This window comes from Erpetoichthys calabaricus, chromosome 4 (genome assembly GCF_900747795.2).
Source record: "Erpetoichthys calabaricus chromosome 4, fErpCal1.3, whole genome shotgun sequence".
NCBI classification, from domain to species: domain Eukaryota; kingdom Metazoa; phylum Chordata; class Cladistia; order Polypteriformes; family Polypteridae; genus Erpetoichthys; species Erpetoichthys calabaricus.
The window spans coordinates 266,646,878-266,718,966 of record NC_041397.2 but is presented as its reverse complement, the minus strand read 5'-3'; the positions used below and the strand labels follow the sequence as shown (position 1 = coordinate 266,718,966).

The window sequence follows — 72,089 nt, the reverse complement described above, 5'->3', positions numbered from 1 at the left end:
TAAAATCCTGTAAATGGTTGTCAGGACTTTAAGTTTGCTACAGCATTATAAGGACCGTGGCTGTTACTTGAAAATCGAGCACAATATAATGAAGCTGGAAAAAATGGTGTTCTTTCCATGTAAAAAAAGGTTTATTGACACATTTACCTCCCATTATTATTTGAAAAATAAAAATACACCATTTGTGTTTACTTATTACATTTTAATATGATGGCATAAATACCCTGATTAACAAACAGAGGCATCCTTTGATTGTAATGAGCATGGCTACAGTGAATCAGTACAACCATCTGCCCAGACTCCAATCAGCTTAAACAGTTTGTCAGTTTGAGCAGATACTTGTCCCTCAGCTGGACTGAAAATGAAATAGGAACCAACTTTGCACAGGGCAATTGAATTTTCTGTAGCTGACATAATATCTTCATCTTTGGCATGGTATGTCTGATAGAGGTAAGATTAGGGAACAAGTAGTAGTCCTTTTTGAATATATAGTGATCTGTTTGCAGTGCTCAGCAAACTAGGACAAGTACCTTGCAGTAAACATTTTACTCTGGACCTATTACTACATACTTTTTACTCTATACTTTTAATACTACAATTTTAATTCACTCAAGATTCACGGATTTTGCAGTTATCTGAGTGGAAAACTTAGAAAACAGAAAATGCCTAAATGACCAAACAAAGATACAAGGCCCATTCCTGGTTCATAGAGTTGGGGTCCTCTTTAGCCTTGGTATTTACATCTAGAGTGGCCTCTCGGTCAAAGTTGTAATTGTGTCTGTAGTCTCCCTTCCTGTTCCCTGACCTCCACTTATACAGTTATTTAAATCAACAGAAGAGATCTCTCACCTCCATACTTTTTTTGGTTAAATTATCTTCCTGGGACATCACAACATTAGAACAATCTAGATGAGAACAGGCCATTCAGCCCAACAAAGCTTGTCAGTTCTTTCCACTCAATTCTTCTTAAAAAACGTCTAGTTTTGAAAGTCCTTAAAGTTCTACTGTCTACCATACTACTTGGTAGCTTATTCTAAATATATATGGTTCTCTGTGTAAAGAAAAACTTCCTAAAGTTTGTGCGAAATTTACCCTTAACAAGTTTCCAACTGTGTCCCCATGTTCTTGGTGAACTCAATTTTAAAATAAGTCTCAATCCACTGTACTAATTCCCTTCATAATTTTAAACACTTCAATCATGTCTCTCCTTAATCTTCTTTTGCTTAAACTGAAAAGGCTCAGCTCATTTAAACTTTTTTCATAATTCATCCCCTGTAGCCCTGGAATGAGCCTAGACAATCTTCTATGGACTTTTTGTAGTGCTGCTCCGTCCTTTTTGTAGCCTGGACACTAAAACTAGATGAGGCCTCACCAGTGTATTATAAAGCTTGAGCATAACCTCCTTGGATCTCTTAGGTTATATAGCACAATGTGTAGAGTATATTGTGTTAGCCTTCTTAATGGCTTCTGGACACTGTCTGGAAGTGTATAGTGTATACCCTATGACTCTTAACACTATAATCCCTGAAGCCTGCGAAACAACTCGTAATCCCAGGCCACCTTAAGTTCCTTTGCACTTCTCCTCATCGGCACCGTTGTTTTGCAAATGTGTCGATTGGCACAAGCAGCCCATCCCCCCCCAGCGACGGAGCTGAGTCCACTGCAAAATTCTCAGAGCTCAAGTGTATTTATCGTGGTGTGAGGTGCCTGCAGTTGTATTGGGTAAATAATATATCACTAGCTGAAGCCCGCCGTGGTATAAGAATAGGAACGGAAAATGATGAGAAAGGAATTCAGATATGAAGAAGAAATAAATACTTCTTGAAAGACGCAGTTGTGAATAGGTGTTTTGGTGGAAACGACGAATAATGAATCGAAAGATCTACTCGTTCTACAATATCAGGTCTGTGCTCTGGTCTTTGGGTATCCGACAGTGTATGTAGAATTTCCGGCCAAGCATTATTACATGTGAAAGTGATGATAAATAAATCAGGCTTTCCGAATTTACGTACTATGGCCATGGCATCCTGATAGTTTTGTTGCATGTATCTTGGACTTCCTGGAAATGTGGACGGTAATATGATCATTTTGCCTACACGTATGTTGTTATTTTCAGCGTTTGCTTGCTGTGCGTCTGATAGTCCTTTGTATTGTTCCACGCTCAGATCTTGTTGATGTAACCTGAGATAGTTGAGATGCGCGCCCTCTGTTTTAACATACACATCTATGACGTACTGTTGGAATAGTTTGCTGCTGGAGTGCAAAATACTAAATGTATTCCTCATTGCTAATCTGTACGCGTAAAATTGGCATTGAGTAAGCCATATTCACTTGGCAGTTCTTTTATCGTGAACATGTTGTAAATCTTTGTGCCAGCCAATGTCTCCGTAAGGGAATAAAAGTGTGTAAACCATAGGATCGCAATTCATATTGAGCATGGAAATCTGTTTACAGGAGTTGCCTATGGGATAGATGCAAATGTCCCTTTTGGCAGGCGGTTCGCCATCTTCTCCAACGAAAATCGCTGCAACCTCGGTGTGACATGTCGGGGCATTATATCGTCGTAAATCCTGCCTAGGGTTTTCCTTGAAAACCATTCGTACAGATGCTGTTGGATTGGACTGAACGATTTCATACATGTGTTTGTATGATTTAGTGAAGGGGTTGATGGTTCTGAGCATGGAATCTAGCTGGAGAAGTAAATTTTCGCTGCATGCAGAGTTTGCTTTATTTTGTAAGCGTACTTCAGTAGCTTGCGCTGTGTCAAAAACATACAACTGTCCGGGAAGACAGGAATTAGGTGAAGAAGTACCTGTGGTAACGGGAAGAGGATTGTGTGTATCTCTGCTGAGACTGTGTTGGTTTGGAAACGTTGCTTTGCAGATATCGCATTGCAAGAATTGTGAATGAGTTTTGTTGTGTTTAGTCAGACAATCCTGTGTAGTGAACTTCTTATTGCATTTCTGGCACTCATATAGTTGTTGGGAAGAATGCCTTTTTTTGTGTTTAGCAAGTGAGGTTCACGTTTGAAAAGTTTTGTTGCAGGAATCGCATTGGAAGAATGTGTCTTTCTGACCCCCTTTCCTGTTACTCATGTTTATATACTGTAGTAGAAACTCCTTGGGTTGGGTAGATACCTCGGGATAATTAGAAATAAGAGAAAAAATTAAAGCCACTGCTAACGGAGCTCCCCTTCAGACGTCCATCTCCCGTAACGGACGAGACCAACTACTCTCTAGCTTCTTTTGCAAGGAATACTTGATAACCATGGGTGCAGTGCTGCCTCTGAGAGACAAGGTGCTGCATTGACATACATTGAGTTTCTCTGCTTCATTTTTATCAGTGATTGGGCTGAAAAAGTCTTATCACACAAATTGCTAGTAGACAATATGACCAATTTTAATAGCTGTGGCGATAGTTTCCTGTTGGGGTCTACAGTAAAACCAAGCTTTAAGTACTCTTTTCTTTTTTGGTTTATGTTGCTCATTCCAAAGTATCAACACATTTCTTTTTCACCATTTCTTTTAAACTTGAAGAACTCGTACTTGGCTTACTTTTGATATCATCACAAGATTTCTTCTGTCGATTTCACATTTAAAGAAGGTTAAAAAGTTTTTTTGTTTATCTTTCCATTTTGTAGGGTTTAGCATTTTATATCACAATGACATAAGAAATAATTTGGTTTCCGAAATACCACAACAAAGTATTTGCAAACAATATGCACATGTTGTTGTCAGGCAAGTAGACGCAATACTAGCAAGACAATGTACTATCATCAAAAGAATAAACCTGCCTCCTCTATAGACTCTTGGTGGACAGTGTGTATCCCTACATACTGCCACCTATACACATTGTCCCAGGCAGTGCTGCCCCGCTCCACTACACTACATGATCTAGGCGTATAAGCGGTAATAACTCTTTCATAGACCAGCAGGAAATTTCGGCTGCACTAGCTAGGCAGAGCTTCAAAGCCAGTCTGTCAGAGGACAGACAGGGAAGGTCAACAGTGGAGCAGAAACACTACAGTTTATATAGGGAAACTGGGGAATAAAACAGTAAGTGGGAGATAATACAAACATACAGGAAAACTAGGAAATTAAACCACTCAAACATGTTGCACAAGCACTTTACAAAGAGCTCAGGCAGATAGTTATAAAACTATTACTTCTGCCTAGTTATAAAGTATGCTGGCAGCTCGCGCTGCCACTATTGACTGCAGTGAGCTATAGATAGATAGATCAATACTTTATTAATCCTAAGGGGAAATTCACATACTTCAGCAGCAGCAGCATACTGATAAAAAAACAATAAATTAAAGAGTGATAAAAATGCAGGTATAACAGACAATAACTTTGTATAATGATAACGTTTACCCCCCGGGTGGAATTGAAGAGTCGCATAGTGTAGGGGAGGAACGATCTCCTCAGTCTGTCAGTGGAGCAGGACAGTGACAGCAGTCTCTTGCTGAAGCTGCTCCTCTGTCTGGAGATGACACTATTTAGTAGATGCAGTGGATTCTCCATGATTGACAGGAGCCTGCTCAGCGCCCGTCACTCTGCCACAGATGTCAAACTGTCCAGCTCCATGCCTACAATAGAGCTTGTCTTCCTCACCAGTTTGTCCAGGCATGAGGCGTCCTTCTTCTTTATGCTGCCTCCTCAGCACACTACTATGTAGAAGTGGGCACTCACCACAACCGTCTCATAGAACATCTGCAGCATCTTATTGCAGATGTTGAAGGATGCCAGCCTTCTAAGAAAGTATAGTCGGCTCTGTCCTCTCTTGCACAGAGCATCAGTATTGGCAGTCCAGTCCAATTTATCATCCAGCTCCACTCCCAGGTATTTATAGGTCTGTACCCTCTGCACACAGTATGCTATATATAGTATTTTTTTTATGTAACGTTATATTTTGAAAGCTGCTTTGTGACAATACTTGTTTAAAATGCTATATAAAATGACATGTGAGCACTAAGTAAAGTCAAAACTAATTTCCTCACACACCACAGATCTACAGTGGTATTTTAGTTCTGTTTCTCTGTCTAAAGTTGTCTCACCCTCTCTGCCCACCGCTGCTGACATCACGGGTTCTTGTTGCCAAATCAGCACAGCAAAATTGGCATGGCATTGGCACCAGGTTTTTATTAGTCATTAAACTTTATTCAGGGCCAGGTGAATACATATGTGTGTAAGCTTAATGCATAATAACATGAGTTTGCTGGACATCTTACCTTGTGAAAAAGCGAATGTCACTGTCTGAGCCAGCAATTTGTTTCCTCAACTGGAGGATCTGCTCTCTAACATACATGTTTTCATCAAGTGCTAGTTGGCAACTGCTAGATCCGGATCTGAAGCATAGTCACAGTCCTTGAAGATTTTTTATCATCCTTCTCCTCACCTAGCATGTCATCCTTCGTCATTCAATTTCTCCTCTCCCAAATCCCTGGTCTTGAAAGTGGAATGAAGAAATTGTTCCACTCAAATCAAACAACGCAGGAACCGCTCCTCTCTTTAAAAGCCGCTACTCTGTCTCAGACCCTGGCTTGCAAAAATCCTCTATTTTTAAGATGCCGGCTTCAAACTTTGGTATAAGGACTAATCGTAAAGCTTTTTCTCCGAATACGATCCATTTAGATTGGAGGTGAATGTATGAAAACTAAGTACCTTGTTGTACTTACTGGAAGTTCAACATAAAGGTACACAACGATGTTCAGTTGTAGAGCTATCTGTACAATGAGACAACCTTGGACATTCTTGTCATTAAAAATCACAGCAGAAGTGACTGAGCTGGGTGAGATTTCACCAGAAGTTCATCACCACTAATGTGTGCATATAGCCTTTTAATATATCACAATACTTTTATTTTCAAACGATGTATTAAAAAAATATTGTTCATATCATGGCACTCAATGTATTGCCCAGACCAACTTGTATGTATGTTTGGATTTGACACCCTTATTGATAACCTGTTTTACACTTTAATCATTTGATATTTCCACAATACTGGGATATGGTTCATTATGACTTGTGATTTACTAATGAACTGTGTTTTTTTATTTTTGTATTTTCAAACTAGGTATGTACTCTGTTAATGTTGATGATGCCCCCAGCAAATAATCCTGAACAAAATGTTTTTTAAAGGGCAAATTGACTGCATTGTATTTTGTGCATTTAGCACAGCTATGAAAACGCATCTTTTTTCTTTTTTTTTTTTTTTTTTAATTTGTGCAGATGGATTATAAATTACCCTAATTTTAGGAATGGTATAAAAACTGCATAAAAACTACACTATTCTTGTGGAGGAATGCAAAAGAGGATTTTACATTTTCCATTCCTTGATGTGAAATAAAGACCTTTTCTTATATTTTCAGATAGTTACCACTTTATTCTTAGTTCCATAACATTTATTCTGCTATTATATATGAATAAAATTTTTCTGTGGGTGTAGCCTCGAGTATAAACTGCTTATAAAACACAGCATTTAAATTTAATTGCTCAATTATTTCAAATTTGTATGAAACTAAAGTAGCAAAGGAATGTTAATGACTTATCTAAATACGGTTCATAATTGAATATACAGTGTATCTACAGTAGTTTGTAGCTAATCTGGTCTATCAATAGCAGTAAAAATTATAAAAACAAAAATTGCTGTTTGTTTATCTTCCAAACTGGAGGTGGTTTGAGGAGAACAGTTTCACAATTTATAAATGCATACCATAAAGCTTTAAAACTATTCCTTTTTAGCAAGTAATTTCTAAATTGCCAATTTTGTAAATAGCAGTGTATTTGATCATGAGTCGGACTGCCATTTATTTGTGCTGGTCTTTTAAAAATGTAATCAATATTCCTTGCATATAAAGCATAGATTTTTACATTCGGTTTATGCAACATACTTTTTACCAGTTTTTCAGATTTAAATACTTAACAGGACATACAGTGGTATATGTGGTCATACCTGGTTCTGGACTACAAGATAACATAATAGTTAGTCCCAGTCAACCTCGGTGTTGGAGTATACATTCTCACAGTGTCTGTCTGTTTTGTTTCTTTGTAATCTAGATTCTTCCCTTGTTCCCAAAAATATGCATACATTAATCTGAAATTCTAATCTGGCCATATGTGGGCAAATACATAAATGCACATTACAGTGAACTAATGCCCCATCCATGCTTAGCACCTGCTTTGTACCTGACACTGCTAGGGTAAACCCTGGTTCCTTGAAGACCCTGTGATTCTAGATGGAAATTGGTGGTGTTTAACTTTTATGTAATGACTGGACTATCCATTTGATACATTTCCCATTAAGTTTTATATACAAAAGATTCTAATGAGAAATGGCAAAGTACCAGATGAAAACTGATGTTTAATAAAGGGTACTATTTTACCCAGATCCTTATTTTACTTAATTATCTAGGTATATTTAGATATTGAAAGACTTAGTGTTTTGCCTAAATAATTAATGGAAATTTACAGCATTGTTTAAGCATCCAAAGTAGAGGCTAATTAATAAATTTTGAATGTGTGTGTGTTTTTTTTTAGCTTGGTATTTTGACTAAAACAGACATTATCTTGGTATTAGTTAGACCTGAAGCTCCTGGAAATAATGGTTAAGTATGAGCTGAAAATAATCTGATGTTAATTTTAATCCTCCTACCAGTATATATGAATGTTTATGAAAATGTTGTGTCCAACTTAGTGTCATCAACCTGGTTTTGTAAGTTGATCACCACATCTCAGGAGTTGCAGTAGGTGTGCAAGCAGCTCAGCTCAGGGATGCACACAACCTGGCAACCAGATTTCAGAATTATTATTTTGGTTTCATAAATAGCATTGTGTTTTGATACTGCAGTTCTAGTGAGATGTAATCTTAGGCATAAATGGCCATAATTGAAATTCAGAGTTGTTTTAATGAAAAAATCTATACTTCTTATATCTCAATTGCGTTTCTTTTTCTCAGTTTTGAGACCTGAATGTATTAACAAAGAGCAATGTTTTTTATTTTTTTAATATTTTCAATCATGCACATAATTAAGTTTTATTTGCAGTTTACCTCATGCGCTGTGCAAAGTAAAGAAATTACATCAACAATAGGCTTATTGTATTCATTATATAGCTAATTGTATAATTTTTAGTTTCTCAATTTTTTACTGAAATCAGCTTCCATCTCAGGGAGGAGGTTTTTAATTAGCATTCTAATTCTTTCCCATTCTTGCTGAGTTGTAACATCTGGATTATATCAGAAATATTCTTTGCAAAGCGTCTTTCACAATTTAAATTTGGTGTTTTGTTTTTTTTTAACTGGTGCAGTGAGTATAATACATGGTACTTATTTAGTAAGATGTCACAAAGACTCCCAAAAAGTAAAAAAAAAAAAAAATCCAAAACAAAGCCTAAGAGCAAAAGTTAATAATGGACATTTCACCTAGGTTACCTTTAGTCCTGCACAACAAATACATCCCCGCCATGGTGACCGAGCTAAATACGTGACAAGCAGCGTTACCAGACTCAGTTGTGCTTTACACTGCCAAATCCAGCATTGATTTATTTATTGTAGCTATGCTGCCATTTGTAAATATTGAAAGCAAACAATTAAACTGCAATTCATCAATATAAAGTCAACTCCTACAAATTATGAAAAGGAAAGCCATTGGATTCACTGTTCAGAAAGTTTAATTGCATGGCATTATTTCACTGAACTGGACAGTTGGTTGCTTTCACAAAAAATGTGTGCACTTAAAAAGAGTGAAAAATAATTTATCTTTGTTAGGAGAGGACCATCTCTTCACACACGAATGCAGTGGAGAGGCGCAGATCAAATAAAAGGCAGTCATTCCTCAGCAGCATGCAGCAAGATATCTGCAGTTCTTTCACTTGAGTGCAGCTAATATTTTCTAGTCAACTGTAGCATCTCTAAAAATAATTACTTAGTGAAATATTATACTGTTACTAAGTGAGAGGGTGGCTCAAACCCAAAGGCACAACATGCTATGATTGAGGTTTTGATCAAATAGTGTCTGGGTATGTGACAGTAGTGCACAGAAAAAGCTTCCTCATTTAAAGAGAGAGAGTATGACCAAATGCTTACTCATGTTCCCATATTTAAACTCCCTTCTCTTATGTGCATTTATGTTTTACCTAACAACAATTGTAGCATGAATTCCACAGAAACAATTTAAAATAATACATAATATGCAACATATCCCATGGAATGTGCATGCATGTCCTCTGGCAATGTATTCCTTGAAAACTGCAAACTTGCTGATACTGAAAAGTGTGTCTCTGCTTTTCATCAGTGCTTATCATAAAGATGTTACAACAAAGAAAACAAAGTACAGTGGAACCTCGGTTCACGACCATAATTCGTTCCAAAACTCTGGTCGTAACCCGATTTGGTTGTGAACCGAAGTAATTTCCCCCATAGGATTGTATGTAAATACAATTAATCCGTTCCAGACCATACGAACTGTATGTAAATATATATTTTTTTTTAAGTTTTTAAGCACAAATATAGTTAATTAAACCATAGAATGCACAGCGTAATAGTAAACTAAATGTAAAAACATTGAATAATACTGAGAAAACCTTGAACAACAGAGAAAACTAACACTGCAATAGTTCACGCTATAGCGCTACCAACCACTGGCTAAAAACACTTTTTTTTTAATGAGTTTTAAGCACAGGGAAAAAATAAACATTTGAAAAATTTAATAAACCACCAAGAAAAGTAACATTGCAACAATGAACGCTATGAACCAATCACTGTAAACAGAAGTGAAAACAAAAACAAGCCCAGTGCATTCTATAACTGCCTTCCTACCTTATGCGTCCAGCTCTCTCTCTCGCGCTGCCTGTGTGTGCGTCTCTCTCTCTCTCACGCTACCTGTGTGTGTGTGTTTCTCTCTCTCGCGCTGCCTGTGTGTGTGTGTTTCTCTCTCTCGCGCTGCCTGTGTGTGTCTCTCTCTCTCACGCTGCCTGTGTGTGTGTGTCTCTCTCTCTCGCGCTGCCTGTGTATGTGTGTGTGTGTGTCTCTCTCTCTCGCGCCTCTGTGTGTGTGTCTCTCTCTCACTTGCTCGCTGCACAGGAAATGCACAGGGAGAGACTGAACACGTACAAACCAAAAGGGAAACTGGCTTGTTCGTATACCGAGTGTGTGGTCGTGAACAGATGCAAAAGTTTGGCTAACATTTTGGTCGTAAACCGATTTGTATGTGTTCCGAGACGTTCGTGAACCGAGGTTCCACTGTAGTAGACTGCTGGGCTTTCTGTCCCAGATAAATGGGAAACCACATACAGTAGAACAACACAGTATTTTAGTAGGGACATCAATGTTTGGTCATGTTCTGTTCTGCAGAATAGGAGAAGTTTCTTCCCAGGCACAATCACTAGTAATTTTCATGTTTATCCTTGGGTAGGATTTTCATAGTATGTGTGCTATTTTATGATTTTTTTCTTGTACCACCAATTACCTAAAAACACATTAAGGAATCCTATGGTAATTTGAGTAAACGTATATTTACTGTACAATTTTTTTCACATAGTCCAGTTGTCCAGTCAGACTTGCCATGCATCCTCTTTTACGTATCTATAAAACTTCAGCTTACTAGAAAATTTTGTATTTTGTGTTTGTGTTTTTTTTGTATCTCTGTTGTTTAATCTTACTGTGTCATTTTTAAGTGAAGTATCTGACTTCAATTAATATGCTTTTATTTCTTCAATAAGGAAGAAATATGTATATAAAAATGTATGCATGTAGGTCGAGCATACATATGTCCCACCATCTGTGGAAAGAATGTTGTAATATGATAAAGATGCACAGTGCTGGCGGCTGAAAGTGCAAAAGAAAGGTGTCAAAATAGATTAATAAATTGTATCCTTAAATGAGACTATGTATACTTGTAACTTGCTTAAATGTTTGTTTGATATATGCATTGTATATTAATATGCTTGAATAACTGCTTATTGTTACTGTAGACCAGGGGTGTCAAACTTTTATTAAGAGCCAAAAATAACCCTTTATATACCTGATGTGGGCCGTAATATAGCAACAAATAAATATGCACAACATATTTGGTGTAACAAATACGCTTTTCTCTGTGTTACCTGTTGTAGTGGGTTAGGAAAGATATCAGCAGTCATGGAACCGATATCGGTATTGGAGTCGGAAAAAATTACATCAGATCCAGGACAAGTTCTAGCATTTTTGCTGCACCAGACAAAGCTATAAATGACCGGTTTCCCTTCCCCTCCTCCCATTTTTAGTAAATGATGCCAAAGAACACTGGCAATTTGCTACAAATGTTAGGTAAATGAATATAAATTTGACTTGGCATTTTAGCAAATGAGTACAAAATGTGTAAATGCAAATAATATATAAATATAATAGTATAACAGTGAGTAGGTTAACTGATAGATGGTAGTTACATTTTACAAACAAAATACCAGTTTTAAGAAGTAAAAATAAATGTTTAATTATAATAAATAATATGTTTAAGGTGGAAATTTGTTGCTAAAGCAAATTATAGCTGTTTACACCTCATTACAAAAGAAATGGGTGTAAGCTACACTAAGTGCATAGGTGGTGAAGCACACAGGCCACATATGAACTTGGTCAGATATTGCAATTACGTTTAACAGGAGAGGAAATACAAATGCATTTTCTAAACATATACAACATTCAAGTAAAGTAAAAAACAAGAATTGTGTAGGGCAGTGGAACCAGCATTGACTTCTGTAAAACTTTATAAAGTGAGCACAGCAGCATGTGTGAAATCAAGCTACTATTTCCTTCATGTGATGGCCACATCTTTTGCATCTTGTAAAAGCACTGAAGTTTTTAATGGGGGTATAGCGTCTTTCTGCCTTTTTCTTTTCACTTTCTCTTGTTGGAACATCATGAGCAGCCCATTTTCATTCAAATTACCGCCTAGTGGCTGCTGTTCATTGTTCTGTACGTAGATGGGATGACCACAGTAGAAGCTTTTGAATGCCAAATGAAAATAAATGTCATATACAGATAGAATCTATAAATGAAAGGCATACTGAAAGGTTTTTGAGATACCTATGGTCCACAATGACTGTTAGTTAACATATTTTGAATATTGATTACACATTCTGCATTAAAAAGGATCATGGGCTGGATCCAACGCATGAGTTTTGAGTTGACACCCCAGTTTTAGACCAGGTAACTTATGTCTGGCCATGGGTAAAATCTGATAGTGATAAATAAATACCAAAAATGTCTGAAGTTTGTAAGCGAAAGAGATGGAAAAAATGGCACATTTGCTTGAAGACTGAAAATGAATGCAGTAATATGGTTATAAGCACACACAGACGCATGCATCAGCCTTAAAATCTGCATATTTATGGGAGTAGTCCAAATTGGAATTTCTGGTGTGTATATTATTGTCTTCATTTTCACTTAATTGATTTCTGTAGGTTGCATAGCTTTATGTTATACATTGTCTGAGAATATGCAGCAATTGATCTTCAAATTTGTGAAATCTAAAGTGCATCCATGAGCTGAACTCAAGATGTAAAATGAGGTATATTTTTGTACTAGCAAAATACCCGCGCTTCGCAGCGGAGAAGTAGTGTGTTAAAGAGGTTATGTAAACATATATACATACATATACGCATATCTACATATATACATATATATATATATATATATATACACACACACACACACACACATACATATATACATATACCCATACATACGTAGTGCGTTGTAACACGGGCTGTGATTGTTACATGGGAGGGAGACGACAAATCACAGCTTCCCGCTTTCTAATCGGGCCTGTGATTGGTGCTTTGACTGATGCCCAGATCCCACAGTATCTCCCCTTAGGAGAGGCGTTAGGCAAGTGTACTTGAATAGCGGTGCTGCAAGTTTAGCTTTACACCTGTTTTTAAGGCTTATTGACTGGAAGGGGCTTTCATGAAAAAAGTTAGGGATTTGCTACAGGATACACCCTCCACAAGTTAAGGAAGTAAAAATAAAGGTATATATTTCTGTTTTATTTAAACCTTTTAAGTTTGTATGCGGGCGGTATGGTGGCTCAGTGAAAGGTGCCATTTAGGAGACCCAGGTTCGCTTCCCTGCGTGGAGTTTGAATGTTCTCCCCGCGTCTGTCTGGGTTTCCTCCGGGTACTCCGGTTTCCTCCCACAGTCCAAAGACATGCAGGTTAGGTGCATTGGTGATTCTAAATTGACCCTGGTGTGTGGATGTGTGTGGGTGTGTGCGCCCTGCGGTGGGCTGGCACCTTGCCCGGGGTTTGTTTCCTGCCTTGTGCCCTGTGTTGGCAGGGATTGGCTCCTGTATTTAGGATATAGCGGGTTGGATAATGGATGGATGGACATTTGTATGCATAGCCCCATTTGCCCGTTTTCGTTTTTTTTCTTTCTTCAGTAATATTTCAGCAAACCCGGAGCTTGTCAGTTCAAATCCTGGTACTGACACCACTGTGTGACCCTGAGGAAGTCACTTCACCTGCCTGTGCTGCAAAAAACAAAAGTAATGTAACAAATTGTACCTCAGATGTTGCAAGTTGCTGGAATAAAGGCATAAGTCAAATAGATGTATTATACACATAGGAACTATTCATTTATTTTCAGTTAAGTCATCTGCAGCAAACCTTTATAAATGAGGGTTTCTCCTTTTTAGATAGTGCAAACTGTTTCTTCTTCATTGAGGTTTTCTCTTGGAGAGCTTTTTTCATTTCATTGAAAATTAAAGCAGCAGCTGCCAAAATATGTAGCTTTCTTATTAATTTTTCAGCATTGTGTAAATTAACTTTATAAAGTAACATAAAAGGTTTAAATACTGGTTATCTTTTTACACTAAAATATTACTAAAGAGATACAAAAAAAGTAAAATGCATATGTTGTTTTTCTTTAAGGAGATTAAATATTACTGAAGAAAGAAAAAAAAAACTAAAACAGCCAAATGGGGCTATGAATACAAACTTAAAAGGTTTAAATAAAACAGAAATATATACCTTTATTTTTACTTCCTTAACTGTGGAGGGTGTATCCTGTAGCAAAGCCCTAACTTTTTTCGTGAAAGCCCGTTTCAGTCAATAAGTCTTAAAAACAGGTGTAAAGATATTGACAATAAGCTACGCAAACCCACCAAGACATGGAATCGTTTAAATCAAGGCGCGAGTCGAAAAACACCATCCCATACTATTAGTTAACGATTAACACATTTCTATATGTATTGTAAGCATACAATACAACTGATAATATGTTGCGCTTATTTATCTGGTCTACCGACATTGTTGCGCGTTTAACGGCTGAAATGCAACGTGGTTTGTGCCCTTCAGAATGAAAACAGTTTGCATTTACCTTTTTAATAAAAGGCGAGCTTTTAAGCCTGAGAAATCGCCCCGTAAATGCACACGTTTAATTGCACATGTGTTAATATGTATGCTTACACACTGTTTCTTCTTCATTGAGGTTTTCTCTAGCATGTAGATCGGGGTAATTACATTCACGGCATTCGTAGTCTGAATCACAATCTGATTGTATGGGTGGTTACCTACCAGGTAACGCTTATGGTTGGCCAGCAAGTCAGCTAACATCAGCCACGGTGCCTTCAGTTGTGAGAAGCAGATCATAGAATGGTTGAAAATAGTTTACTGTCAAATAATGCAAAGAGTACGCGACACGTGTTTCGCCCTAATTCTTGGCTCATCAGGCGTACACACTCACTGCACTCACTTACGGGAATCGAACCTCGGACGTCAGCGCTAGAGGCGAAGCCCCTAACATTGCACCACGGCGTGTGGTTCGTTTATTTGACAGCATGTAGATCGGGGTAATTACATTCACGGCATTCGTAGTCTGAATCACAATCTGATTGTATGGGTGGTTCCCTACCAGGTAACGCTTATGGTTGGCCAGCAAGTCAGCTAACATCAGCCATGGTGCCTTCAGTTGTGAGAAGCAGATCATAGAATGGTTGAAAATAGTTTACTGTCAAATAATGCAAAGAGTACGCGACACGTGTTTTGCCCTAATTCTTGGCTCATCAGGCGTACACACTCACTGAACTCCCTTACGGGAATCGAACCTTGGACGTCAGCGCTAGAGGGGCTTTGCGGCGGTGAAGTATTGCTTTTAAATTTTAATTAAGAAGAAAAGAAAACCTTTTTAAATTGAGGGAAAATATACCAATAACAATTTGTTAAGGATCTGTTTTTTTGTGAAGCTGCCTTTACACAGCCTGTCCGCTGTTTTATAAACGAACGCCATATAAGGCCGTCCTTTCTCCTTCACAGTCAGTTCACGTGATTACGTGTGAGGCGTGGTGACGCGATACGCAACCCCGCCTCCCACGGCCAGCGAGCTGCAGTTCATTACTGTATATGGACAAAAAAGAGGTTCCAGTTATGACCGTTACGCTTTGAATTTTGAAATGAAACCTGCCTAACTTTTGTAAGTAAGCTGTAAGGAAAGAGCCTGCCGAATTTCAGCCTTCCACCTGCACGGGAAGTTGGAGAATTAGTGATGAGTGAGTGAGTGAGGGCTTTGCCTTTTATTAGCATAGATTGTTTATATTAATATAAAATAAAGTTGGGCCCGCAGCAATATAAAAGTTGCAGTAATATTAGTGGTGATGTTAATAATATTTTTCATTGGCCAATCCTACCTTTACTACAGAGAAATTAGGACTCTTTTAACACCATAACACTTCTCATGCGACATGATACTAGAAAGTTAATGTGATCAGCACAATGTGAATGCTTTAAATTAGCTTATTAGGAGTAAGATAAATAATATTGAGCAATTATGTATAAACATTAATACATCACTTAATTGAGCAAGCAAGAAGAGAGCCATTTCCTCTTAAGCTGGTATGAGGAGCTTGACTGCTACATCTATACCGAGCACAGAACATTATAGCCTATAAAGTTCACAGGCTTATCTCTGCAGAAAAATGAAAAAGAATTTTAATTTGCCCTCCCAGGTACAGTCAAAGATGTAGGGGAAAAAAGGAAAATTTTAACTTAATCAATTAATTATTAGTTTTGGCATTGCAGGTAATTAATTAAATATTTTTGGTAAGGCTCCAACTTTATTTTCGTTACCTTTCTCTGTTGTAGGAGGGAGGCTATTAAACTTATATTAAGGTAACTGATGCACACTCACTTTAAGAAACAGAATAACACAATTTATTGATATTCACAAGGGTTTTTATGAATATGATGAATGCATATATATAACAGATCCTTCGTGGTATAGTTCCCTGATCTGATTAAAAGAAATTTATATACAAAATGGAGCCACTGTGACATTAACCAATAAATCCAACTAAAATTATTATAATATAAAAATATTTGATATTTAATCTAGTTGCCTTAGTTTAATACAAGTATAAGGCCACTGTCCCATTCAAGACTTCTGGATTTGGGTGGTGTGTATTTCAACTCTCACTCTTCCCTTTATTAGTACCATCTGTTACAATTGCTAACATTTACCTATACTTAAGATATTTTTCCACTTAACACACTTGCATCACACAGTTAGTCAAACAGTTAATTGTTGTTCTAACCAACATTTTCTTCATTAAATACCAACTCTGTATTTCAAAATCAAAAAATGTTTCTCTTCATACACCAACTATCAAAATATGGCAAACCCGACTTAGTATCAAATCATTCTTTCAAAACAATAGCACATTTTCTAACTAAGATGAACATATTGTCAATCATAGCACAATGACATTCAAAGTAATAACAGTTGATGGCATTACAGAAACTACATTACTTTTCATGTTTCAGTACTACCTGCATACAATAGACAATATTCAGTTACTTTTTACTGTAAACCATTCTGCATTTTTTGCTTGCATGTCAAATGTGTGCATTTTTGGAAACATTCCATCTGAAAGTAAATTAGTCATCTTTACATTCTAGAATGTACAGCAGAAAAATAAGTGACAGAATTTCTGCAATAAAAGCTTTATTTGGAACATCAAATTACAGCCAGTGATTAACAAAAAAAATCAAAAAACGTGGACAATAACAAATTCACATACACTCTTTTAATATTTGGTAGCATTGCCTTTAAATTGTTTTAACTTGAGACAAATATTTTGGGTAGCCTGCTATAAGCTTCCTTCAGTAAGTTGCTGGAATTTTGGCCCATTCCTCCAGACAGAACTGGTGTAACCTTGTTGTCCTTAAGCCATTTTGCCACAACTTTGGAGGTATGCTTGGGGTCGTTGTCTATTTGGACAACCCATTTGTGACTGAGCTTCAACTTCCTTGCTGAGCTCTTTAGATATTTCTGCAGTACATAATTTTCCTTCCTCATGATGCCATCTTTTTTGTGAAGTGCAACAGTCCCTTCTGCAGCAAAGCAACCCCACAACATGATGGTCCCACCCCCATGCTTAATGGTAGGATGGTGTTCTTTGGCTTGCAAGCCTCACCCTTCTTTCTCCAACCATAACATTGGCCATTATTGCCAGACAATTTGATATTTGATTTATCAGACCAAAGAACATATTTTTCCAAAAGGTAAGATCTTTGTCCTCATGTGCTGTTGCAAGTTGCAGTCTGGCTTTTTTGTGGCTTCTTCGTTGCTGACCAGCCTTTCAGGTTGTGTCGATACAGAACTTGTTTTGTTGTGAATATAGATGTTTGTCTACCTGTTTCCTCCAGCATCTCAACAAGGTAATTTTGCTGCTGTTTTGGGATTCATTTGTACCTTTCATGCCAAAGGATGAACCACATTTGTGGAGGTCCACATTTTTTAACTTTTTTTTTTTTAAATTTTCAAACTATCTCAAGCATAGAGTCAGGGATGTTTATAGTAGGCCTTATCATACATCCACTTGATGACTGCAATAGGGCTAATTGGCTATCAGAAGCTAATTATTGTAATTATCCAAAGGCTTGAAACCATTTTCTGGTATTGTCCAAGCTGTTTAAAGACACAGAAAAAATTCCTTTTGCCCTGCACAAACTAGATGTCTTAAACGATATGCCAAATTTATAGTTTGTTACTATAAACTCTGTGAAGGGGTTATAAAGTGAGTTTTAAATAATTCATCCCAAGTATATGTAAACTTTTTAAAATGTTTAGTATGTGTCAGTTTCGTTAATATTATGTTTGTTTGCAGCAGCATTCTTATGCCAAGTATGCCAATATATAAAAAATAAAGTTACATTTACCAAATAAATAAATACAAGGAAGAGATCAACTAAGGGATAAATTCAAAAATAGTATATAAGTAGAAAAAGCAACAAAATTTGGAGTGAGCTTGAGCCATATTATATAGTCTTTTGATCTTCCCAAATCCAGAAGATGTGTTTTAGAACAATTGTTAGCTCTGAACATATCTCGTAGAAGTGTGCATGACTGTGCCATCTACTTTTGGTTTCCACCTTGTACCTAACACTGTTAGGATTGGCACTGGCTCAATTGCAGGAGAAAGGAAAGAGCAGTTGAGAGGGAATTGCTAGGTGCAGACTAAGCTAGCGTAAATCTATATTGTGTGTTTTTCTCCTTTGTTTATAAATATATTATAAAAGAAAATCTTGATAAGACTATTGCCAAGAGAATTTTTCAAATCTTGCCCTCCTCTCAACCATTTCTGGTTAACGGACCACACCCACAGTCCCCTTACCTCTCATTCATGTGAATGCTTTTGTCAGACACAGTTCCTGCACTTTCAGCTCTTATGAGTTTTTACGTTTTCCTCACTTTAAGTTCCCAGTAAAAGAAGACTTATTATGTCCAAATCTTATTGAAGAATTTCACCCCAAAGGTTTATCAACAGAAGAAATGAGTACACAGCCAATCCTAGCACAGAGAAACGATGAAGTCAAACGAATTAACGCGAAAATTGTCGATCGGTTACACAGCAAATTGGTTAAATGCATATCAATAGACAGTTGGTGGTGATTGTGTGCAAGATGAAAACATCAACTTACAATATGCTGTAGAATATATACAACTGTTAACACTGTCCGGTCTTTCACCGGCCTAATTACTGTTGAAAGAAGCATGTATCGTAATGTCATTGCGTAATTTATGTCTGAGTGATGGGCTGTGCAATAGGACAAGATTAGTTGTACTCAAAATTGGTCGAACAATTCTGACATGTAAAATTTTAACAGGCGACAAGAAAGGTAATGTAGTACATCTTCCACGGATAACATTAGACACCAAAAGAGATCTTGATATGCCATTCATATTAAAACATTTACAGGTTCCCGTTAGAATAGCTTTTGCTATGACAATTAACAAATCACAGGGACAAACATTTGAAAAAAGTTAGTTTATTTATTAGAGAGAAAGAAACAATATTCACTCACGGAGAGTTATACGTTGCGTTGTCACGATGTAACTCCAAACACAGAATCAAAATTCAAAGCGATATTGACAAAAAGTTAATTCCAAATATTGTTTTTACTGAAGTTTTGCAGTAAAAGTGTAAGTTTAAAAAGTATTTGCGCATTAATTTCAAAGCCAAACAGAACGAAAATGTATAACGCTGTGAATACATCTAACGCAAAATGAAACATAATTTTCTTTCATTTTATTACGTTTTACTATGGTTAATTACTCTCTGTAATGTAAAATGGTTAGTTCTATTATGCATATATAACAATTCTCATGAAAATAACAATCTGTTTAAATTGTATATCAGCTTCCCCATACGCGAAATGGCAGAGCCGCGAAGTGGCTAGCATGTAGCACCCGAGCATAACGAGCAGGGGGCAGAGCCCCCTAGTGTGTATATATCCATCTTCTATCATCCTTATGTTATGACTAAATTGTTCTATTTGTTTTTTTGCAGCAAGTGTGTTTGGGTTATTTGTTGAAAAATACTGCATCACCATATGCAAACTACAGCAGAAAGTAAAAGTTGCTTAATGTAGACTTTCACTGTTTAATGATCTTTGTTCATAAATTGTATAGATCGTTTCGTATTTATGGCATCCAGATATGAAGGTGAAACAGAGATTCCTCACACTTCTGACAGTGTGGGACCGGAGCTTCAATCTCTAATAGATAGATGGATAGAACTTTATTTGTCCCCATGGTAAAATTTGTGTGAAAATGTATGCAATGGTGTGTTTTTCATGCAGAAAATATGCAGCAAGTCACATTTAAAAGAACAAGAATCTACTGCCCTCTATAGTGATATGAACAGGTGCATTAAATATGATTGATTGTACTCGCATGCTGTGAATTAAACAACTGCAGTAAAAAACTAGGAAAGCATACAAATGTGAACAAGCCATTACATGTAGCATGTTTGTCTGTTATAGAGGAATAGTTCTGAGGAAATCTGTTAATATCCTGTATATTGAAGTGTCAATTTTATTTTAATAGTTTGTAGATAGCAATATGGTATCCTATTATTGACACAGTTTATAAAATATTACTGGTCTCCTGAAGCCTTTGGGTTGACTTTCATGTTGAGATGCACCATATAAGATAAAAACTAGCGGATATTTTCATTTATTTTGAAAGTTAAAATGATAACATAAAATATTCAAGACATAATAAACTAAATACAGTGTTATCCTGTGGTATCCACAACTTGATTACTCCTTTTTGTAACTTTACAACCAAACTTTTTTTTTTTTTTTTATAATATCTTAGTGAAATTCTATACTGAAAACTTTCATAAGGTGCTTTACAAGTCTCAAACAGTTGCAGTTGTCCAGATGTATGCTTGTATTTATTTCTTACAATAGGAACACAGGCAAGTGAAGTAAATTGCTCAGTATTGACAAGTAACTAACTCCTTTCTGCTTTTGTTTTTCCTTTTAGGTGAATAACTCCTACCACTCGTACCCATTCTCTGACCTGTAGTGAAAATCTGAAGCTGATATTCTTCATGCAAGAGATCTGAAATAACCTCAACACCCAATTTCTCAGATAAATGTTAGGCTGAGAGAGAAGGTTTTTTTTTCGTATTGTTTTTACGAGAAAATTTGAAATTTTGAAACAATCGTTGGGTGCTTGGTTTTCAGCTTGAGCCATTATAAAGACAAGAGTTTGTTCCAGAATGAAGCACCAGTGTGTCTTAATATCTGAAATCCACTAAAGATGGTGTTCTGTGATGCTTATCTGCAAAATGAGTTGATGTGAATGTTCACTAATTGATTTTTTTAATGGTTAAACACAAAGTATTTTTAATTTTTCTTATAAACGTTTTCTTCTTGCTGAATCACCCCACACCACAAATAGATTGACTGAGCCAGGAATGCAGACAGCAAGTACTTTTTCTACATTTTATTTCTCTTTTAAAGAACATGATTTGTTGTGCACGTTTTTTGTGTAAGAAAGCTGTAGATCACATTTAAGTTTATTTCACGTATGGCGATTGTTGTACTGTTATTTTATGATTCAGAAATATTCGTTTTGCTGAAAAGGCCTAATACCTTTTGAGAAAAAGCGCTCACTATACTATCTTGATACATGCTGCAGGACAATAAAATGTTTCTTTTGTGCTTAAATTTTATTCTATGTAACATATGTAAAGAAGATATAAAAACGATAGTATTAGTTCAATAAAATCATTGCATTGCATTGACAAGACATAATAGAAGCATTGGCTTGTCTCAAATTTGCCATAGTTTTACTTTCTTCCCCCACAATGGGTACCATATGTTTGCTGTATCATCTTTAGCTGCTCAAAACCTTGTACCTTGTTCTTCTCAGTCTGAGCTGTCTGTTTAACAATATTCGTCAGTAACAGTCGAATATAGCACTTTATTTTTGTTTCCAGACAATTTATAATCTCCCACTTCCATAGTCACTTTCCAGTAGAAACTTTAACTTGAAAAATTCAAGGTTGCTTTTGAATAATCCACTTGAAAACAATCTTTCTGAAGTTATTTATTGATTTGTGGCCATACCCAAGCATACGTGGGGTCAAGTAAGTATCATACCTGACTGTGCCAGTAGTTGGTTTGCCATTATAACTAACATGTCTTTTACTGGTTTCTCTCTGTATTCTCTGTTCTCTCAATATTATGGATTTGAAAATTTTCTTTATAAGTCACAATGTGCATGCAACATAACCACCAATACATTGTCTGTAACATTTCTCACTTCCAAGCAAATAGCCTTTTTGATTAAATTCATCTTCTATTTTGTGTAGTTCATATAAGGCCATGTGGACGTCTCATGAACTTTACAGACTTTTAACCAAATCATGATAGTTTGGATTGTGAGATCACTCTTGAAATATACAAAATCTGTGGCATTTGCTGAGTAGATTTGCAGATTCAAAATGGTGTAAAGTATTCCCTTTTCTTAGGTACAAATTCCTTTTTATTTTTATCTTTGGATTCTTCCTCATTATATTCTAAAAATAGTGACTCACAGTGCAATGGAAATGACTTGGATTGATTAATTATAAATGTATTGGGGGGCACTAGAAGTGTTTCTTTATCATACTGGTACAAATGCCTAATTTTATTATATGCTTTGATTTATACCTTTTACAAATTGACAGAGTGCTTATAGTATTCATTTGATAAAGCACTGATGTATTTTTCACAGACTAAATTTGTTCAACTGATATTTATTGGTAGCTTATATATCCGTGAAATAACAGTTTGTTTTTATGTTGTGTTTTGTCCATTGTTTGGTTTTTTATTTGTATCTTCCATGTTTTTTTTTTTTACTGTCAGTATGTGTTTGTGCAATTAAAGATGTCCTTAAGTAAATAAGAATGTGCTAAAATAAATATATCTTTATAAAGAAGAATCTCCTGCGAATTCTGCTTCTATGAAGACGACTGAAAAACCAAGTAAGGAACTGAAGGAGCTGCTTCTTTAGGTTTATATGATGGGAATTGTTCGGTAGACTTTTCACAAAAGTACTCATTTCAGTTTAATTCTGAGCCGTTCACTTTGCTTATCATTTTCCTGTATTCTTTGTTCCAGTTGTCATTCACATGCAGGGATATAAACCTGAGCAAATGCTTTGATTTACTCCTGTCAACGCGTTCAAATCAAAAATATATTGTAAGCATGTGCTAGATATATATTTTTATGAAGAAACGAAGCACTGTTTTTTCATATGTTTTCTTGTATTTAATTAGTGCTAAGAGGTTATTGGCTTATACTTTGGAATATAAAGTATTGTTTTAAGTATACCCTTTGTGTACTCAATAAAGTTGTTTGATTTGTTTCCTTTAAATTCGTGCAGGTGGTGTTCTTTGAACTCTACTAATTCTAATATTATGTCACTTGGTAGCCCTTCATTCCACCAAGTGCATTTCATTCGGAGTTTCTGGTATACAATAGGTACATTCACGAATGAAAAAGGTATAACAATACTCATTTTTATGGCTGCAACAACTTATCAAAGGTGAAAATATTTGACAGTGAATTTTGTTATTGGCTAAGTTGCCTTGTTACATATTACGTTAATTATATTTGGAAATATGTTGGGAGTCTGAGGATGTGAATACGATGGAAGATCTAAAAGTAAAAAACTTCAAAACTCTGCCATCATTTCATCTTTGGATTTGTTAAGATGTCCACGTTTTGCAAGACCTCTTATAATAATTTAGAAAGCTTTTTGAAATGAAGAAATCCAATGCCTATCCAGTACTCTACCTAGTAAATTAATGCATTATTTTAACTGTATATTTTCACAGTAAAAAAGTGAAATACCATAAATGGGTAAAATAATGGTATTGAACAGATAAATGCATATAAATTTATATTTAAGCAGTGTTTTAGCTGTCCAAATCTATTACAGAATTCTAAATGTGCATAAAGTTAGTATATTTGCATAAGAGAACACCACATTTGAAGCGAAACTGCAGATTCTTCCTTCAAAAAGCATATTTTTGGACAGTGAGAAACAAGTTTAATGATAATTATCAAAATAATTTTTCAGTGTGTACTGGGTACTTTTTTTTGATGGTTATGGAAGCTGATTTATGCCGAGTTATTTTCAAAATTTACTGGATATACTGTAGCACACAGTGTATTAGAAAAGCAACTTCTCCTTCTTCACTTGACCACATAACGCTGGATTCTGTGAACGTTGGATCACATCCAGTGACTAAAATAATTTCTGGATTTTTTTAGATTTTAGTGTTGATTTGTCTCAAACAGATAAGTGAACTGTGTGTTGTAAGTAAACGTTTTAGGGTTACATCACTGAATCATTTATCTTGCTCTTCTTCTTCTTCATCATCTTTTGCAACTTCTATGTGGAATTGTTGTGCCTGTAGAACCTTCTCCAAACAGCTCAGTTCCTTGTCTCCTGCCCACTCAGATTTTCTTGTACTTTATCCATCTACCTCTGCTTTGGCCTCCCTTGCTTTCTGTTCCCCTGTATTTCTATCTCCAACACTCTTTAGCCCACGTATTCATTGCCTCTCCTCATCACATGTCCATACTAGATACTAGATGAGTTAGTTCATAAGGACAGACAGACGTGGCGATTGCAGCAAGTGCATTGTGCATTACATGTGAACACACCTGAAAAAAAAACAGGTAAAGGCACTTCCAGGACTCACAGAATATTACTGTAGCCCAGTCAAAGTACCTGCCTTTGGCTGGCAGTGTATTTCCATCTCCTGCGTGTATTTGTATAATGGGTGAAGGTAAGAAAAGAAATATTCATGTGTTGTTTTAAATATTGACCTTTTTGTCATTGCTGAGTGGAATGCTAATGTCCCATTCGTAATCTGATAACTATCAATTTCTCTGCTGTCATGATTCTGGAATTTGTCCTTTTTGTATGATTAGATTCAATACAGTTGTGCTTTCAAGTTTGTGAACCCTTTAGAATTTTCTATATTTCTGCATAAATATGACCTAAAACATCATCAGATTTTCACTCAAGTCCTAAAAGTAGATAAAGAGAAACCAGTTAAACAAATGAGACAAAAATATTATACTTGGTCATTTATTTATTAAGGAAAATAATCGAATATTACGTATTTGTGAGTGGCAAAAGTATGTCAACCTTTGCTTTCAGTATCTGGTGTGAAATCCCCCCCCCCCCCCCCCCAACTTGCAACAATAACTACAACTAAACGTTTCTGGTAACTGTTGATCAGTCCTGCACACCGGCTTGGAGGAATTTTTGCCCATTCCTCCATACAGAACAGCTTCAACTCTGGGATGTTGGTGGGTTTTCTCTAGTCGCTCGATCATCAACTGATGCTTCCTTCTGGGCAGTTGTGCCTTCATGGCCCAAGCGGAAAAGGAAGACCAGCTACTTAGCAACAGCAACCCCTCTCAGTCCGAGGTGGAACTGCATACCTGTGAGGAACCTGAAGGGTGACCCTCTAAGGCGCATATGTGACATCTCTGATGAAGATTGTTCAGAACAGCAATCTGAATGTGTTTTGTAAGCTTCACTCGTCCCTCACTGAGCAGGAGAATGTGTAATGTACACTAGAAACAGGCTTAAAGAATGACATATATTGGTTCCCATTCTGCTGTTTTTGGTGGTCTAGGAAGACTACAATGTCAATATTAAATAAGCAGTAAGTAGCCTCAAGTGAGGGCAACATAAATGGAGACTGTGAAATAGTAAGCTTACCTTGCATTTCTAAGTTCTAAGGAATCCTTTAGAAATTCTTGTGAGTTAATCTGGTGAAGATAGTTGGTACAGTAAATGAGATAGTACCAATAGTATAGCAATAAGAAAAGATAAACCTGAAAGACAGGGCAGGAAAAGAAAACATCTGAAAGAATCCATAAAACGTCTGAGCACAGCCACCATGCACTACATAATATTATGCATCCTTATTTTTTGTGTGTTAACTGGTGCAGCAAACTGAGCTTTTTTAATAAAAGGCACTCTTAAAGACTAAACTGAATTTGACTGCTTTGTTTATCTGATAGTACACTGAAGTTTGAAGAAGGCTGTTATGGTACGTATTTGGATTGAAATTAATTTGACAGGAATATACATAAGTGAATGAAGGCTAAATAAAATAAAAGAACCATTATGGCTTTCCTGTAAACTGCTGCACATATTATTTAATGCTCAGACGTTTCTGGGGGCAGCTTGCAGCTGAAAGCCCATTGAACAAGACCAATCCTCAATGAAAAACAAATTAAATGAGTCATGCTTGTCACCTGTGTTATGTGTATTTCATTTTCTTTACCTGAACAAATGGATTTGTTTTGGTGCAAAAACCAAAGGCTTGTGTTTCAAATAACAGCTGAATGGAATCAGCAAGAATCTCTGTAAGCTAGTAAGAATTAGGACACAAATTTCTCATAACAAGAGAAACCAGGCATCTGCCAAATGTGTCACATAAATGTTAAAAAAAATAAACATACAAGAATGGCATTATGAAAATGGGTAATCTAAGATGAATGATCTTTAACTGGACTTTAGCTTTTAATATGAATAGAATCAGAAGCTCACGCTGTAAAACGCAGATAAAGACTCAACCTTTTTAAACTAAAGATTTACAATATATTAAATTTGCTGTTAAATTTTAGTTTCTATTGCAGTTATGATTAAATAAGATTATATCACCCATGATAATTTATATGCTGCTTATATTTAATATATTCCAGAACAGACTTGGGCATATTTGATCCTGGACAGCCGTAATGGCCCAGCATTTTGTTGCAGCTAGTCTGACGCTCAACAGCTGCTTGTAACCTTTGATGGAGCATCTTACTTAATACTACACTTTGTTTACCGATTCGTGGGTACATCATGATAACCTCTCCATCTGCTATATATACAATGATTTCTTTTTACATCACAGGACTATGCTTGCTCTGATCACTTGCTTAACTTAATTCTCTTAAACTCAAGTCACTTCCACTGAGCCAAAAACGAATGAGAAAGATGGGGACTAATTAAAATTTTATCATTTCCAGAACGGTTGCCTCAGGGGACTGAAAACAGGACAGCAATCTCAAAAAGATAGAAGATAGATGCCAGTATTTCTTAAAGCGCACAAAAACAGTCACATTAAATAAGGAGTTTAATTAAAAATGAAGCTAAAATAGGTTTTCTAGACAATGAAAAAGTGAGTTAAAATGAAAGGATGGACACCTCTGCAGCCAAAAATACAAGTATGCAACTAAGTAATATTCAGTATTCAGAATAAATATCTACATTTTCTCATGTAAATAAACATTAAACATTGTGCCTTGTGTATAAAGTGCAATAATCATCTGGGGCCTCATGTATAAACGGTGTGTACGCACAAAAAATGTTGCGTACTCCCGTTTCTTCGATCAAATCACGATGTATAAAACCTAAACTTGGTGTAAAGCCACGCACATTTTCACGCCAGCTCAAACACTGCCATATGCAAGTTCTCCGCTCGGTTTTGCAAACTGGCGGCACCCAGTGTCAAAGCAGTGCTACTGTTCCAGTGTGGTTTCCCTTTCTTTTTTAGATCCACATCCCTGATGCGGCTTTATAAATACACTGAAATTAACTGCATATTGTTTATTAGTTTAAGGCATCTGATTGTAATTAACCTGTAACAATATAATGGTCCACGGAATGGCCAAACCATTCCAAATACCATAGCTGCTTTAGCGTTGTTTCTCTCACTATACCTTCTTCTTCTGTCAGCTGCTCCCGTTAGGGTTGCTACAGCGGATCATCTTTTTCCATATTACTCTCACTGCACCACTTGGAGTATTTATATCACTGTATCTGAGTGTGGAATCACAGCTCTACAGCAGCTGATCAGAAAGAGAATTATCGGTATACAGCATCAAGCACACACTGCCTATTTGAACTGCTCTCATACGGCAAACACTTCAGAGCTTTTCCTGTACTGACTTCGTGGTTCAGAAACAGTTTCATCCCAAGAACTATAAACGCACTCAATCAGTCCATCAAGTGCTCCTTGTAGAGCTGTTTGTACTTATTAGTACAATCACCTCACTGTAAACTTGCAATACAGTTATAATATTGCACAACCTGCGCCACTTTATAAAACACGTATTTACATATATTGACGATATCATTTTAAGATGAAATGCAGCAAAATATGTTTATTACATTATATAGATAAAATGTTATCATCATTTAAATAATCTATATTTTTAATAATTAAACATGTGAGGACACAGTGTCGCAGTGCTAGCCAGGAGCTGGCACCTCGTTCACAGATTGTTGCTGCCTTGCACTGTATTCTTGCTGGGGCTGGTGTGACACTGGAAAGATAGATTGATAGAATAATTAAACGTGTACTATGAAGATATTCTAATGTTCCTTAAAAGTTTTGAAGAATCGGAGTTCTCAGCTTACAGATGGCTTAACGTCTATTACTGAGCTGATTGTGTGGCAATTGGGTACTTGGAGAAAGAAAAGGTAGGACAGGAATTGGAGGTTAGTACGTTTGAAAGAGACAGTACTGCTGCAATAAATTATTTCATTGAAGGTCGCGCATGGCGCATCAAGCATCTTGCGTGAGGCAGGAACAATCTCTGGATGGGGCGCCAGTTCGTCACTATCTCTGCACCACAATGTTCCCAGGTTTAATACATGCTTTAATTGATATGATATGAATACTGAAATTATATCAAGTATACATGTCAGTATTTAAATTATTCAGAGAACTGTAATATCACAAATGTATTGGATTCTCTGTCCAGTTGGAGGAAGAGAAAGCCTGTTTAAGAAGCACGTAGTGATTCACACACATAGAGCACATAGAAGAACACATACAAAACAAAGCATTTTATCATACTACTTTAGTTATGATGGGATTTGAGAAACTGGTAAACGATTTTAAGATGAAGTTTATGATGTTCTACTTTAAGGACAAAATAAACTATGTGATTAAAGTGGAAATTACGAGATTAAAGTTGACATTGCGAGCTTTTTTCCTACTGCGTCCCTTTTTTTTTTCTTTTCTCTGTACCCTGATAAGCTTTCATATAACACTCAGGCGGTGGGCTACGACTCGCCTTTTCACGGCGACTTTGATATCTGACAACTTCTTTTTTGTTTCAGGCACCGTGCAACTTTGTGAACTTGAGCTTTCAAGTTTCTCTGACACTCTATGTCACTCGATCAACTTCCTTTTGTTGTTTATACCATTGTTAAAACCAACAAATAGTGCATTTTTCCTTGCCCCCACTTGGTATTCGCTAAAATTTTTCTATTTTCCCCCGTGCTTTTGTCATTGCCTTTTCACAGAACGCTGAGCTTAAGGGCTATTTATATTGATTTTCATATTGAAAGAGGACTAATTCTGGGAGGAGCTGGGGCGGGACAGCAGGCACGTGCACATGCGTTACTTTTCACGCTGACCGGGATTTATGGAGCAGAAGAACATGGAAATTGGCGTTCACACAGATTTATGCATCTGGATTTTTTTGTGCATACGAACATTATCGCTTTTGTTCGTATGCCATGTTATAATGTGAATTCTACGCATGGCGTTATGCATGAAGCCCCTGGTGTCTTAGTGCCTGAGATTTTCAGGTTACTCTTTGAAAATATCACTTTTTGGGTAAAGAATGACACAGACGTTTCAAGGTTCAGTACAACTTTAAGTAGTAATACTCACCGATCATGCTGCTGGAGAGTGACAATGTGTTACATATTCATCAGGAATGCAAGTCAGAATCTCACTGTACTCTGTACAAGCAGCAATATACTTGAAGTATAAACATTTTGAAATACATTGAGTATTCCTAGGAAGATTATTATCAAGAAGCGGAAGATCTATTACAGCACCAGCACTCTGTGGCACCATCCAAGATGTGCAGGCAGACAACAGACTGATCTGAGAGGTTATCAAGAAGCTTATAGCAAAACGCTTACATATTTTGTTTATGGCCCAGACATAATAAACTCCATAAATCTTTGTGGCTGACAAGAAGACATTCATTAGTCATCAATGCCTACATTACCTCCATTCATAAGTCTTGAAAGAACATCATCGGCAGGGGTCCCCAACTCCGGTCCTGGAGGGCCCTAGTAGCTGCTGGTTTTCCTTCTTTCCCTTTTCTTATTTAGTGACCTGTTTTTGCTGCTAATTGACTTCTTTTGAATTCATTTTATTTAACTTGCTCTTGAAGACTCAGACCCCTTAATTGTTTCTTTTTCCTTAATTAGCTGCCAAACCATAATGAGGCACAAAATGAACCAAAACATGAACAACATTGTCAATCATGCAATATCTAAAAATAAAGATGAAAGTCTCAAAACATTTTAACAGTGCTCTTAAAAAAGAGAAAATTAACAATTTTAGAAATGTATGCTCTTGCACAATGAGAGTAGCAACAAGCCATAGAATTAAAGAACAGGTTTAATTAACAACAAGAATTGGCACCTAATGAAGCAACTGGTTGGAGTGAAATTGATTGGAGTTTGAGGCCCTGACTTAGTTGGTCTTCTGTTGGCTCACTCACTTCACATTTCATTTCTGTTTGAGTGCCATTTAAGGAAAGAAATGAAGCAATTCAGAGGAAGACAAAGAAATTCACATCTTAAAAAATAAGTCAATTAAAATTAATTCAAAACAAGTTAATTAGCAGCAAAAACAGTGCACTACTTAAGAAAAGGCCTAGAATGAAAACGTGCAGCCACTGGCGCTCTCCAGGACCAGAGTTGGGAAACAGTGACCGGGAGGAACTTTACAAAAAAATGTCTAACAAAATTTAACACCCTCATGAAGAAACTGTAAATGGGATAGAAGTTCACCTTTAAGTGTGACAGTAAATAACTTGACTCACAGCTAGTGCTGCAATGGTGTGGTTAAAGGACACCAAGTGAAATATTCGTCTTACCTTGTCAGTGTCCTGTCCCAAGTCTGACCAACCAAGTAAAAAAACCATGGAATGGCTTGAACAATATGGCCTATTAACACTAGTACACAACAGAACTTAAACACTCCTGTGAAGATGAATGGGCAAATTATTACTGAGTCATGGTGTGTACATCAACCGGTATAAGTTTAGGAATAAATAATGGCAAATAAAAAATGTCAAGAAATCATTAAGTGTACATAATTTTGGACAGCAAATTACTTTTGCAATAAAAGTTTCCGGTTCCAGATGAGAGTATGCTGTGCGTGATCTGGCTGCCGCTTCTCACTGGTGTCTTTTTGCTCTGTTTTGCTTTGTTGCTGTTACTACATCCTCTGCCATGCTCGTGCTTTTTATGTTTTGTGGACGGATTCTCACTGGATTCATACTGGAGCTTTTGTAAAGTTTTAGTCTGTTTGCTGCCTATATTCCACGAGCCCTCTCCCCTGAACTCTCCCTGAGCCAGCATGGTTGGTGAGTAAATCTTTACTTTCTTAGTTGACTAGGATTAAGGCTTTCTTAGCTAACTTTGTTTTCTGCTCAATTGGAGTTAGTTTATTGGTTCTGGCTAACATGGTGGTAGCTGTTACTGCTTTTTCTGAAGATGATTACCTACTCTACAACACAATTATGCGCTTACCGTATGCACTCCAGACTAGATACGGTGATTTACGGCTTATGCGTGTAGCTTGGCATTGCTAGTCTGCAGTATATACACCGCTCCTCCCAGCATCATTTTAATATTAGCTCTGTATTCGCTGACGCTATTTCCACGATTTGGTCTGTTAGACCTGTTTTCTCAAAAAGACTATCTGCAAGACGATGGAGTAGGCAGATGAACTGGCTGAGACACCTGTCGCAAATGCCGGATTGGAGTAACTAAGGATTACAATCTGACGTACTGTAAGTCTCCACTGTGTGCTCCAGAACTGCAGATCATTACCTAATAAACTACTTTCTTTAACATCTTATTAACTTCTAAAAAACTGGACATGTTTTTCCTTGTAGAAACGTGGCAAAATCCAGGTGATTACTTACAACTAAATCTGCTTACCCCCGCTGGTTACAGTTACCTGTCTAAACCCCGTCTGACAGGCCGAGGTTATGGATTGGCGGTGGTTCAGTGTGATTGTCTTAAAGCAACCACTGTTGTTTTTCACAACATTACGTCTTTTGAATACCTAGTTAAAATCACTGGAAGGAAGCTTCAGCTGGATTTTTTCTCTCAACTTTATGAAATACTCACTCTTGTCTTTGGCATATCTACTGCTGTTATTTTACTTGGTGACCTTAATATTCATGTGGATTCTGACTGCCCATCTGCTTGTGAGTTACGTTCAGTACTGGATTGTTTCAGTTTTGTGCAGCATGTTGGTTTTTCAACCAATGCTAAGGGCCATATTGTGGATCTTGTATGTTCCACTGGTCTGCAGAATGTTTGTACATCTGGTATTGTTATTGGTATCACCGATCACAAGCTGATTGAATTTAGTTTCACTTATCCCCTCCCTAAAATAAGTCTAAAATCTAAAATAACCTATCATAATATCAAGAACATTGATCAGTTATCCTTCTCTATGTCTATTGGTGCTTCCTGTCTCCATGATGTTTCTGGGTTGTCTTGCCCTATGCAGATTTTATGTCTATATAATTCCACGTTGATTACGTTCATTATGCACCTATTAAATCCATGGTTGTTCCTACTACTCGGTTATCTCCATGGTTTACAGCAGAATTGAGTACCATGAAACAAACTGGTCGCCGCTTGGAAAGGCTCTGGATGAAGACTGGTTTGGCTGTTCACGCCCTGGCTTACACCGAACACCTGTAGGAATACAGATGTGCCTTATTAGCTGCATGTTCAAAGTACTATTCCACCCTTATTGACTTTGGTACTTGTCGCCCTAGATCTCTTTTTAATGCAGTTAACAGACTTTGTCAACCTGCTGTTAAAAATCCTTATTTCTCTGTTGAGCACTGTAATCTATTTTGGGACTATTTTCAATCAAAAATTATGACCATATATCAAAGTTTCTCTACTAACCATTCTTCATCTCTGTCGACTGATTATACTTCTAAATCTACAGTTTATTTATCTAATTTAAATCCACTACACCAACTTATATTGCTGAAGTAATATCTAAATTAAATCAATCTACCTACCACCTAGATCCTGCCCCTACTTTACTGATTAAGGCTTGCACTGACAAACTTTCTGCCCCCATTTCTCACTTTATCAACTGTAGTTTCCGCACCTGTGTTGTTCCAAGTGATTTAAAACCTGCTGCTGTAACCCGTTTTAAAAAAACCTGACTCAGATCCCTTACAGCTAAAATTGTATTGCCCAATTTCTAATCTTCCATTTATGACTAAGATCTTAGAAAAGGTTGTTACTGCTCAACTCAATGATTATTTAAATTTGCATAACCTGCTTGAGCCTTTTCAATCTGGATTCAGAGCCCTACATAGCACTGAAACTGCTTTACTTAAGGTAGCCCATGACTTACTTATAACCGCAGATTCTGGGATGACCGCTATTCTAGATCTTCTTGACTTGAGCGCAGCATTTGATACAGTTAACCATAACATTTTACTGTCCTGACTTTCAGCTATTGGTATCTCTGGTGCTGCTCTTTCTTGGTTCACATAATACCTCAGTGATCGCCAGTATTACGTCTTCATTAGGGAATACAAATCTGCCACTACTTCATTCACACAAGGTATCCCTCAAAGGTCAGTTCTCAGTCCAATCCTCTTCAACATCTATATGCTCCCATTAGGTGAGATTATTTGTCGTTATTGTCTGAGCTTCCACTGCTATGCCAATGACACACAACTTTATGTGAGTGTTGATGCAACTGCAACATCTTTACCTGTTGTGCTGACTCACTGCATTGGGGAAATCAATCATTGGATGACAGATAATGTTTTACAACTCAATCCTAATAAAACAGAAATCTTATTAGTTGGCACCAAATCTGTCCTCTCTACCCTTCGTGGGCTAAAAATGAACATTGATGGGATCCTGATTCAACCCTCAGCATCGTCCGTAATTTGGGTGCCATCTTTGATCAGCTTCTTACTTTTCAATCACACATTAGCTCAATAGTACAGACAGCCTTTTTTCATCTTCGCAATATTGCTCATCTGCATTCTCCTCAGTGTGAAAGATACTGAAACACTCATTCATGCTTTCATCACTACCCATCTGGACTATTGCAATGCTTTGTTTTATGGCCTCCTGACTAAATATATCAATAGATTACAGTATGTTACGAATTCTGAGGCTTGTTTACTTACACACACTAAAAAATCTGCTCACATCACTCCTGTCCTCTATGATTTACATTGGTTACCAGTTTCTTCAAGAATCAAAGATAAAATTATTTCTTCTCACCTTTAAAACCCTTCATGGGTTAGCGCCTCATTATCTGTCGGAGCTGCTGCTTCCTTACACTCCTGCCCATGCATTACGATCATCGGATGCTAAGTTACTCACTGTACCTAAATACAGGTTAGTAACTATGGGGGGCAGAGCTTTCAGTGTGATAGCCCCTAAAATTTGGAATTCTCTCCCTCTCAGCCTTTGTGAGGAAAAATTTGTTATTCATTTCAAGCTTCTGTTAAAAACACATCTTTTTCACTGAGTATTATTCTTTTTCTTGTATGTAATTTCTACTGTCTTGTTAATGTGTTTATTGAATTGTAAAGTGTCCTTGAGTGTATGAAAGGTGCTACATAAATAAAACTTATTATTATTTATTATTATTAATTTTATTCAAATTTTTGATTCATCAAAGTAGCCATCTTTTGCTGATATAACAGCCAAACTGTGGTAACCAATTTGATGCAGATTGCCAGTGTTTCTGTGCAAGTCAACAACTCTGCCTCCAACAAAAGAACCCCAGACCATCACACTTCCTCCTCCATGTTTGACAGTTGGTGTCACATACTGAGGAACTATCCTTTCACCAACTTGATGGCATACAAACACCCTGCCTGATGAACCTAAGATTTCTAATTTTGTTTCATTGGTCCATAAGACTTTCTTCCAGTCTGCAGTAGTCCACAGCTGGTATTTAAAGGCCTATTTTGTCCTTAAAGGAACGGCTTTCTTACTGCCACTCACCCTGTCAAACCTGTAGCACAAAGTCTCCTCTTCACTGTAGAAACTGTGATTTGCTTTTGTCAACCACTGTTAAGCTGTGCTTGAAGCTGTTGTGCTTTGAAGTGCCTGTCACACAAGCCTGTGACCCTCAGATACTTGATTTCTGATTGGGTTGTGACTCTGCCAGATCTGTTCCTATTAGAGTTTATTTCAGTTTCCAATTGCCTTTGGATTGCGTAGGACACCACTGCACTCACCGACACTTTTTTTTTTTGCAGTTTCTGTAAATGTAAGGCCTACACTTCTAAAGGTAATAAGGCTGTCTCATTTCATTTGTTAATTGCCATTTTCTTGCCATTATCATTGGAATTTACAACTTTCTACAGTGTAATATTGTCCAAGTTGTACTTCAGTGGTTGTAGTAACACAGTTTGTTCCAACTCTGCTTTAAGACAGACAGAGGGATTTTAAATAATAATCAACAGAAGTTGGGACTCCTGTGCAAATTGTTTGCTTCAACTTGCAAGGTAATTTATTTTAATTGCTGCAGAACATCTGTAGGTTGTAACCTATTAGTTGTTCCTTGAAGAAGGCCCATTTCTAATATTTCAATTTTTTTTTTTTTGGTTTTTGCTAACCTAAACTTGAAATTTAAACTTCTGGCAGTTTACTACTTACCTTTTCACCATTTTAGATCATTCATTGCATTTCAGCAGATAACATTTTTTAAAAAAACTGAGGTGTTCTAAAACTTTTGACCAGTAGTATACTGAGGCCGATATGCATATAGATTAAAAATAGAACAAAATGTGAAGATATAATACAGAAAGGAAAAATACATTAATTATTCACAGTATAGTTTTTATAATTGACACAAAAAATACGCTTTGAAATGAATACTTATTATTTTTAGGGTTCAGAGAACCAAAATATCATTGGCAAATCTATGTTAATATACTTAAATTAATGTTTTACATTTTGTCGTCGTTCGATTTTATTTCTCAAGTAGTGGATAACGAGTTCAAAATCGAATCGCGCGCCGAGCACCTGCAGCCTTTTATTATCAGCTGGGCAGCCGAGCATGCGCACTCGGACGGGAGAGGTCTTCGGAAATGGGGTGCCAAAAGGAGCGCTTTGCAATTTCTCTGCAGTGTATGGGTATTTTTATGTTTAATATCCAGTTCACCTTTATTCCTAGCGTCTTTCATCTTTCTATGTAGGTGTTTAATCTGTTTTAGAAATGTTCCGGGAGTTTACCTTTACTGAAGAGGAAAATCGAGCAAGCGGCGAACACTGCGCCATTAAGATCCCTGCTAAGTACAACGGCGTCCTTTTTCAAGCCAGTCGATTCATAGGCGCGGGCAGTGAAGAAAACTGATAGAAAATGAAACACAAGGTCTTACCAAAGTGGAAAAGGGGAAAGCGTCCCTGAAAGTAACAGGGCTTTCGGGTAAAAAAAAAAAAAAAAAAAACTTAAAGCGAATTGTAAGTCGGCTTCAACTTATGTCGGTATTCAGATAGGATACGTAAGGTAACGCGTTAAAAATTGTTTTCTTTAACAACTTGTATCCGTATCGCAATCTCTAAACAATAGAGATTTGAAAGAAATATATTGTAAGGAATGTAACGTTTTTTTAGGCCGTAGCGTGCGGACCCAATGCTTGGACAAAATATTTCCAGTCTTTGAAATGTAATTTTAAGTTGTAATTTACAAAAATCGATAAAACTTTTGCCCAGTCTATTTTGGCAGGTACATTGTCAGATGTTGCGATGAGCGTTTTTAACCGAAAAAATAATGCGTTTATGTATAAATGTGGTATCGTGTCACTCTTGTAACAAAACATGCTGTCTGTCATAAACGATACCAGCAGCTTTCCAAAGAATACAACAACCACATTTCTTCTTTGGCATCCATTAAAAAGGCAATTTTAATTTCATTTAAAAATGAAAATGTGTGTGCTTAGCCTAACTACATTGTCATAATATTTCGAAATTGTTCGGCATACTCGTTTAAATCTGACGCCATGAGTTTAGTTGCATCGTACACACGTATAGGTGATACTCTTGTTGTCTACAAGAACTTGAGCTGTACACGTACATGGCTGTCCATTATGGTTAAAGTAATAGCAGTACACTTAAGTTGAGTTAACAACAGGTTTATGTAGTGATGAACCAATATAGAAATTGTGGACGATACCAGTAACTGATCGTTTTTGACCACATTTGCCAATGCCGATATCCGATGGCTCATATTTTTTATTTACTTCAGGTTTGTTTGTTTTAGTTATGCTGAAAATGTATTATGCATTATCAAAGACACAACCAACAGCATGCAGAACTGAAATGAACTTTTTTTATAGTATTATTAACTTGCTGTCTTTTACGCCCATCTTTGCTAAGATATAAGCAGGCAGTACTTTCTGTGGGGGGAAAAAAGAAAGCTATGACCAGTCTCTATAGCAAAAATACTCCAGGTCATGCTTAACATACATATTCTAGGTAACTTAAGAACATCAAGGCACCATGTTGTTACCTAACCTAGCATTGTGTATATAACCAAAAAAAATGCATATTCTTTGTGCCATTCAGACCTTTATTACTTTTAAGTAAAACTAAAATGAAGGGTACAATGAAGCCAGTAACCCTGGGCTTAAGTTGGCTTCTTTAAAAGCATGAATAGTAAGGTTTTCTCAACAAAAAGTAGCATTTCTGCCTTTTCACCTGCAAATCAGTTTCTCTTTTCATTTACTATATTTGACACAGCAGTAAAAAGGTGTTCACTGTCTACACTGGTAGAAGGTGCCAATAGGTACGTACTTGATCGCTGCCATTAGCCAAGGTTGGGAAACGGGCTGCATTGCTTTTCCATTAATGAAGGGCGCAGTTATTTCTGTAGATAGGGGGCTCGCTGAGTTAGTTATTCAGCTGAAAGGGGAAAAAACAAGTTTTGCAACAATTACCTATATAATTAAAAAAGTAATTATTAGGTTGATGAGATTTGTGGTAAAGAAAGATAGGACAGCCCCCTGTACCAACTACTGTATAAATAAATTAAAATAAAAACTTGTGACACTGAAAGCTTGACGTATAAAGGTTTAGGTCATATAATGGGCATTCTGTATCATGTGTGATGTGGATGTGCTTTTAAGAGCTGCAACACAAGCTGTTCCACAATAAAATGCTTTGTAATGCAAGTGTGCCTTGAAATATCGAGAGAGTGCTTTACATTTCAGGGTGATTTTGTTTTAAAGTAATGCTTACATTAAAACTGGAGTAGATCTTGTCTTAACATCTTTCACAGTTTAGACACAGGAGACGTCTTTCACAAGGTACAAAACTTGAAGCTGTATTTTAGCATGCAGGTGAACCGGTTCCTCCTTTTTGTTAAGTGCCCACTAAATTATATTCCTCCACTATTTTTCCACAATGACTCAACTGCCCAAAATGGAAAACCCCACAAACTGCACCGCTGCAACAACAGTTTTATAGGCAATCTGGCAAACATAAATTGTAAAAACCTGACGAAAAAGGTGAGGTGATGCAGTTAAAGTGTTCCTTTTTGTCTCTGCTACTGTTTACGGAGCATTTTGCCCCATGCTCTTATGTTATGCACGGTCCCAGCAGGCCACCTCGCAGTGCTGACCGTGAGTTACTGGTAAATGTACTATGGTACTGATGGGATAGTTGGAAGCTGCAGTTTGATTTGTGGGTTATAAAAAAAAGAAAATGAAATTCATACGTTTTTTTCCCTTTTTTCCTCTTCATTCGGGATGTTTGTTCAACGTAATTAATAATTTTATGATTGTTATATTTATTCTGCAGCAGTTGAATGTGGCTTTGCAGCCACATACGAATTTTCTTCAAAAATCTCTTCACACATCTCCAGCAATGAAGCAGCAACATCTCAGTGCAAATTTTTTTTCCCTTGTGGTTCGCTGTTACTCTGTGCATATCCTTCACCAGTTGACATCTCGCCCAGTTGTTTTCTTAAGTGTTTCTTGCACTTGTTTTTTGGTATCTTGATCAAAAATGTGATCTCTGTACCGTGGATCAAGGACAGTAGATAGAAAGTATAGTAGCTTGGAGAATGTGCCACTGAAGCATTTTGTGACGGGCTCCAAAAGTGTGGTTTTTGCCGTCTGAACTCTGGAATCTGTCTTGGCACACTTGCTAAGCAGGCGCTTAAGCGATTCAACAGATGGAATGACATCTACAATTGTAAATAAATGCGCACTTATGTCTTTAGTGCTCAATTGGTTCAAGTAATCACATTTTACACAAGTTCCATACTGATACGCAGGGAGAAAGGCAGGAAGCTCATATTCAGCACCACACGCAGCAAGAGTGCACTTCTGATCAACCAGACTTTTCATCGTGTAATACATGCTGTTCCAACGTGTCTGGACGTCTTGCTGAAGCATTCTTGTTGGGGTACCAAGGTTTGTTCATATTTCTCTCAGGTGCGAAATGGGGAGCTGTGAGTTCTTAAAATGAGTAATTGTTTACCTCCCAATGGCAACACAGTTGGAGATGCTTCTCTGGCTCAGTAAGCCTTCATTTACAGTGAGCTGCAAAGTGTGCACCATGCAGCTTGAACTTTTAATGCCACTATATAGCTTTTGTCATATTGTGAACATTGTCATGTTCCACTTCACTAACATGTAATATAAAGCTTGTGTGGTGAAAGTTGCAGAATGAGAGGAGAACTCGTTAGCATGCAACACAACTCTTTTTGTCAATCCAGCGTGCTGTTAGACTCAGTGTTCTCATGGGGCTGACCTCTGAGGTTCACATGAGTGAAGCGAAGCTAATGCTGGTGACGTTGTTTCTTTAAAGCTCATGGATATGTATAGTAATTGCATCATATAATGAAGGCAGGGAGACATCTGCAAAGTATCGCCAGCTTGAAAGAATGTACCGAGGTTCCAAATGGTGCAGTAGCTGACAAAATCTTGTAAAAATGTTGGTCATAAAGTGCGATCATTTCCATTATTTTAGTAGTTATGCATTTAGCTCTAGCGCTGTCTTAAGGAAATGCCTTCTTGTTTTGTATGGTTTGCTGTATGAGGCTACCACTATTGAGCCTGGTTTTCGGTTTTATAATTTGCTATGGTGGTTCTTCAAATGGGTAATTTTAAATTTGTGCTACTCGCATTATGTCATTTTTGCAGTTAGAGTAGATAGCAACTCTGATTTTCACAGGAAAATATGACCACTGTAAGATGGATGCTGTATAGTGCCCGACCTGACAGACTGGACACGGGAGGCACGTGTAAAATAAACACTTTATTTTTCTTCGTCTGTGGGAGCATGTCTTCCCCTGTGTCCCACAGGCAAGACACAATCCCAGTAAGCACCACACACAAGTAATACAAAAGCACAAACACTCTTCTCTGGCACCACCACTCCTCCCAGGCAACCTTGTCCTCTTTCCACCCAACTCTGGCTGCTGAGTGGTGGTCGCTGACTCCTTTTATAGTTCATCCGGAAGTGTTCCAGGTGTTTGATCACTGAGTTACGGCTGCACTTACGGGTGTGATGCATATGCTGCCCACATGGGATCAGGAGTCCCAAGTACAGCACCCCCTGGCAGTGCCTGCGGGACCCAACAGGGCTGTACCCAACTCCAATTCCCAGGGAGCCCTGTGGAAAACCAAGGCACTGCTCCACCGCAGGGGGGCAGCCATCTAGCATCCAGGGGGCGGTATTGCAGTGTCCAGGGCTGCTCCCCCTGAATATAGTGTGCAAGGGTGTCCCAACTGGGCATGGACGCCAGCCGCCTGCCATACCACACATCTGACATGCTGCTTTACTAATGATACTTGCCCAATGAATAAACAACGTGCACACCATAATACCATACACCATAATTAAAACTTGATGCAAATGAGACTTTGTTAATTTTAAGAGTAGAGCTGATATACTGAGATATACAGTGGTACCTCTGGTCATGACCGTAATTCGTTCCAAAACTCTGGACGTGACCTGATTTGGTCGTGACCCGAACATGATTTCCCCATAAGATTGTTTGTAACTTCAATTAATCCATTCCAGACCGTACGAACTATATGTAAATATATTTTTTTTTTAAGCACAAAATAATTATACCATACAATGCACAATGTAATAGTAAACTAAATGTAAAAACATTGAATAACACTGAGAAAACCTTGAACAACAGAGAAAACTAACATTGTAAGAGTTTGCGCTAGACCCTTACGAACTGCTTGCTGTAAAACACTTTTTTTTTTTTTTTTAGTTTTAAGCACAGGGAAAAAAAATTAAATGGCACTTCTCTTGCAAAACTTTTCAAACCATCCTCTAGTGGCTTTAAATTCCTCACCTTCACCACTTGAAGGAATTTTTTTTTTTTTCCAGCAAATCGCCATGAATCATCCTGGCTTTCTCGCATATGATCAGCTACGCTATCCCCTGCAAGTTGTTTCTCGTTCAGCCACACTAGCAACAGTTTTTCCACCACTTCCAGCACTTGAGGCCTCTGCTTGGTTAACATTGTAGCTCCTTTTGCAACATCACCTGCTTTGTTAGGCCCTGTATACGCGAAGAAAAGAAAATGGGAAACGGAGTATGGGAAATCATTGGTGCGTACGAATGTGCATAGGGAAACTGGCCGCCAGTGTTTTTGTTCACAACCAGAGTGTGTGGTCGTGAACAGATGCATAATTTTGGCAAACTTTTTGGTCGTAACCTGATTTATACGTGTTCAGAAACATTTGTGACCAGAGGTTCTACTGTGTGTGTGTGTGTGTATGTGTGTGTATATATATATATATATATATATATATATATATATATATATATACACACACACATACATATATACACAGAGGGAAATATATAAATAATTCTACAGATGGTTATTTTGCTTAACATTTTTATTATTTATTTATTGAACAGACACCTTTACAAAGTAAGTTTAATACATACTTGTACAAGAATGGTTAGAAGGCGTAAGAGGTTGGGAGCATGCACTGATGGTGTGTTGCCACACCCACCACACAATGAACTACCTGAAATGGTCCTCCAAATTAGGACCGAGTGCAGCTGTGCAGTGGGTGACACCTCAGCACCACACTAGTTTGAATGGAATTGAACATTTAGGTTTTTTTTTTTTTTTTTTTTTAAATAGAGGCTGGAGTGCCAGTCTCGCCATCAAAATCCAAACCCAAACCCAACTGTCAAACGAGTTTTTCCTGTGAGTTGGGGGACCTGCTTGCAGGGCTGGATGCAGGTTAATGTCATACCCAGGACAGAGCAGTTGCAGGTTAAGGGCCTTGCTCAAAGATCCAATGGAGTGGAATCACTTCTGGCATTTACAACCTTAGCATTGCTGGCACAGATCCCTAATTTTAGAGCCACCACTCCACACAGAAGGTGTAAGCAACAAAAAAAAAATGAGTAAGAGGCAGTAATACTACTACTGTATAATTATACTTGCATGTAGACTATGACAAAAATCAGTATCCTAAAATATTTGGCACTATAATAGCAGCTATCCTGTAGTAAAGTCGCAAAGCAGTTCTAAAATATTTAAAGAAAATGTGTAACTTCAACCAGTCCAAAGGAGAACCACGTACTCAGTTTGAGGGAAGAGATAAGCAATTCTTTCAGAATCCAAATTGGATCTAGTAAATGGTCAGACAGATAGGAGAGTTGTTTGTGAACTATGCTTTTTAGAGTCTTTCACAGGAAAGGCTGGAAGGAGACGGGATGGTAATTCTCAGTGGCAGATGGGTTGAGACAGGGTTTCCTGAGATTTGAGAACACAATAGGGAGAATTCCAAGGGTCAGTCAGGCATTAAAAAGATACAGTATATCGGAGATCAAGAAAGGATAGGTGGAATGATGATCTGATGAAATTGCGTACACTGCACAGGTGGTTGGTCTGAGGTTACGGATCAGAATATCGGTTATTTATAGTAGAGAAGGAGGAAAGAGATGAATGACACATGCGAGTCTTCAACTGTTTTTGGATGTTAGTGACTTTTTGAAAATGGAGTGAATCAAAATCGTCAGAAGAGATGGAGGATGGTTTTGGAGCAGCAGGATGACTTAGAGATACTTCAAGTAGAGAAGAGGGAAATTTTGAAAGAATTATTACATTGCAGATAGTGATGGTTTATGGGAGAAATCTGTATGTATTCAGAAAGGATGACTGTTTCTTCTTAAGGCAAGCACTTTCAAGCAGAGCACAATTCCCTGTGAGTAGAATGGTGAGTAGAGGATGGCTAGGGGTGGGGATTAGAGGCATGAGAAGGGTAATAGTCAAGAGGACAGTAGGCATTGAGAGAAGAAAGTGAGTGCTTTTGCAGAGTCCACATGCTGGGTGTTGTAAAAGTATTTCAGTTAAGTATGTTTCTTTTTGTTCCCCCAACATTCATGCACTACAGATCCTGAAAACTGTACAATGACAGGTGCAGTCAGTTTTGTTTTCAGTAGGCTTTGCACCTCCAGTTCCTACCCAGGTCCTGTTTTGCAGAATGTGGATTTTGGGAATGAATGAATAAGATATTCAAACAACTACAGAATGTTAATGGTTTATTTACATAAGATTAAATTATCATCATGTTTGAAATGACCTTCCCTCATTGTTTATTCTAGGGGCTTGGAGGATCCTAAAGTAACAATAGTTAATTGAAAATGATGTTTATGGAAAATTTGACTGCTGGAAAACTTCTTACGTGCTGAGCACTATGAATTTGTAATGGTTGACTGTTTACAGTTGAATGCATAGCCACTTTAATAAATGGTAAAAAGTATAGTTTTGCTCCAAACGTTTTGGAGTAGTATACAGTATATACTTCAAATTTCTGATTGTGTCAGTTATCTCTGATTTCTTGCTGTCACTTATAAGACCAAACATTGCTTCTCTGCCTTTTGGTTATATATAAAATCTGTTGACAGAGACTGACATTTTTTTTCAAGGTCAATGAAGTTGCTTGATGTTCTGAATTATGCAGGTTGGTAGGTCCACCACGTTGCTGGGTTTTCTGGAAAAAAATGTGATTGCTGTGGACCTGTCATGAGGCTTTGAAAGAATATGAGAGCCGAATCCCTGGGGAAAATGAATAGAATTGAGAAGACCAGACTATGCTTGGATAGAGTGAAAACATGAATGCAAAAAATATGAAAAGCCTAAATTGATGAAACAGTTTAGTTTTAGTGCCATCATGGTGAAAGAATGGATCAAATCATTTCCAGCAAAAAAAGAGATACTAGATGGATACTTGGTGGAGTTTATTGTTGTTATGCACAGTGAAAGATGGATAAGGTTGTGTTTGAGTTAACAGATATTTTGCATGTGTACAAATTTATAGATGATGGAATGAACACTATGGTTTTGAAGTTTTGTTATAAAGGAAGAATGAAAAGGTGACATTTTGCCATCAGTAATGGAAATTGGAAGCCTTGGAGGATATGTCTTTTATAATGGGCAACCAAAAATTTTAGCTGTGGTAAGATGGGTCATGTAACCACTGTTAATCCGTCTGTTGTTAGAAATGCTAAGAAGACATTAATTTGATTAAAGAATGTAAAGAAGTGATGGTGTGTAACCTGAGTAATGAACTAACTCAACCCAGTTATTCACAGAAACCTGATTTCTATAATGCTGTAAAGCCTTAAGATGTTGCGTTTTTAGCCTCTGAGAAACCTGGTTAACAGAAAAGAAATTTCTTTGCGAATAACCTGATTGTGGCAAAGTTAACTCTTAACCAGGTTACTTAATAAGGATTTTGTATCACTAAATTTATGTTGATGAACTGAACATACTGTACTAAATTCAGCAACACAATCTTGAGAGCAGCAGGGTAACACAATAAAAGTAACATGTCTTAAGTTGTCCATTTAGTTTTTAAAGTAATAAGTAACATACTGCAATACTTAAATCTTATTAAAGTAAAAATATCTGTTATTAATCCAACAGCAAAATTAGGTATAAGGCAAGAAGCATGCAAACTGTATCCATTGCAGGGCTCATTCGCACATTGGTGTACTTGGCACAAGGATCAGGCATATTGAGTCACAAATGTAATTAAGAAAGTAAATGCTAGTTAGTGGGAGATCCTTCTCTGTTGCCTGTTGGTTTTGGAATGAGGTGCTATCCTTCAGGAACTTCATCTCTTTATTACAGTGGGGCTTAAAGCAGGGCTAGACTTTTTCCTTGGGCAGCCTCTCGGAAAAGTGCGTGAAAGCGGAGGCGGTGTTAGTGACAGCACCCTACTACATTCTGAGGTGGTATTGCTTTCCACAATGGAGTCAGGAAGGTGATCCCCAGGCACACATGCGTAACACCCTTTAGAAACAAAGCTGATCATCTGCTTGGATGAGATGTACAAGTTCGCCACTGAGTTTTAATGGCAGTTGGCATGAACTGGTGTGGTTTGCCATTCAGCAGAATTTACCTGTTTTGTTCGCAATTGCACTATTGCAGTCAACATTTACATTTTTCAGAGAGTTGGAAAAATTATATATGAAATATGCTTTAATTATACCACACCAGCAATAATCCCTGTAGGGAAGATGCCAATGAGTTATTAATCTGTTTTCATTTCTTGCATAGTCTACTTTGCAAGGATCGTTCTACAGTATCACATTCCATCATAGGGTAGACTCCAATTCACACCCACACTGACCAATTTAAAGAAGTCTTTCAAAATAACCTCGAACATTTTTGGGACGTGGGAGGAGTATGAGCAAATTCCACATAAATTAATGAAGATTAAGATTATTCTTCTGAATTTATGAGGCACTGGCTCTAACCACAATGTCCTCATGCTGCCCTAGAATCATTGATCTTCCATTATTTACATTAAGTGGAGTTATAACACATCAGATTTAAAGGTAAAAATTCCATGCCCAGGACTCATGTGAATATGCTCCATAACGGACCCCTCAAGCAGTCAATTGGCAAATAATTGCCTTTTATGCTTTAGGGAGTTGCATTTCTGTTTCAAAAGTGTAGAGACTTTGGAGTCTGGGAGATCACTCCAGTTTCAATGGCTCAGGTTGACAAACGTTGTGCTTGGCATTTACTGACATGTCCTAAGTTTGACTCCAGTTTGTGTGGAGTAATTTAGAGAATGGACGGCACGGCTAATTATTCAAACAATTGTCCATTTCTTTATAAACTGATTGTGTTTTGGACATTAAAATTAGGAAATGGTAAACAAAACCCTTAGGGCAAAAAGTAAGTTGCATCGTATTTTAATAATTTAATAATGTGACCAGGGCATTTGTTACTTTTATGTGTGTACATGTTTAAATATATCGAATAGAAAGAAAAATTATTAACTTTTGAATACCTCTTATACCGATTATAGTAGTTAACGGTCTTTCCTGCCTTTTAATCTGTGTTTACGAACCTTAAGATACAAGTAGTGGCGGTTTCCTGTTTTAACTTCTTGTGTTATATTTGGGTATTAATGTTGGCCTTATTTTTGATGTACTTCATTGAGCAGCATGTATAAGGTTTAGTTCTTGTAAGGTTACCTTGCATTTTGTATTTAGACACACACATTAATTTTAATTTTGAATAAAACTGTCATTTTGATAGATACTTTATTAATCCCTAGGGGAAATTCACATACTCCAGCAGCAGCATACTGATACAAAAAAACAATATTAAATTAAAGAGTGATAAAAATGCAGGTAAAAACAGACAATAACTTTGAATAATGTTAACGTTTACCACCCTGGGTGGAATTGAAGAGTCGCATAGTTTGGGGGAGGAACGATCTCCTCAGTCTGTCGGTGGAGCAGACAAGCTGCTCCTCTGTCTGGAGATGACACTGTTTAGTGGATGCAGTGGATTCTCCATAATTGATAGGAGCCTGCTGAGCGCCCGTCGTCTCTTGCACAAAGAATCAGTATTGGCAGTCCAGTCCAATTTATCATCCAGCTGCACTCCCAGGTATTTTTAGGTCTGTACCCTCTGCACACAGTCACCTCTGATGATCACGGGGTCCAGGAGGGGCCTGGGCCTCCTAAAATCCACCACCAGCTCTTTGGTTTTGCTGGTGTTCAGGTGTAGGTGGTTTGAGTCACGCCATTTAACAAAGTCCTTGATGAGGTTCCTATACTCCTCCTCCTGCCCACTCCTGATGCAGCCCACGATAGCAGTGTTAGCAGCGAACTTTTGCACGTGGCAGGACTTCGAGTTGTATTGGAAGTCCGATGTATAGTGCATCCGGAAAGTATTCACAGCGCATCACTTTTTCCAAATTTTGTTATGTTACAGCCTTATTCCAAAATGGATTAAATTCATTTTTTTCCTCAGAATTCTACACACAACACCCAATAATGACAACGTGAAAAAAGTTTACTTGAGGTTTTTGCAAATTTATTAAAAATAAAAAAAACTGAGAAATCCCATGTACATAAGTATTCACAGCCTTTGCTCAATCCTTTGTCGATGTACCTTTGGCAGCAATTACAGCCTCAAGTCTTTTTGAATATGATGCCACAAGCTTGGCACACCTATCCTTGGCCAGTTTCGCCCATTCCTCTTTGCAGCACCTCTCAAGCCAGGTTGGATGGGAAGCGTCGGTGCACAGCCATTTTAAGATCTCTCCAGAGATGTTCAATCGGATTCAAGTCTGGGCTCTGGCTGGGCCACTCAAGCACATTCACAGAGTTGTCCTGAAGCCACTCCTTTGATATCTTGGCTGTGTGCTTAGGGTCGTTGTCCTGCTGAAAGATGAACCGTCGCCCCAGTCTGAAGTCAAGAGCGCTCTGGAGCAGGTTTTCATCCAGGATGTCTCTGTACATTGCTGCAGTCATCTTTCCCTATATCCTGACTAGTCTCCCAGTTCCTGCCGTTGAAAATAATCCCCACAGCATGATGCTGCCACCACCATGCTTCACTGTAGGGATGGTATTGGCCTGGTGATGTGCGGTGCCTGGTTTCCTCCAAACATGACGCCTGGCATTCACACCAAAGGCTTCAATCTTTGTCTCATCAGACTGGAGAATTTTCTTCAGGTGCCTTTTGGCAACTCCAGGCGGGCTGCCATGTGCCTTTTACTAAGGAGTGGCTTCCGTCTGGCCACTCTACCATACATGCCTGATTGGTGGATTGCTGCAGAGATGGTTGTCCTTCTAGAAGATTCTCCTCTCTCCACAGAGGACCTCTGGAGCTCTGACAGAGTGACCATTGGGTTCTTGGTCACCTCCCTGACTAAGGCCCTTCTCCCCCGATCGCTCAGTTTAGATGGCCAGCCAGCTCTAAGAAGAGTCCTGGTGGTTTCGACCTTCTTCCATTTACGGATGATGGAGGCCACTGTGGTCATTGGGACCTTCAAAGCAGCAGAAATCTTTCTGTAACCTTCCCCAGATTTGTGCCTCGAGACAGTCCTGTATCGGAGGTCTACAGACAATTCCTTTGACTTCATGCTTGGTTTGTGCTCTGACATGAACTGTCAACTATGGGATCTTATATAGACAGGTGTGTACCTTTCCAAATCATGTCCAACTGAATTTACCACAGGTGGACTCCAATTAAGCTGCAGAAACATCTCAAGGATGATCAGGGGAAACAGGATGCATCTGAGCCCAATTTTGAGCTTCATGGCAAAGGCTGTGAATACTTGTGCTTTCTCAGTTTTTTTTTATTTTTAATAAATTTGCAAAAACCACAAGTAAACTTCTTTTACGTTGTCATTATGGGGTGTTGTGTGTAGAATTGTGAGGGAAAAAAATGAATTTAATCCATTTTGGAATAAGGCAGTAACATAACAAAATGTGGAAAATGTGATGCGCTGTATATAGGCTGAACAGGACCGGAGAAAGTACAGTCCCCTGCAGTGCTCCTGTGTTGCTGACCACAATGTCAGACCTGCAGTTCCCGAGATGCACATACTGAGGTCTGTTTGTAAGATAGTCCACGATCCATGCCACTAGGTATGAATCTACTCCCATCTCTGTCAGCTTGTCCCTAAGGACCAGAGGTTGGATGGTCTTGAAGGCGCTAGAGAAGTCTAGAAACATAATTCTTACAGCACCACTGCCTCTGTCCTAGTGGAAGAGTGATCGGTGTAGCATATAGATGATGGCATCCTCTGCTCCCACCTTCTCCTGGTATGCGAACTGCAGAGGGTCGAGGGCGTGGCGTACCTGTGGCCTCCGGTGGTGAAGCAGCAGCTGCTCCATGGTCTTCATCACGTGACGTCAGAGCGACAGGCCGGAAGTCGTTCAGTTCAGTAGGATGTGATATCTTTGAGACTGGGGTGATACAAGATGTTTTCCAAAGCCTCAGGACTCTCCCCTGTTCAGGCTCAGGTTGAAGATGCGCTGTAGAGGACTCCCCAGCTCCAGCGCACAGACCTTCAGCAGTCATGGCAATACTCCATCTGGACCCGCTGCTTTGCTGGCATGAAGTGTCCTCAGCTCTATGCTCACTTGCGCTGCTGTAATTGTGGGTGGGGATGTCTCTCCTATGCTGGTATCAGCAGAAGGATGGGTGGAGGGTGTAGTACTCCGAGGTGAGAGTGGGTTAGGGTGGTCAAACCTGTTAAAGAAGTTGTTCATTTGGTTTGCTCTCTATGTCTGTCTCGATGGTGGCACCCCGCTTCGAGCTGCAGCCAGTGATGATCTTCATCCCATCCCACACTTCCTTCATGCTGTTATTCTGCAACTTCTGCTCCAGCTTTCTCCTGTACTGCTCCTTCGCCGCCCTGAGTTGGACTCGGAGTTCCTTCTGCACGCGCTTGAGCTCATGCTGATCACCACCTTTAAAAGCCCTTTTCTTCTGGTTCAAAAGGCCCTTGATGTCACTTGTAATCCATGTCTTGTTGTTAGCATAGCAGTGTACTGTTCTTACTGGAACTACAATGTCCATACAGAAGTTGATGTAGTCAGTAGTGCAGTCAACAACCTCCTCGATGTTCTCACTATGTCCCTATGTCACTATATCCTTGCAGGATATCCCAGACCATAGTTCCAAAGCGGTCTCTCAGAGCCTGCTCTGCCTCGGGACCACTTCCTGAATGAGCGTGTGGTTGTAGGTAGCTCCGTCACTCTTGGTTTGTAGTGAGGCTGAAGCAGAACCAGGTTATGATCTGCTTTCCCAAGTGCAGGCAGCGGTGTGGCACTGTATGCGTCTTTGTTTGCATGGTGTTACAGTCCATATACTGGGAGAAGGCAGGTAATGTTTTGTCCAGCGTCACATGGTTAAAATCTCCAGCGATTAGCACAAGCGCCTCAGGATGCTACATTTGTAACTTAGCAACAGCAGAATGGATGATGTCACTCGCTATCTCCACGTCTGCCTGAGGAGGGATGTAAACAATAACAACAATGACGTGTCCAATCTCTCTGGGCAAGTAATAGGGACGCAAACGTACAGCCAACAGTTCGATGTCCCTACAGCAAGTGGAGATTTTGACGTTTACATGTCCAGAGTTACACCACATTGTATTGACATAGAGAGCTAGACCTCCTCCTTTGTGCTTCCCGCAGGTACTTGCGTCTCTGTCCGCTCTAACTGTGCTAAACCCGGGTAGCTTCACGTTAGCATCTGGGATGGTGGTAGTTAGCCACGTTTCGCAAAAGCACAACAAACTGCATTCTCTGTAGGTTCTGACATTTTTCACCAGCGCAGCCAGTTCGTCGATCTTATTTGAATATAAATATTAGAATTATAAATCTAAGCTTACCTTCATCACAAAGCATTCATTTGAAAGGAGCTATGCAAAGTAAAGCTTGAATGTTTGATCCACACTGAAGGCATGGCAAATTATGAATTGCTCTGAAATTAGTTAACAGTTTTAGATGACTCTGTCTAAACTGTTCTCTCATACTGGCTTTATTGTCTCACTAATAAACTATTCCTAAAACAGTTGTTTGGATTGCTCACTTTAATCTGCTTACCTATGTTGTATAAGGTTGAACATAACTGGGAAGTTGAAATTGACTGTTATTCATTGCAATTTTCCTTCTAGGGATTGTTTCAGTTCTCTTCATTCTGTATTCTGGTAAGTAGAATGAATTAAACTTAAATAATTATGTGTAAAATGATCAAGCTTTATAAATATGAGGGAAGCTCAAAAAGTAAACTCATTTAATGTGGTTCAAGGTAACGGGTTGCTAAGCCAAACCAGTAAGCCAAGCAGGGTCCACTTATGTGTACACTCACTCTAACACTGGACCAATTTGGAACCATCATGTAACCTAACCTACACTATTTCAGGCATATAGTAGGAAAACTCATGGAGTAAAGGGGAGATTATGCAAATTACACATTGACAATAACTACAAACAAGATTTAAACCAAGGTTGCTGGATCACTGAAGCAGAAGTGCTGCTCGCTGTGCCATCAAAACAATATAAGTATATGACAAGAAAGCCCTTGAGTTTAGTACACTTGGTGTGGTGTTTTTTGTTAGAATTTGTTAGCATGTTTAACCAGCTTGACAAACCACCATTTGGAGGCATTCTTATTTGCTTGCATAAGTTGTGCTCCTTTCCAAGAATCCACTAAAATATTACTGCGTCAAACTTTTTGAACATGCATTCAGGTGATTTCCATAGGTTTAGCAGCAGAATTGAAATGGATAAGAAGCTAGTAGTTCTTTGTATTTCTTCTTTGCTGCAAACTGTCGGTAGAGCTTCCTTCAGCTAGCTAAGGTACAGCAATTAAAGATGACTACACAAAATCGGCAGCATAACTGTGATCTATGTTACTATTTACTAAATTTAAAAAAACTTACTTTTGTATTATGGTTACATTTAATTTATCTTTTAATGGTAAAGGTTGATATTTGAGGTTGAGGTTTTCATGTATGGTACATTAATAGAAAAGTACACGTGTTAGGGTTGTGGCTCGATTTTGGTTTACTTGTCTTTTCAGCATTACTATTGAGAAACTGGTTCTGAATTTAGGTCTGTTTTTATGAAAAGCTTTGAATTTGTTTCTTAACTAGCTTCTATCAGTGCCCTTTTTGCCTTTTGTTCCAGAATTCATTTTAAAGCAGCACCTGGTATAAACCTTACTTATGTCTTCTTCGTAGTCTTTCTTTTGGTGGGAGAACGAGAGAATTGAGATGAAGAGCTGTTGGTCTGATATTTTGAGGATGGCAAGTTGAATGAGCACAGCTCATGTTCCTGGCTAGCTGGATTAGGAGCCCTGTACCTATGGATGCTGGCCCAAGAGGGATGGGTAGCTGTTTGTTTTTATGTTGTATTTGAGCTTCGTGTTGTGTCTTTTAAACTCTCATGTGTTGGTAAAAAGACATTTTTGTTCCACTTGTAGATTGGTCTGTTAGTACAGGGTTCTAGACAGCTTAATTTATTATATCGCATCAACAATCTGCACTTGTAGCTCAGAGACTGTTAGTCACCAAAAAATATCTGTGTATGCCGCACACATGTACTCTTACTTTTCCTCTAGAATTCTTTTTCCTTTTGAGTGAGTCTCATTCCTGCCTTAACCTGACACTACCAGAATGAGCACTGGTGCTTAATTTACCTGTACTGGAAAACAGTACTGTACTGTCATACGTAAGACTACATTGAGATAAACAAAAGTCATCTGTGATGCAAAAAAACTATCATGGTCACAGTCCTTGTTAAAATCTAAAGCTTGAGAGGTCAGTTGATTCTCTAAATTCTAATGGGCATTTTACATGGAGAAGGCACATTGTCCAAGCAGTTGTACTGGCTTGTTCTACACGTGTGTGTTATGAAAGGCTGCAATCTGGTTGGTGGTGCACAAGTTAGTCAGTCTGTGACGGTGCTATTTTTTTTCTGTATTAAAGAGGCATAGCTTGCCTGAAGCTAAGACTGAAAGGAAAATGAAACTAGAAACCAGTACTAGATTATAAGAGTAACATTTTAAAATTATCATACTGTTTTTCATTAAAATCCCTCACATATCACTCCCTTCTGTCCTAACTCTTCTCTCATGTCCACAGTAATAATTTATACTCAAATTAATAGCAATGATGTTTGATTTTTGTTTGATTAATTTGAGAATGTAGCAAAGCATTGTATGTGGGATCATATGTTTGTTGGAAAAAAATGACCGTGACATATTAAGTCATATAGCAGAAAAGCACACGTGGCTTACTCATTTTCTCTTTTAATGGCTTTGCTTCAGAGGATAGTGCTGGTTATACTATACATCAGATATATATATAATCTTGAAAGAATGAATGTATTTGTTTTTCTCATGTCTGTCTTTTATTATGGCTTTTCTTAATTATTTATTATTAAACTTTATACTGACCCCAAAGTGTGTAAAAGTGTAAGAATAATCCATAACACAAATTAATTCTGTAATTTTCAATGACTTGAGTCTGTTTGTTGGTTGACAGTTCATTAAAACTTGGCACAAAAATTGTTCTTAAACGTAGCTGGCCTTCCAAATGGTCATCTGTGAGGACAGTGTGGTATCGATTTTTAATGTACTTCATATGAGAGAATATACGTGCTACCAAAGCATGTTAACAGCCTTCGAGCGTGTTCGCGCAGAATGGGGTAGATGTGAGCATCACGCCAAAATGAAATCAGATCCACGGAATTTTGGGATAGCTTGTGTTGAGTATTTGGATCTTCACTAAGTTCCAACAATTCCATTTCGAACTTCTCTGGCACATGTCAGGTTCCATCAGGTGTGGCTCTGAAACAAGCTGTAAATCATTGTCATTGACGCAGATATCGGAGAATCGAGCCTCAATTTCAGTGACTAGTGAACCGAGCACTTCACAGAGCTCATCAAAATGTATTTTTACAGATGGGTTGTTATTGGGGAAAATTACTCAGACAAGGAAAGAATTCAGAGAGCTGCTGCTTTTGAAACTTGCCGTGAAATAATTTCAACTTGCGCTGAAAAATTTTTATACTCCGCCAGAGGTCACAGACTCTTTGATTTCTGCCTTGGAGTTGCTTATTCAGACTGTTGAGTTCACTCAAAAGATCGCTGAGAAAAGCCAGGTTCATGCAAAAGTTGATGTCATCGAGTTTACAAACCACTCCTTTGGATGCATAGAACTCTTTGATAGTGCCTTGCAATTCATAAATTCTATTTATAACGGATCCTCTTGACAACCAACGAGCGTTTGAGTAATATAAAATGTCCTCTTTCTCAGTTGAATCATCATTTTGGAGGAGTTCTCTAAACTGGCGATGATTGAGGGCTCGAGCTCGAATGAAATTCACAATACCAACGGCGTCTTCCAATGTGGTGTTCAAGGTTGCAGACTTGGCACATAGAGCTTGTTGGTGTATAATACAATGCAGTGACAATGTGGGAGATTCTGGATATTGAGAGTGAATTTGTTGTTTAGTAGAGTCACAAAACCGCCCGTTGTTCCTACCATTGCAGGAGCTCCATCTGTACACACAGCAACAAGTCTCTTTAGATCCAATTTCTTCTCTACACAAGTGTTGTTAAATGCTGTGAGAATATCTTGTGCTTTTGTTGTTGATTTGAGACTGATTAGGGACAACAACTCTTCATGGATGTCAAATGTTGGTGACATTGTTCTGATGAAAATAAGCAGTTGTGCCATATCTGTTGTATCGCAGGATTCATCCAACGCTACAGAATACAAAGTATTGGACTCTTGACATATTTTGTTCAGTTGATTTTTTTAAGTCAACCGCGATATCACCTTGGCAGCTCACAATTGTCCTTCATGATATAGGTAAATCTTTAAATTTTTGAATTTGAGATGGTTCGAGACACTGAACAGCTTCAAGCATGCGTGATTTGAATAGCTCTACATCAGTATATGGTTTTCCAGCAGCACCCAATTTGAAGGCGACTCGAAACGTTGCCTCAACTTCCGGATTGTGAGAGGATGATTTGAATTTGGCGAACATGGATGTTCCTTTTGTATGGCTCTTGTTCAAGGAATCATACGCTTGCTTTCTGGCCTCATCTTTTAAATTGATGTACTTCATGTGTGACTTACAACTCTTAGTGCTGTTTTGCATTTGATCTCTTTAATGCTCTTATTTGCGTCTTGCATCTTAGGCACATCATGGAGTTTCCTTGGTTTGACATGAAGAAATTCAAATCTCATTCACTGTTGAACTGTCGATTTTCATCGTCTACAGTACATGTCCGGATGTCTTTGACGGCAGTAACTGCATTATATGGCCAGTAAAACACAACGATAATTATCAGATGAGGAAATGATGGATCTGACTACTTTCGTTGAAATTTAAGCATGCTGAACTTCAACCCTTTTCGGTGCCATTTGATTGGCCACTTTAGTTACCGCGGGAATAATTACAGCAGTACTTGCGAAAATCTACAGTGCATGTGCACTCTATCCGCAGTAAATATCTAGCTTCACTGCTATTGGCATAACTTGCATTCAGTTTGGCTGCATTTCGTTAGCTGTCATTGACCATTCCATCAGGTATGAACGCAGAGACCAAACAAATCTTCGTTTACGTTGTTTTTTCGTTGAACATTTATGGCTAGTGTGAACAAGCCAAAATGCTGCAATCACTTGTTTCACTGATACCTTCATGACGGCCACAAAAAAAGACCTTGAAGGCCGCACTTGCCCACCTCTGCTTTAGACTATTGGAACCAATAGTACAGTATGTCTTCACTGCCTTTTCTCTCTTCCATACATATTTTATAAGGACAGGTTTGTGAGCCTAAGGCATTTTTGCTGTGAGATTTACTCTACAATCATTAAGTTTTGTGCAAATTTATTTTACACTTATATGATTAGACAAATACCTGACTCAACTGAATTCTTCTGTGTATTATGATCAGAGTTGACGAAGAGAGGGTAACAAATTGAAGTTGACAGGTCAGTTGATTCAGCTCATGTAAACAGTTATGTTCAAAGTTCAGGCCAAAAAAAATCAGAAAACTGAAATTTTTAACATGACATCACTTTTAGTAAGTGTATTTAATATTTTGTTCAGGCCTCAAAAGTTTGTCCTCTGACATTTATTGGGAAAAGTAATATATTCACCGATAGAATTTTTTCAAACTTTGAACTTTCAAACTGGAACTTTTTCTTATTCGAATTTTCCTGAAAATCATTAGGTAGAAATTTATTTGTCCCCTTGGTAAATTTGACTTTTTACAGAAGGTCAGTAATTAAATAAATTTGTTATGACAAACAAAAATGCTCTCAAATTACACAAGAAAATGACTAAAAAGAAAAACTTCTAACATGGCAGTCACAGTAAGTCATTATGCAGATGTATAACGCCAGTGTTTCTAGTTTTTCATGTTCCACTTAAAAGAATTTGAGAAATGCCTTTTTTGTGTGCATGATGAGTATTGCTTTCTATATTCTGCTGTATAGTTCTATGCAGAGACCAATAAATCTCATTGTTACACCTTTGCTGTTGCCATATATGGAACCTGTGTTCGAGGATAGTGGTTTATAGAAATGCAATGCAACATAAATGGGGTAGTTTTTCCTCCCAAACCCATTTGCAAAAGCATCCCATTCAATCTGGGCTTAATTTTGTCCAGACTTGCTTTTACCTTTTTTCCACATTAGACAGCAAATGAGAAGAGGCTACATAGATACCATATGGTGTATTGCTGAGATGTGAGTTGTGGCAAGTTAGTACATTGTCCGACACAAGTTATTCTTTTGCCTTTTTGTATGAATATTCAGAATTTCCTGGCTAATACCAATATGTTCTTTAATAATTCAGTAGATTCAGAATTGTCCCCACATTTTCGTCTAGGAATGATTGTAACTGACTGAAGCTGGATGGATCATTTGCCTTAACTGTTGCCCATATTTTGTCAGGTGACACATGTAGATCTGTAGCATGGAAAAAGTCACATTTGCCTTTATTAGTACCTAATCCATATTTATCATGACCTCTTGGGATGCATTGCAAGTGTTCTAGTTGCTCGGCCCCAGTATGCCCTGTCACTAGAATTTTAACCAATTGAGAGACATGTTGGTATTCCCTGCAGTGTTGGATTCATATGTAGAAAATATTGTCTGAGTAATGGCACTTACATCACCAAGAATTGCCTACATATTGTAGTAATAAATCAGCATATCCTATAGAATGTACCATAAATAAAATAAACACATTTAATAAAATGCATAAATAACAAAAAACCGCATGAACAATCCACTATTACATATTCTCCCATTCTCACATTGAAGTGTTGTACTGCCTAACTACTACTACTTATACTGCTTGGTAATGCCGTATGTGCAACCATCATATCACTGTAGATTCGGGGAATTAAAAAAAGGGGTGCAGAGTATGATATATGTTGAGCAGAAAGAATTGTTTTTGGGGATGGAAATCCCATAGAATTGAAATAGGTAAATCTGTTACTTTGGTGGTTAGTGTTTTAGATGTAAACATATTTCAGATGGGATATGCATTTAGACTGAGCTGGACTTGTGCACTCTCCAGGGCTGCTGGAATTGACTACTGTGCAGCCATGACCCCGAATTTGAGTAAGTGGGTTTGAAAATGTATTGTTACGCAACATCAGAATAACGTCTCGACATGATATGCAGCACAGTGGTAAATCAGTGATTCTCAGTAGAGGAGTGTTTCGTCCTTATTTATTTTTTTTATTGTACTATAACAAAACAAACACTGCTATATGGAAAAAAAGTGTATTTAACAATACAATCACAGTTTGTTGACAAAGTCATATGAGAAAACATGATCAGCAAAGGGTACGTATTGTAGTTGAGCTCTTGAGTATATTTGTTTTTATTTCTTTTATTTCCTCTTTTATCATTTTAAACAAAATAATCCATTATTGTTCTTGTTTGTATTGTTTGTTGGGAATGAGGTCCTGACGCTTCTAGGCTATGTTAATGCTAAATGCCCTCTTTAATAAATTAAAAATTTTTTTTTTTTTTTAACTTTCATTTTTTATATAATTACATTTTGTATAATTTTATAACTATAGGTGTTACAGCATTTGACTTCAACTATTGCACTGACAAGGGAAATGGCATAATTCAGGATTTTGAAAATCTGGGAAAGTGTTACCACTGTGAAGATGGATTTACATATTATTCTGCGTGTCATTCAGATTACATCTTCAGTCCCATGAATTCTCAGTGCAGGATGTCTTTATCTGCCCCTCTACCAGATTTTTGCAATGAAAAAGCAAACGGTCTTTTCCAAGATAAAGATAACATTGCTGGTTTTTATAGGTGTTCCAAAGGTGTCACTATTTACAGGATTTGTCCAAGCCCCCTTATTTTTAATAACATTTCATTGATGTGTGACTTTCATTCTGGTAAATTCAAGTTGAACAATTATAAAGTAGTGTTAACTCATGATCTGAAATACTGCGTGAATATGGATGATGGTTTCTATTCCAACCCTGAAGATAACGGAGGCTTCTATCAGTGCAATGAAAACAGGACTTCCTATTTTTATTGTAGCTCAGGACTTGTTTTTAGCCTGCTGATCACTAACTGTGTGTTCCCATCTACTGTTCCAAACCAGTTTTTCTGCAGTTCATTGGATGATGGAAAATATCCTGACTTGAACAACTCATTGTCTTTCTATCAGTGTTTAAATGGCTTCACTTGTTACATGACCTGTACAGGGCATTACAGTTCTAGCAAGTATTCCTCAATCTGTCATACATCCACATATACCTCTGTATCAGTTACAACAGAAGAAAACCTGGGGTTTGATGCAGATTTTTGTTACCTTAAAAAAGAAGGATATTATCCTGATCCTATGAACTATACAAATTTCTACCAGTGTGCAAATGGCAACACTTATTATTTAATTTGTGAATTTGGCAGAAATTTTAATCCTGTTGTTCGTGATTGTACCCTTCCTTTAGATCCCCCCATATTATCATTTTGTATTTTGAAACCTGATGGTTTTTACAGGGACCCAGAAAATGACAGCTGCTTTTATCAGTGTGACAGCTGGATACCAAACTATCAGAGATGCAGTTACAAAAAAATATTTAACAACACTAGCTTAACTTGTGAGGTAACACATTATATAGAGTCCACCACACCAGTCTCTAAAACAGTGGATAGTCATGAAGGAACCTATAAGCCCAATACAAAAAACTCTACAGACGTATCTAGAAGTGCTCCATCTTTAGTGTTCTATGAGCTGGACTTCTGCATTCAAAAACCTGAAGGGTATTACTCTAATCCCTTGGATCAAGAAGGATACTACAATTGTGTAGATGGAATAACTCTGTACTACAAGTGCAGAACTGGCTCCACATATAATCCTTTAGTCATTGGCTGCACCCAAAGTATTACTACTCCCAACATCACATTTTGTATTTTCAAATCTAATGGTATTTACATAGATCCATACAATGAGCAAGGTTTTTATGAATGTAATTTCTGGTTCGCTAAATACCAAAAATGTATATCCCCTATGATTTTTAATCATTCACTTTTAATTTGCACTAGTTACTCAACTCTTCAAGCACCCACAACTGTTAAAAGTACGGGAACTGAGACTCCATTTTTAACCTCAGAAAATAGTTCAGTTAATATAAACATTGTCACGTCACTCAAAACTGCATCTCCCAGTACTATTATGCCTGAAGTGCTATACACAAAAACTGTTTTGTCAGAAATTGCAGGCCCTAGTATATTAATGAAATCGGTAGCAGTGGCTGCAACAAATACACATTCCACAGTATCAATGAAGGTAAATAATACAAGAGGCATGATCAAACCAACCACAAGAGAATCAACAAAAGTAGAAAGAAGCTCATCAAAGATGGTATCAACATCTAAAACACTGTCAATCACAATCATGGAGCATCTTAAAGGAAGGAAGCGCACAACAACTGTTGAAACAAATGGAGCCCTTGTTTACACGGTCAGTATGAAAAATATTTCTGTGGGAGAAACTGTTTTATCAAACAAAATAGCTGCAGCTGGGACCACTGTGACTCAATGGAAAAGAATAGAACCTACTGTGCCAGACTCTCCCAAAGCAGGAGCAAGGATAACCAGCACATCTTGGGCAATCGGCCCATCATTTACCTCTGCTGATAAATTACTGACAAGTGATTTAAAGGAATTAAGCAAAATAACCACAGTTGAAATGACAATGGAAGAGAGATTACCACCTAAGATTAATTCAGCATTTACAAATAAGCTGACAGCAACAACTGTGAAATTATCTCAGCCAAGTGAATGCTCAACAACACTTAACTCAAAAGGGGCAACAGCAGTTCCTTTTATAAATACTAAGAATATTTTTATTAGAACAACTAATATTCTTTTACATTCAGATGGTTCAAGTGGCTCTACTGGGACTCTGGCACAAACCACAAAACCTGTTTTACCAGAACCTCAACGAGTAAGCTCCACTATAAAATATTCGACAATGATGACATCATTCAGACCTGTGACTAAACTGAAGTTTACAAAAGAAATAACTGATAAATTCATGGTGGACCCAACAATGTTGAAGAGAAGCTCATCCAGGATGACTTCACTATTTGAGCATAAATTGCTGGAAACAACCATGGAGTCCCTTCAAGGAGATGGACATTCAACTGTTGTTCAGCGCAGTGAAGGAACTTCAAGGCTTTCTTTAAACAATGGGAATACTTCTACGGGAACAATTAACACCCCCTCATACCACACTGGTTCTCTTGGCTCAGTTGTATTGCATATGCAAAACACGGACCCTGTTGTGTCAATAACACAAAGAGCAAGGGTAACTATGACACCATTTACTTCTGTTGCTAAACTGTTAATGGTGAATGTTACAGAGAATTTGACCAAAATAACCCCAGTTGAAACGAGAAAGCTAGAGAGAACTTCATTCAAGACAACATCGGCACCTGCAAGTATCTTGGATATAACCACAGAATTACCTAAGCACAACAGAAGTTCAGCAACTGTTATATCAAGTAGATCAACAGAAAGTCATTTTATTAGTACTGAGAATATTTTCATTGCAGCAGCTAATACTGTTTCACATCAGAATGGTTTTTCAAGCAGCACTGTGACTCAAGCCATAAGTACAAAACCTACTGTGTTAGAATCTCTAGGGGCAAGCATAACTATGAAATCTTACACAAGTAGTGCATCATTTAAATTTGTGGCTAACTTGATGGGTGTAAATGTTACCAAAAAAATAATTGAAACGAACCCATTGGAAACAACAAGGGAGAAAAGCCCACTGAAGATGACTTCATCATCTGCAAACCTATTGCGTGTAAAAAACACAGTGTCCCATCAAAGAAAAGGACAGTCAACCACTGTTCAGGCAAGGAGAGTGACTGCAGCTCCTTTTTCATACGGTTGGACTACTTTCATTGGAACAACTAATAATATCCTGTTGCGCCGAACTGGTTCTCCAAGCACAGTTGCTCTTGAGCAAAACCTGTGGTATGATGCAGATTTTTGTTTGTCTAAAAAAGGAGGATATTATCCTGATCCTATGAACTATACAAATTTCTATCACTGTGCAAATGGCAATACTTCCTATTTAGTCTGTGAATTTAACAGAAATTTTAATCCTATTGTTCGTGACTGTACCCTTCCTTTAGCTCCCCCAATATTATCATTTTGTATTTTGAAACCTGATGGTATTTACAGGGATCCAGAAAATGACAACTGCTTTTATCAGTGTGACAGCTGGATACCAAACTATCAGAGATGCAGTTTCCAAAAAATATTTAACAGCATTAGCTTAATTTGTGACATAATGCATTCTGTACAGGACACTGCATCATTCTCTGAAAAAAATGGATAGTCATGTAGGAGCCTGTATGCCTAATACAAAAAAATCTCCACCTCGACTTCTGCATTCAAAACCCGGAATGGTATTACTCTTATCCCCTGGACCAACAAGGATACTACTATTGAGTGGATTGAATAACTCAGTACTACAAATGCAGAACTTGCTCCACATACAGTATAATCCTTTAGTCACTGGCTGCACCCAAAGTCCTGTTACTCTCAACATAATCTTTTGTATTTCCAAAAATAATGGTATTTATCCAAATCCATACAATAAACAAGGTTTTTATGCATGCAAAAAACTAAAAAAACAAATGTTCATCCCCAGTGTTTTTTGATGAGACACTTTTAGTTTGTACTAGTTACTCAACTCTTCAAACTCCCACAACTATTAAAAAAACAGGAACCGAGGCCCCTTTCTTGAGGGCAGAAAATAGTTCAGTTAATACAAATTTTGTCACATCACTCAAAGCTGCAGCTCCCAGTACTATTATGCCTGAAGTACTATATGCACAAACTATTTGTCAGAAATTGTAGGCCCCAGTTTATTAATGAAATTGGTGACAGTGGATGCATCAAATACACATTCCTCAGAATCAATGACAGCAAATATTACAAGAGAAAAAATCATGGTAAAACTAGAGAGAAGCTCATCCAAGATGGTAAAAAACATCTGAAGAATTATTGTCAACCACAGACATGGAGCACCCTCAAGAAAATTGGTGTACTAATTGCTAAACCAAGTGGATCCCTTGCAGTTCAAATGGGCAGTACAGGATATATTTCTGTGGGAGAAACTGTTTAATCACACATAACAGCTGCAACTGGGACCAGTATGAGTCAAGTGAAAAGCCAAGAACCTACTGTGTCAGAATCACATAAAATAGTAGCGAGAGTAACTACCACATCTTGGACAATCATACCATCTTTTACATCTCCTAATAAACTGTTGGGGGTAAGTGTTACAAAGAAATTTGGTAAAATAATCCCAGTTGAAGCAACAATGAAAGAGAGTAGTCCACCCAAGATGACTTCGCATCAATCAACAGCATCAATCTTGAAATTATCCCAGCTGAGTGGAAGTTTAACAACACTTAACTCAAAAGCTGCAACAGCAGCTCCTTTTATAAATGCTAAGAGTATTTTCATTAGAACAAATATTCTTTTGCATTCAAATGGTTCAAGTGGCTATATTGGGACTCTGGCACAAAGGACAAAGCTGTTTTATTAGAATCTCAAAAAGTAAACTCAATTATAAAATTTTGGGCAATGACAGCATTGTTCAGACCTGTGACTAAACTGATGCTTAAAAAAGAAATGACTGATAAAACCATGCTGGGAATGGCAAGGTTGAGGACAAGTTTATTTTGGATGAATTCAGCATCTGAGCATAAATTGCTGGGAACAACCGTGGAGTCCTATCAAGGACATTCAACGCAGTGAAGTGTCATATTATGCTGATTTTCCTAGTTCTATGTTCCAAGAGCAAAATACAGAACATTCTGGGTCACTAAAAATAAGAGTAACCTCAGTCTCTGGCAGCTGGCACATTATTTACCTCTGCCACTAAATTATTAGCAAATGTTACAAACAGATTGAACAAAACAACTCCAGTGGAAACAACAATTGTAAACAAAAACTCATCCAAGATTACTTCAGCATCTGCAAATGAATTACCAGTAACAACCATGAAATTATCTCTGAGAAATGAAAACTCAACAATAGTTATGTCAGATAAAGTGAGAGAAGGTCCTTTTATGAACAGTGAGAATTTTTTCATTGGAACCACTAATGTTCAGCCAAATGAAACTGGCTCAATTCTCACCACTGTGACTCAGGCATAAAACATAAATCCTGCTTTGCCAGAATATCAAGAAGTAAGCTTGAGTGTGAAATCTCAGACATTAAAGATGTTATTCAAACATGTCATTAAATTGATCCAGGAAAATGTTACCAAAGAATTGACTGATTCTACAATGGTAGGTAACACCTCATCCGAGATGACTTTGGTATCTGCAAATAATTTAAGAGAAACAAGAGTGGAATAACTTGGGGGTAATGGAAGTTTGACAGCTGCTTAACATACCATAATGACTTCAGTTCCTTCTTTAATCAGTGAGAATACTTTTATTGGAACAGCTAATGTCCTGTCATACCAAACCAGGTCTCCAGGCTCTACATTGTCTAAAGTGCAAAATATGGGACCTACTGTGCCTGAGTCAATACGCGTAACTGAGGCTATTCAAATGCAGTCTTTGGCCACCACAGGTAAAATTGGCACTAAGTTACATGAGGCAAATGTTACAAAGAAGTTACAAAAAACATCCCAGAGAAAACAAATACTTTTTATAGTTCATTGCCAAAGATAGATAGATAGATAGATACTTTATTAATCCCAATGGGAAATTCAGATGAATGCAACTTCTGAAAAAATCTTTCTAGTCACAACCTTTAAGTAACCTCAGGAAAATGGACATTTGACAACTCTTCACAGCCCTTAAATCAAGTGAATCAACTATAATTTTTCTCATCAGCACCGAGACTATTTCCATTACAACAGCTAGAATCCTCACACAGCTTCACCAAACACTGTTTCTCCTGTACAGAATGTACAATATACTAGGTTGGAGCCTCCAGACTCAACAGTTTCACCTGCTGCTATGTTATCAGAGATAAATATTAAAACCTGCAACTGAAACCACCCCTGTGTAACAACAACAGAATGAAGCTCACTGAAGATGACTTCGTCATCTGCAGATATTCGGAACAACCATGGAATTCCTTAAGGAGATGAACAATTGCCCTCTGTTCAACCTAGCAGTGGCTGCAGTTCTTTCTTTAACAATAGGAATGCTACTGTGGTGCAGGACACATATCCTGCTTTGTCAGAATTATCAGCAAGGATTATTATGAAATCACAGACAATGGGGAAATCATTCAAACCTTTAACTAAAGTGAAAGGATTGCAACAAGCCCAGTACAGATGACTATGGTGGAGAGAAGCTCAACTAAGAGACTTCAGTGTCAACAAATATTTTGACAGAAACAATCATTGAATCACCCATGGGAGAAACAAGTTCAGCTGCTTTTTCAGATTAGTAGAGTGACTACAGTTCTTTCCATTGCAGCAGTAGAAGTCTTTTCATACCAGGATGGCTCACCAAAGTCTGTTGTGTCTCAAGTGCAAAACACAGAACATAGTCAACCTGAATCAGTGAGAGTAAGGCCATTCAAAGGCAGGCAGTGGGCACTTCAATTAAAATAGTCATTAAATTATTTGAAGGAAGTGCTACAGAAATGTCTGCAATTGGAAACAACAGTGGTAGAGAGAGTTGTTTGAAGATTTCTTTTTTATGCAATCAGAATATCTCTGTTGGAATAGCTAATATTTTTTCATACTGAAATGGTTCACCAAGCTCCTCTGTATGTCTAGTGCAAAACACAAAGCCCCCTGTGTCCGTGTTAATAAAAGTAAGGGTTACCATTCTGAAGCAGGAAACAGACTTATCCAGTAAACCTGTCGGTAAATTGTCTGAAACAAATGTTATGAGAGAAATAGTTAAAACTGCCTTTGTGGCAACAACATCAGAAGAGAGAATGTCATTTCACGTGACTTCAGTGTCTGTACCTACATTACAAACAACAACCATGGAACAACTTGTTCAACCAAATGTAGAACAATGTTGCCAGCAAGACCATGGAAGGATTAGAGAAAAAAAAGCTCAAAGTGGTTAATCAAGGGGAACAACTGCATTTCTTTTTATAAGCACTGAGAATGTTTTTTTTTTAAGTAACTTATTTCGTTTGATATTGAACTGGTTCGCCTTGTGCCATCATCACTTTGGTGCCATGCCTAAAGCTTTCTGTGTCAGAATCACATTAGAAAAGCATAGTAATGCAATCTCAAACAATGGGAATATCTTTAAAAGCTGTAAACTAAAAATTAAAGTGGCAGATGTTATAAAAGTAATGTCTACAACAACAATGGTAGGAGAAAGCTCAACTAACTTTATCCATAGATATGTTAGCCACAGGATCGCAGCAAGAAATGTAAGTTCAACAAGCATTGATCTGCAGTCACTTAGGTAAGTACTGCAGTATTGCAGGGAAATGTTATTAAAGAAAAGATTGCAGTAAGCCCAGTGGAAACAACAGTAGTGGTGAAAAGCTTAACTAAGAGACTTGCGTGTTTACAAATACATTGATGGAAACAACCATTGAGTCACCCAAGGGAGAAACAAGTTCAGCCATTTTTCTTATTAGTAGAGTGACAGTGATTCTTTCGATTGTAGCAGCAGATGTCTTTTCATACCAAGATGGCTCATAATGTATCTGAATCAATGAGAGTAAGGCCAAGTGGGAAAATGTGTACATTAGTTATATTTGCTATTAAATACCCACAGGTAAATGTTAGAAAATAATTCATAAAAGCTTAATGGAAGCAGCAGTGACCAACCATAATTATCCCAAAATAATTTTAGCCGTAGGCATATCAAGCGTGTATTTGGGTTAACTGTAATTAATAATTGTGTTAGAGTAACTGATATCCTTTTATGCTGTAGTGGTTCATAAAACAGGACTGTGTCTTACCACTTAGACAATCGTTTGCATCTGACTTATTGTGAATAATTGTAACTGTGAAGTCTTAATAATTGGATAGATTGGTTAAAGCTATCATTTAGGTATCTGAGGCACATTTGATTAAAACAGCGCTAGTGATAAAAGTGCCCATTTTAGCTTCAGCAGGTATAAAACTGCTTCCAGTTTGGCAATTCCAATAAGTATGGAATTACTTAAGGTACAGTAAATGAAATCCCAGTAAATAATTGTTCTTATACTTGGAGCAAGTACAGTTCTTTTTGTAAGCTCTGTAGCTGTTTTATTTGCAATAAATAGTGCCTTGCGGTACCTAACTGATTTACCTGTGGGAACTAAATCTTCAGTGCTATTCACGAAATTTGGGGTGTCTGCATCCCTAGAACTGAGAACAACTGTTAAATCACAGATAAACAAAATGTCACACAATGGAAGCATTGATTACACTTGTTGCCAGCTTTCTGAGACAATTACTATGAGAGATGTTATGAAAACTTTATTTTCTGATGGTAAAATAAAAATGAATTAAATAAAAAGTTAAAATAGCTGAACATTTTGGAACAGTTTCACATAAATACAGGAATCAGCCACTATATTACATATATTAACAGAGCTATGGTTCAATCATATGAAGGTTGTGAGTTTTCCTTTGTACGTAATCTCAATGTTTGAGTTAGAATGTTTAATATGTCGCTGCTTTCATGTGTGTGAAAGTCACATGGAGCAAGTTCAAACAAAAAAGCTGTAAGAGCAGCTTTAGGTTGAGGCAAATAATAATAAGAGGAGCTCCCATGAAATTACTGCACTATCTGTAGAAGTACTACCATAGACTACCATAGAGTTACATCAGGAAAATGGCAGGAGGAACTGAACCTCTTAGTTGATTCAGCTCATTGATGCAGAATAAAAAATGTCAAAAAGTTGCTTCACACCAGTGGCACCATTGTGTTTCAAGAGTGAAAATACAAAACCTACCGTTTCAACAACTATTACTTTAAAATTGCCATATCAGTTACATCTGCCACTAATTTTTTTTTAATGCAATTACTGCTTGGGGAATTTTCAAAGTGAATACAGCTTAGATAAATAACAAAGTGACTAGTTCGTGGAAAATGACTTCACCATATGGGAAGATACCTTAGAGATTAGTGGCAACCATGGGAATGCCCAGATGCAAGCGAGGTCCCCATCTGTTGAACCAACTGCTGTACAATTCTATTTGTAGGCTGTGGTAATATTTTCCATGGAACAAATATTACCTTTACATTAAGAGCTGTTTCAAGTGCCAAACCTACAAGCTATTGTTTTTGAGTTTCTATGAGCAAGTGTTACCACCATTTTCTGTTTTTGTAAGGTATCAGTTAAATCTGCTAAATTGTCTGAGCCACGTGTTACAAAAGAAGTAATCTAGACATCCTAGTGGAAGCAACAACAGTAGAGTTTAGGCTGTTGATAGTGAAATTAATTACTGAAATAACATTACCAGAAAAAAAATCTTGTAATTACTTCAGAAAAATGGAAGTTCAAAAGCCGTTGAACTGTGTAGCAACTGTGGTTCCTTTTGTAAGCATTAAGAATATTATCTCTGGAACAAGTAACATTCTGTGTTGGATTCATTAGAAATGGCAGTCCCCATACTGTGAAACCACAGACAATGGGCTTGTCATTACACCTACTGCTACAGTGCATCAATTACAAGAAGTATTACCTAAACAATCCCAATAGGAGCAAGAAGTACAAAGTTCAGTCTACCCTAGATGATTACAACCGAAAAAAATATTCCAAGGAAAGTTAATGGAATTACTTCACAAAATCAAGTGTAACAACAGTTAGACCAAATGAAGCAAAGGCTGTTCCATTATTTAAGCACTGAAAATATTTCTTTTGGAACAGCTACTGTCCACTCTCACAAAACTTGTTACCACAGCACCTCTGTGTCTCTGTGAAGTGCAGAGCCTATGGTGGAGTACACATTCCTGTAATTGACCTGCTTCAATTAACTTAGTCATTGCATTTTGTTTTGTTTGTTTGCTTGTTTGTTTTTTATTTTATTTTTTTAAACCAAAGTAGATGCAATTGCTTTCAGAAATAAAGGCAGGAATGTTAAACTATGTTCTTGGAGTGTTTCAGTTTCCTTTTGTAGCCATGTAGGATTAAATCAAGGCACCAGCTTTCCTACTTATTAATTTTTTTTATACATGTGTCTGTGTTTTGTATGAAGCCTGTAAACCAGATAGTATACTACTTATTATAGAGCTGATTTGTAAAAACAGCTACTCGAACAACTCAACTACTGATAATTTATGTTGCTTTTTGAATTTCATTGGTTGCCACAGGAGATAAGGCACATACTGTAACATAACCAAGTATTTAAAATGGTTATAAGACATAAGAAATTAGACGGCTAAACCACTCCCCAGATGATGTTAAAGCTGAAATCCAAGACTTCTTTTTTTTCTTTGTGAGACATGTAATATTATAAAAGAAAGCATGAATATTTCTAGCTGAAACAAAATAGTACAAGTTAAATAAGCAAGTTCAGTCAGGTCATTTTCAACTGGCTTGGGGAACAGTGAATTAACTTAGGACAATTAAAAAAAATGGATAAATAAGGTAGTAGAGTGGCTGCCTCACAGTAAGGAGACCCAGGTTCACATCTGTGGTCCTCTCCCTGTGTCTACACTGGTTTCCTCCCACTGTCCAAAGACAGAAAGATTAGGTGTATTGGTGATACTAAATTAGCCTTAGTGTGTGTGTGTGTATCTGTTCACCCTATGGTGGACTGGTTCCCTGTCTAGGGTTGGTTCCTGCTTTGTACCCTAAGATAGCTGGGAATAGGCACCAGCCCATGCACGACCCTGGTCTGAATTAAGAGAGAGAGAGGTTGGGATCATGCATTGATATCTGGATTAAATGGGATAGAAAATGACATGACAAATCAAGTAGTTGTTCGAAACCTGCCTCTTTAATGTCCCTGTTTCTCAAATATTAAATGCAGAGTGTACAGAATTCCCATGAAATCCCTGATAGTGGATGTAACCGTGCCATAATCAGTGCTGTAAATGTTAGGGACATACCAAAAGGCGGAATGTAAATGGAGAGAGGGGGCTGGATTGTGTGCACTTTCAAGCCCCTTGTCAATGGCTCATAAGGGAGAGGTAGTTGTAAATGGATTTAAAGTGGAAGCTCTTATTGATTCCGGCAGCAACATTTCCATTGTTGATCGCCGGTACATACTACTGCGACAGTGCTTAAAAATAAAGACCAGTATTACCTGTGTGCACGGGGATCTCCGCTTTTGTAAATCCACCCGATGTTTCATCAGCCAGGGAGGATCAGTAAAAAGAATCACCATTGCGGTCCTCCCAAATCCACCTTTTGCTGTGATTCTCGGGTGGGACTGGTCTGATAGTAAAAGCAGTGAAGTACTGATCCCTCCTAAACCTAATTTGGCCCTAGTAACAGACGGGAATCCTCCGCGTCAGGTTGTCTCCACACTGTGTACTCAGCCCAAGAGGAGGATGGGGAGCTTCCCGGGCCGTCGCAGACCATTGCGTCATCTGTCCGGGTCTCGACGGAGTGGGATGACTCCCTGCCCCTTGAGGTCAGACTGGACCCTCTCTCAGACCTAAGCTTCCAATTTAGACAAACACTGGCCTCGTTTAAAAGGGAATAGTGGAATGAAGATTCCGTTAAATTTGCAAAGAATGCAGTGGTTCTCGTCAACGGCCAAGGCACCCATCAGTCCATACCACAGGGGCCCCACTTTGTTGGGGGGGGGGGTGAAAGCTGTTGCTAATCCCACAAACCTTCTGGCGGCAGGTTTGTGAGTTAGCGCATGCCCACCTCCTAGGAGATCACTTGGGCACTAAGAAAACAGAGTGTATCAAGCTCCGATTGTATTGGCCGGGAATTAACAAGGAGGTTCGCCGCTTCTGTATCTCTTGTCCAGAGTGTCAGCTGCGGCAAATTCCTAGGAGGGACTGTGCTCCTGTTGTTCCTGGTGTGGCTTGCGCCACCACCATCTACTCAAAGCACCATGATGTTCCAACAATGATGGATGGATTAAAAGCCAGAAGTCTGTATGACCATCAGCATCAAGTGACTCTGTGAGAACCCTAACTACACAGAGGACTATTTCATTTATGTTAGGTAGAATGCCCAGAGGGGACTGGATGGTCTCGTGGCCTGGAACCCCTACAGATTTTATTTTTTTCTCCAGCTTTCTGGAGTTTTTTTTTGTTTTTGTTTTTTCTGTCCACCCTGGCCATCGGACCTTACACATTTTCTATGTTAACTAATGTTGTCTTATTTTTTCTTAGTTTGTCTTTTATTTTTCTTTTCTTCATTATGTAAAGCACTTTGAGCTATTTTTTGTATGAAAATGTGCTATATTAATAAATGTTGTTGTTGTTGTTCCCCTTCCCTTGATTGATGTCCCGTTCGAAAGAATAGGGGTCGATATAGTGGGACCTCTGGAACCCCTGGAACCCTCGGCCTGAGGACATAAATATATATTAGTCCTCGTGGATTATGTGACCCGGTATCCAGATGCTATTCCGTTGTGCTCAGCTAATTCTAAAGCCATCGCATGGGAACTAGTAGGGGTCTTTGCGCAAGTTGGCATTCCTAAAGAAGTCCTTACGGACCAAGGGACGCCGTTTACCTCTGAGACGTTCAGGGAAACGGTTAAGTTACTTAAAATAAAGCACTTGAAGAATGCTGTGTATTATCCTCAAACCGACGGTCTAGTGGAGTGGTTTAATCAGACTCTCAAACAGATGCTTCACAAGGTGGTCAGCGGGGATGGAAGGAATTGGGATCAACTCCTCCCCCTCATACTCTTTGCCTACAGGGAAGTCCCTCAAGCCTCGACGGGGTTCTCACCCTTTGAATTATTATATAGACGGCAACCCCAGGGCATATTGGACATTTTAAAAGAAGGTTGGGAAGGAGAGGCTCTTACCTCGACTAATATTTTGGAGTATATCACGCAGTTACGCGATAGATTTGAGAAAATTTGACCCATATTAAAAAGTCACATGGAGAAGACAAGGAAAAACTCCCAAAAAAAAAAAAACCTTGTAGGGAAAAATGGAAGAAACCTTGGGAAAGGCAGTTCAAAGAGAGACCCCTTTCCAGGTAGGTTGGGCGTGCAGTGGGTGTCAAAAAGAAGGGGGGTCAATACAATGCAATACACAGAACAGAACAAATCCTCAATACAGTATAAAAATAAAAATTTTAGAAGTACGGTGCAGAATTTAACAGTAGATGATCTCGCATAATATGACTCGGATTTGTTTAAAGTCCTGGAGACCTCATCCTTCAAGCTGCCTCCCCCATTTGGCCATTCCACGGCTGAAACAGCACTGGGCCAGCCAGTCCAATGAAAGGACCCCTCTTTCCCACAATTCCTGCGATCCTCCATCAGGGATGACTTTACCTTAGGCAGGCAAAACAACTTGGGAGGTGGGCTGTGGCACCAAGTGCCACATTTGAGTACCGAGAAGAGAAACAGAGTAGGTGAGGGTTAGTATCCAATTATAACTATCATGTTACTTATGCATTAGTGCTAATGACTAACAACAGAGATGTAGTCTGTACAGTTAATCAGCAGCTCTAGTCAGGATATGCTAAACTGAAGTAGTGAGTCTTCAGCCGGCATTTAAAAGCTGAGACCGAAGGGGCATCTCTTATAGTAGCAGGAAGACCATTCCACAGTTTAGGGGCCCTGTAACTAAAAGCTCGACCTCCCACTGTTATTTTATTAATCCTTGGAATCATAAGCAGACCGGCATCTTGAGATCTTAATGGTTTGTAAGTCATAATAAGTTCAGACAAGTAAGGCGGACCTTGGCCATTTAATGCTTTATATATTAAAAGGAGGATTTTGAAATCTGCCCTAAACTTAACCGGGAGCCAGTGTAAGGATTTAAG

The 72,089-nt window shown here is 37.9% G+C and overlaps 2 protein-coding genes across 3 annotated transcripts in view; both read left to right on the top strand.

Moving 5' to 3' along the window:
• The window catches only part of gdap2 (ganglioside induced differentiation associated protein 2), a 77,143-nt gene extending 53,962 nt beyond the window's left edge, over positions 1-23,181 (top strand). For both annotated transcript variants that reach the window (XM_028800746.2, XM_028800747.2), the window contains one exon: positions 20,800-23,181. In XM_028800746.2, the coding sequence (XP_028656579.1) occupies positions 20,800-20,841 (42 nt within the window). In that variant the 3' untranslated portion in view covers positions 20,842-23,181. The remainder of the gene's footprint in view (positions 1-20,799) is intronic.
• A 12,789-nt stretch (positions 23,182-35,970) lies between these two features.
• On the top strand, positions 35,971-62,889 carry LOC114650851 (uncharacterized). Its single transcript, XM_028800744.2, has 3 exons — positions 35,971-36,018; positions 50,826-50,858; positions 57,767-62,889. The coding sequence occupies exons 1-3, from the start codon at positions 35,979-35,981 to the stop codon at positions 61,567-61,569; spliced, it is 3,876 nt and encodes a 1,291-aa protein (XP_028656577.2). The 5' UTR covers positions 35,971-35,978; the 3' UTR covers positions 61,570-62,889.
• Positions 62,890-72,089: the final 9,200 nt, after the last annotated feature.

Excerpts from the sequence above, each read along its gene's own strand:
- LOC114650851 (XM_028800744.2), top strand. The coding sequence starts at position 35,979 with ATGGGGTGCCAAAAGGAGCGCTTTGCAATTTCTCTGCAGT. Across the intron at positions 36,019-50,825 it reads CTTTGCAATTTCTCTGCAGT|GGATTGTTTCAGTTCTCTTC; the intron begins GTATGGGTATTT and ends TTTTCCTTCTAG. Across the intron at positions 50,859-57,766 it reads TCTCTTCATTCTGTATTCTG|GTGTTACAGCATTTGACTTC; the intron begins GTAAGTAGAATG and ends TTATAACTATAG.